A 66,295-nucleotide genomic window follows, 5' to 3' on the forward strand; every position below is an offset into this window, starting at 1 on the left:
AGCTACACCCCCCACACTCACGCAGTCACACCAGGTTTCCTTATTGCATTGACCCCAGGTTTCCCATCCCAGAGCAAGAACCTCTTGGTGAATTAACTAAATAACAAACTAACAGCTCGAGCTGGTGCCTCTGAGGAGGAACCCAGAACAAAGGAACTCCTACACTTTTATCCCCTCACCAGTCTGAGTGTGGGAAGGTCTGGGATCATCAGCTCCTGCCGTGTCTCAGTGTCCGGTCCCCTGGCTGGGCCACAGGTCCCTGGGCCCTTGTTGTGCCGAGAGTCAGCTCTTCACGGCCTCTTTGCCAGAGCTCAACCTGCAGCTCCCACTGCAGCTGCACCACAAGCTACCTCAGTGAACGTGTTCCTCAACGTCAGGTACGGAAATGTTACTGAGCTGGATGGATCACCACCACTACCTTCTGCACTCCCAGGTTCTGCCACAGATAAAATGTTTTGCTCAGAAAACCTTGATCTAAGACAACAGAAATGTATCTAGATCAAATCTGAACTGATTCCCAACACATATCCAAACTGCTTTTCTTGTACAGTTTTAAATTTTTAATCTCAAAAAGGATTAGCCTATTAGGTATTACAAGCAGAAAAAGTAGGAATTCTAGTGATAATGACTAGATACTTTTTTGTTAAATGCTTTTCTAATGGACAAAATACATTAGGACTTTTCTAAAATGATTAAATATAGTAATCAGAATATGAATTACTGAATATTAACTGAGCGTACAACATCAGTTACAGAATGAAAAAACAAGGTATTGTTACTTCTGTTACTTTGAAAAATCAGTCCCACTTTTTTTCCTCAGTTTGCCTCAGATTTCTCTTAGGGATAGTCATTCCTTAAGAAGATGCTTCACTGTGTTGGCATTAAATACCTATTCAAAAATGCACTTAACAAACTGAAACATCTGGGGCCCATAATCATCTTGGGTAAATTTTTTAGCTCCAGAGAAGTTACTGGAAACATGCCAGATGATAGACTGCATCTTGTTTATGAATTCCTCTCCCACTCTGTGCTTTCTTGACAGGTATTCAGGCAAGGAAAGACCATTAGTTCACCTAGTTTAACCTCCATTGTAATAGAAAGTTACAGCAGGATTGCAGCCTGCTCCAGCTCCCACCCCCTTCTGTAAATGCTACAATCTCATAGGTCAAAGTAGTTAAAAAATCCAACTGAACAAAGAAACAGGGAAATCAGTAGATCGTGGGAGGGTTATTATGAATGTGCATTACCTGTAAGAAATGGGCAGTTGCAGGTAAAGAACATAAAGCAGAAGGTGAGAACTGGAGTGAGTTCAAAGCAAAATAAAGTGAAAGAAACAGAAGACAGAAGGAGAGATCTTCTGGCAACAGATAAGGGGTTTCACACTTACATAGCAGTATTAATAAAATGTGTAAAAGTGCCAGATGACTCATCCCAAAACATGTGTCTGTGCAGTCAAAGCAAAACAGTTCAAACTGATCCTCAAAAAATATGAAGCATAAAGAAACACACCAAAGTGGGCTGAAATAGATGACAGATCAACAGGTGGTGCAAGCCTAAGTAGCCAAGTGAAGAGGTCAGCTTTAAGTGTTAGTCAAGACAGATGCTTGAAACTGCTGTCAGCAAGGCTCAGTCCTCGTGCACAGACTTGCAGAGAGTTCTGTGGTTCTCACTGAGGTCACAAGCACTGCAGACAGATGAAGGCAATGGCACAACAGTTCATCAGCACTGGATGTCAAATGGTCACAGAAAACGCTTCTTAGTGGGGCATGGTTTGAAAAAGACAAGCTTGGTGGAAACTGAATTTTTCACAAAACAAATCGCATAGAAATTCCTGGAGTCCATAGAAGTATTGGCCCTAAGGTTTGAGAGAGGTGGAAGCAAGCTGGAAAGCAGCAGGACGGAAGCTTCTGTCAGGACATGAGGGTCTGAGCTCTTTAGAAATAAGAGTAGCAACATTAGCTCTGGTGAACCAGAATAATCTCTTCTGGTTCAGCCTCAACTCGAATTGCTTTAAAAGTGAGTGGCAGATGTATTTTAGGCCCTGCTGTATATCTCTAGTGGTGAAATAAGAAATTATGTTGCAGTTGTTAATTCATAGACTGTTTATCAGGTGTACCCTCCAACAAAATAATTGCTTATTGATTATAACTGCAGAAAGGTTCTGCCAACCGGTCATATAGCAGATGTTATTTTTTCCCCAAGCCCCTCTCAGAGGACTGATGCTGCACATTTCACAAACCAAATCATAGTACACCAGGGTGAAGTTCACATCCATCTGATCACAGGCTTTTAGCTGTTGCAAGCCTATCATTTACCTCTAGCTTCTGAGGACTACATAGTTTTATTCTCACTCCTACACAGCAGGGTCATATCAGACAGATTTATCTCGAGCTTACAAACACACTGGGCCATCTCCTCACTTGGAAATCCATGGAAGTCCACAAATTTATTGTTAGCTGAAAGGCTGTAATTTTTTTTCTGCTGACAGCTTGCTTCCCTTCCAGTGAAACAAACAGAGCAAAGTGTTCCTCACACCCGACACACACACACAGGTGCAAAGGCATGTGTATGCATGCATTAGAACAGCATTACATGAACCCAAGGTACCAAATAATAGCCAAGGCTAACACCTAAAATTATAATCTATTTTTCTTTGTAATGGCAATACATTTGGAAAATAAAAATAGTACTTGTCTAGCAAAAAAAAGAAGTGCAAGGTCCTTCCACTGAAACCTTTTCACAATAGCCTACCTTCTGTCGACTGTTTAAGCCTTGAAAAACTTAGTTAATTTTTCAGCTTTTTTATGTGGATGGAAAAAAAATTGTTGGAGATCTATATCTCAGTACTGTTTCTTATACAGATACTGGTATTGCAGCAGTTTGTTCACACATTCAGTCAAGAAAGAAAAATAAGAGCAGACAAAAATTTTTAAAACAGAATAAGCTAAAATATAAAATTACCTGATTGATTGCAAAACAAATTCAAGTAATTAAAATAAAATGACAGGAACTGCAATTGGGAACTATGGCCCTGAAGATGTTTTACTTTCCATCAAAGACAGCCTTCTGGCTGAGACAATGGTGTCTGCATGCCAAAGCTGAGACAGTGACAGTGTGGTGCTGCTGTTGGGAAGTGCCTGCAGTGCATGGGCATTTCTTCCTCAGGTTGCTCACTCTGCTCTGTACCTCAGTAAATGTTCAGCCTGAGCAGGCCCAGAAGTGACACTAAGAGGCTGGGGTGGGAGGTGCTAGTGCAGGGGTGTCCAGGCAGCTCTGTCTACCATTCGATCTGCAGCAGTGTGGACCAGGTGAAATTGCTTCTCTGTGTCGCTGGACACACCTCGGCTGTGTAAGAGAGCAAGTCAAAGGAGAGAGGATGGGTGAGAAGCAGGAAAAAATTTCTGCCTGGAATCATGGCATATGTATTTGTGGGTTAGTCCATAGTGAGAGGGAGAGGGATAGACATCTATTTCCCTTCCCAGTGTTCTTCCTGGAGAGATGCAGTTCTGTGTGATCTGCTAAGGTTGTTTTTATAATTGCCTCAGTTAAGATGCTGCTATTCAATAGCCACCATTTCAGTTTGGCAGCTCCAATCAGTTGTTCCCTTCTGCCACCTTTCAGAAAGCCTGCACAGCTTGACTTAGCTGAAGAGGAGTGAGCAGGCAAAAATTTTCACCAGTAGGCAAACATAAGTGAGAGTTCAGGGATATAAGCATAGCCTACACACCACATCATTGCTTGTGAGTGACAGAATCAGAGAATATACTGAGTTGGAAGAGAATTCTTAGGTGAATGGCCCATACAGGGATCAAATCCACAACCTTGGAATTATTAGCAACACGCTTGACCAGCTAAATTAATCAGCCAAGCCTGACTTATCCAAAGAAGCCATTGGAATATCCTATTGGAGACAGCAGCTACCATAACAAAGTCTTGCAGGAGAGCACCTCAACTAGTAAGAGAACATGGAGGGAAGATGCCAGCTTCCACTTCATTAGTTCTTTTCCACACCAAAACCAGTGATATTTCCTAAGGTCTACATGCACAGATTTAGCACACTGATTACCTGGGGGTGGGAGGGAAGGACACACTGTGTACATCCATTACACAATGTTTCACAAATTTTCTGTTGGACATATAGAAAACTCATGTCCCTCCAAGTGAATCACATAAAAGATAATATTCACGTTGTTTGTCAAGTATGGAAATGTAAAGAAGCATAAAGCTCCTGCTAGTAATGGTCCTTTGTCATTGCTTACCAGCAAAATACGTTCAAAATAATAGTATAGAAAAAAAGGTAGTATATTTTATAAACAATAAAAATACAATTACTAACATAAGCTTTTACTACTAACTTTAGAAACCTTAAAAATCGTAGCACCTCACTGGTCCTCACACTTTAGGGAAGTTTGTCAAAATTCTTTGTATTTTGCAGAAAAAGATCAGTAATTTTTTCCAAACTCGCCTATGAATTTTAAGGGGAATTTAGAGAGGAAGCCAATATTAATAAGAGACTGTCAGTTGTTAGGAAGTGATTAGGACCCTGGTTGTCTTACAGATCCCTGTGCAGCTAGATTTATCCATTAGAGTCTGCTAAGCCACTGACTGATTAAGAAATTCCCCTTGCCAACTCTGAACAGAGGACAGATTTCACTGAAAGGTTTGTTAACTTTTGCTAGAATTTTGAGACTCTCTAGTAAACATTTTTAATGTTTCCATATTTCTTAATGTGCAGTCTGACACACTTCAAAAATACCTGGCTTTCCATAAACATGCTAATAATTCACTTTTAATAAGTTTACCACTGCCATTTAAGAAAAGAAGAAAATAGAGTTGTTAATATCCTCTAGATGTCTTGCTCTGCTCCACTGCTCATATAATGAGCATTTGGCACATGGTATCTCCCTTTCACATAAAGAGAGAGATCCTCTATCTCTCAATGTAATGTGGGTTACGAAGTAACTTGGAATGAAGGATTTCATCAACAATTAAGCTTCTTCTTTGGGTCATCAGCTGTGGTCAAAGCTTTCAAGAACAATGCAGGATTTAATGGGAGTGCTGGTAATGGCAATTTTTTTGGTTTTGCCTTTATAAACTTGTATTGTTCAAACTGCCAAATTTTCATTTATCTCCTTTTCTCTGTCTGCCTCACAACATCAGTAGGAAAACTGTTATGTTGCTGCTGGGCTTCTCTCTTTTTTCACTGGCCATCTGATGACATGCAATGCCCTTTGAAATTATTTTCTTGAAGCTCTGGGAGATCAGTGCTGAAGTGTGCCAAATACCACAACTGCCTCCCACTCCCTACAAACCAACCAAGTAGATCTCTTTGAGAAAACAATATTCCTCCTTGCTGAGAGGCAGAACGGCAGACCTTTGCTGCTTAAGGAGCTTTTGCACTCAATTCATAAAATATTTCATTGCACTGGAAAGCTAATGATCAGTCTGCCCAGACAAAAACACTGTGACACACTGGCCAATTCAGAGAAGATTAAAGAGCAGTTTTTCTTGAGATCAGCTCTCCCTCTTACAAACAGAATGGAGGGTATCTAGGAGTAAGAGTGTCTGCACTTTTAGATATTTAATTTGCATTTACATAGGAATCATTAGAGGTATAAGCTCTTAGCTATGGAGAGGCAATTTTAATCTAACATGGATTGCTTGTATCCTTATAGTCAAAAAAGTAAGCTCTGGAATCACCAGAATAAATAAAAAATTTGGAGCAAATTTAGACAGCAGCTGCAAACTGGAGTGTGTGTATGTCCTTGAGTCTGTTTTTGTAACAATGCATAGAGAAAATGAGAAAAAGGCTTAATTTTTATCTTCTTAAAAGATTGGCTGGTAATTTCCATCTTTGTAAAGTGAAACAAAAGTGAATCTCAGTGATGGCTTTTCCTTTCAGTTATCACAGCTATGCAAGGAACACGTGAGGAACAAAGAATTGAAGCCCCCATCTCTAGGTCTCTGAGAGTGTCACAATGAAGCCATGATTAAAGGATTAAAATCATACAAATGTCAAAAACTGGGCTGTAGTAGACAAAAACAGATGGGAGGCAACAAAATACAGAAAACCATTTTCCAAGAAAACTGAGACCAATTCATATTTCAGAAATGGCACCAGTTTTATTTAAACAGAGGAAGGATCTTAGTCCAAAATAATCTGAATTGATATTCAGATAGGTTATCCCATCATTCTTTCACCTGACTTTGGCTTATGCTGGTGCCCCTTCACACCATTTATAATAAGAAAAATTAAATTAATGTGCTTTGAGTTAATATAACTTTGGAATTATGTATATTCTTGTGCAATAACTGAGCTACCCTGTGTCTTGGGGTGACTTTATGATGTGTATCCCATATCGCTGCCTATGCCCAGAAATTAATTTTGTGCCTTTCTATGCCTCTAAACTGAGTCTGAGAGGGGGGAAGGAAAAACGGAGCAAAACTTTTTCAAAGCAGTTTGCAGCTTGTTCAAGGTCACACACAGATAGCAATTTTTTTCCCAGCTGCGTCAGGGGAGGGAGGAAGCACCCGGCTTGCTGCGCCCAGGACAGTTTTTCTGGCCAGTGGTTCAGCTGCTTTGTTCTCCGGAGAGAGACTGAGAGTTGAATATTCTTCTTTCTTCCCTGCAATTTTGGATTTTCTCCCTTTTCCACTGGACTGCTTCAATATCAGAGCACATCGGGAGGACTTTCCGCCAAGCACAGAGGGCCTGGCCCTGGGCCAAGCCCCAGCTCCGAGGAGACCAAAGGGAGGACTCTAACGCGTTCCCAGGTTTTTTCTCCACAGTGAGAGATTTTATTATTTAGCATTATTTTCCTTTTCCCGTGTGTTTGTTAAATAAATAGTTTTTATCTCCTTCACTTTCCTTTGAGGAAAATTTATTTTTCCCGAACCTGGTGGGGGAGGGGTGGTTGTGCCTTCTCTCAGAGAATATACTTCTAAATTTGGCCAAACCGGCACACCCTGTCTGTCAGGAAAGGCTCAGAGAGCTGCAGTTGATCAATCTGGAGAAGGCAAGGGAGGATGTGTATGAGGAGAGGATTACACATGTGTATATAAATCAGATGGAAGGAAAGAAGGCAAAGGAAGATTCTTCTCAGGGGTACCCAGTGAGAAGATAAACAGCACAAATAGAATCACAATGAATTCCACTTAAACAAAAAAAACCACTTTTGCTGTGGGGCTGGTCAAACAGTTGAGCAGGTAGCTCAGAGAGGCTCTGGAGTCTTCATTCCTGAAGATATGCAAATCCTGACTGATTATGGTCCTGGGAACCTGCTCCAAGCAACCCCGCTTTGATGGATCAGTTAGATGATCTCAGAGGTGCCAGTCACAGAAATGCTGTAGCTCTGTAAATGAGCAACCTCAGATAAAAACAGAGATCAGGAAAAAGAAACCCAAAACAAAGAAGGGAAATATATATTCTAAGATTAAATTGCATTTAACGTAAAAAATGCTAATCTAAATGTTTAGATTGCTATTCTGTCTTGTCTTACCTACACATGTGGTAGTGCTCATTGTAGGAAGAATATATGAGGTAGGGGAAATACTACTTAAAAGTGAGAAAACTAGTAGGGAAGAAGGAAACAGGAGACTTCATGTGAGCTAACTATTTAGCAAATGTGAAGCAACAGAAGCTCTCCTAAGCTCTGAACACTACTTGACACAATGCAGTGCCACAGAGCTCTGTGAACATCTGTGTCTTTCTATAAACAGTGTCTTGCCTTGGAAGGGAAATATTGCTGCTTATCTAAGGCTGTGCCATTTGAAAAGCTAATATATAGCACTGTAAAGCTAGTAGCTAATATATAGCACCGTAAAGATAATAGCAATAGTAGGTGGGTAAAAGAGATGACAGGGGATGCATTGTGGATCAATTCTGCAAGCCTGTCTGACAAATACTATGGGAATTGCATAAAGACATCAGGTGTCGAAAACAGTCCTTATGGGCATCCAAAGCCTGTAACTATTAACACAGGGAACTAGTTAGATCTTCAATTTTGTAAAAAGGTTTTGCTCTACTGATGTGAGGTAAACAGCTGGCCTGTTGAGGTCTAGGGCACCCTCTGGTCTTCATCAGCTTGCAGATCACATTGCTTGTCCCACTGTCAAACTAAGGCAACACCAAAATAATTATATAGCACCATGTCCACTGATTTCAGAAATCTAAGCACCAGGCCTGAAGAGCCATTCTCTTCCTTTCTACTGAACATTCAATTAGATGATTCAAATGTTTTTCAACCAAATACTTTAAAATTAATTTCTTTAGAAACCCATCACCCCTAAAGATGCAATGCCATTTCCTGTAGTTCATAATTTCAGAGGAACTTAGTTAGATTTAACTCACGTGAGTATTTAAATTAATAGACTTCATTCTTCACCTATTTCCTTGGATTCCTTTATCCATGAACTATGTTTTTCTCTTGCTGTTCTATGAAACTGACTGCACTATTGCTAGTGGAAATAATTTTATCTTGTGTATTAGTTTTACTAAATTGAATCTCAGTGTTTCCACTGCCCCTCATTCCTAAGCCGTTTCTCTTTGAGACAAATCATAAGGAAACCTCTTTTGGTTCAGATCCTGGCCAAGGAACCAGTGTGATGTGTCTCAGTACTCTCTGACTTTGGCTAACCATCATGGTTCAGTTCATCCTTCAGTTTCATCCTTCAATTCCACGTCACCAAAAGAGTGGGGATAATGTGTCTTTCTGCTGGCCTTGACTCTTCTCTGTGAGGAGGACAAGACCTCTGCAATAAACACTATCTCTCTTGGTACACACCACAATATGGCCTGTAAGGTCTTGAACAAAATAACTGAGAGGTCATATTGCAGCTGTTTGACTCAGTAGAGAGAGATGGCTGGTGTTTAACCAAGACAAAGACGGCCCCTGGAAACCTTTGTCCCAAGTTTTAAAGCTTACAGCAGTGCTGAACAGAGTGATCTGTACATTAACCCATGCAGGCTGAATTGGTTCAGTAAGGAGATACTTTCACAAATTTTACCCAATGATCAGCCTCTGCAAGGCTCATCCACAGCAGTGACCTCTCTGGCATGAGCAGGCATTTTAACAGTGCTGTGTGTATATAGGTTGCTTGGTCCAGTCCTTGCGTTTGCTCTTTGCTAAAACACAAAATAACAAAGGGAATTTTAAATCTTTGTTTGTGATATGATTGTTTGGCTAGAACATTTATCTCTGTGTATGTATACATGAACAATAATAATATTAATTCACTTATGTTAATTTTTTTTTAAATTGCATTGATTTAAAAAGGTAACTACATTATATGGTGTATCCAGTTCCTGTCCCTTCCTTACACAAAAAATAATTAATGATCTTTCTTCTTTAATTTTGAAAAACACTATAATTTTTGCTTGATTTGTCAATATTCTGCAATATAAACATGTACAAAAGTCTAGCATAAACAACAGCATTTTTAGTATGAAATACTGTTATTTTATCATTTCTTGTAACTTCTTCAATATTCCAAGCCCTAAAGGTAAAAGCTTTCTACCCTCACACTGCATTTCTGTCCAGCTCACACGTGTGAGACAAGTATTTCAGGAGAGGAGTCAGGTGACTCTGCACTCCAGGAATACTTCTCCAGTTATACCAGTTTCAGAATACTGGCAGGTCTTTTCTTTGTCCAGCCTGCAGAGATGGGCATTTTGAAAAACTTTTGGCCCTGTCAGAATCTAGTGATATTCTGATAATCTGTATTTTAGCCACTGAGCTGAAAATCCTGCCCACATCTTTGAAAATTCAAATTTTCAGTGAAATGCAAAGAAAGCTCTACATTTCAGGGGCTTGTGTACTAACATGGAAAACTGAGTAAGAACAAAAGGAGAGAGAGAAAGGTGCTACAACTGGCACCATAGCATGCTAGTAGAGTACCAGACAGAACAGGAAGTACAGTAGGAGAAGTACAGTAGCAAGAAAAGATACAGTCATGAGTAAGTCAAATGAAAATAACTAAATGGGAACTAATGAAATTAGCCAAAACACTAACAATGGCACAGTCAGAAGGATGGGAAATCAGAGGCCATTCACCTCCTGTGTGAAAGAAAAACGTACATGTGCAGAAAGCCAAGACAGAGAAACACAAGGGCATGGACAGGAAGTTCTCTGTGTACAGTAAGGTAAAGGATAGTCCCTCTGAAAGCATTTGACTAGAACAAGAGGTAGCTATGATTCAAGATGAAGAGGGATCAAGGCTGAACAAGGTCATAGGTCTGAATGGAAAATGGCCCACACTGCTGACAGTGATGGCTTGGGATATGAAGGTGGTTTTAGAGCAGAATGGTTTCAAAAGGGTTTGGTTTTAACAATGCCAAGTGAGTCAAAATTCACAAGGGATGGCAGTACAGTCAGTTGACACATACAGTTGGATAGATGGTGACAGAACTTTTCAAGAGCCATAGATGCATCAGTGTCTGTAAGAGGAGTGAGAACTGAAACCAAAATTACATCTCTACTCAGTGATTGTTCCAGGATGTAAAAAAAGAAGGAAAAGAAAAATGTCCAATCTCTGTGGAAAACCAGTCAGAACAGCAATACCTAATGAAAAATATACCAATGGCTGGGCATTTTCATTTCTTGGAACAGACATCAGGTTTTCTTCCTCTTATGGGGTGAATATTTGGCAGGCTGCACTATTTGAACTTGCTTAAGAGTAGTAATTATCAATTAAGTAATTTGAGTAAGGAAATGAAATATTCACATTCCTAGTTTGCTTTCAGGAAATACGTTCCTTATCAATATTTATTTCCTCAGTATTCACAACCATTTGTGGCAATTTACAGTCCCTCCTAGTAAACAAAAAATAATAGAAAATACTATTCTAACAATTTTAAACTACTGTGTAACTTACTCCCCTCTTTCAGAATACATTTGCTACACTTTAATTATACTCCTCTACTAAAATGTGTTTCAAAGTACTTCATACGAAGGCGAAACAAAACAACATCCTAAACTTGTGCCATTTATTGTGACAGTCTGACAACTTGTTGTGACAGGCATAACAGATTGGGTAGCAAAAGCTGAGCAGCAAAGGCTGGCTGACTGACTTTTGTTTCAACAGATGATACTCTTGCTTGGCTACATTTTTAAGAGTGATCAGAACTAGAAAGACCATTTTCAAAGCAATTAAAAGTTCGTTAAAGCTGTAATGTAAGCAGTGCTGCAGTCTTGGGGGAAGAGGCAAAGCCATAGCCTTATCATCCACACAAGGCCTCAGAGGAGAAATTAACTTAATTGCTTGTGTGTAGGAAATTTGGGATGTGGGTTTCTTCCTGATTCTGTACAGGTTGATTGGTAGCTTGAGTTGGGACTGGGCTGAAGATGATGCCACTGAGTCACTGTTAAAAATCAGTTTTCCAGCCTCTCCTGAAAGCAGGCTGTCAGGGCTTGGCCAAGAAATCAGATCACTGTTCTCGTTTCCTGTGCTGTGAGGTGTGGGTTTAGAGTCATAGAATCATAGAATATCCTGAGTTGGAAGGGACACACAAGGATCATCGAGTCCAACTCCTGGCCCTGCACAGGACACCCCAAGAGTCACAGCACAAGCCCTCAAGCACCGTCCAAACACTCCCAGCGGTGGCTTGGATAGGCTAGGGAAAAAAACCAGTTTTAGTTTTAGATACAAATTAGATACAAATCCATTTGGCAAAAGAAGAGGTGCTTTAGGTATCACTGCACAGCTGAAGTGATCAGACAGACACAGGCCCTGCAAAAAAATCACCATTTTGCTCAAATGTATGGAAACCCCAAACTTGGAAACTTCTTGCTAGGAAACAGAATTGCTAGCAAGAAGTTTCTGGAAACAAAATTTCCAGCCAGCCTCTGGCTGGCTCTGCTCATGACTTCAGCACCATCAAAGGCCAAGTCCACCAGACACTAGTCCATGACCATGAACACTGCAGCCAAAACTCAAAACACTTCTAAAAAGGTCCGGCAATGTGCACACCAGCACAGTCAAAAGCATATGGAGTGTATTTGAAAGACATCTACAATATCCCAGACCACCAATTTTCCAGAATTCACTAGCCACATACTTGGCTGCACAAATAATAACCAGAGACTGAAAAAAGATCAAAACTGTACTGCAGGTAAAACTCTCAGATCTGTTTTTTGTTTCCCTGAAAGAAAAGCAGCCAAACAGATTAGCAGAGTTCATAACAAAAAACAGTTATTACAAATCAAAAGTGCACAATACCTCTTAAAATACTGTTGTCCAGTAAACACCATATTTATACATTGCAACAATCATTTAATTAATAAAACCTGATGAAGATGGATCAATTAGTTATGCAGAGGCTGTACTGGAACCAGGAAACTTGAAAAGACTTAATAAAAGGAGATAGAAATAAAAGATGCATATAGATAGTCAAGCAATTATGTCTGTGTTCATCCAGCAGAAGGAAGTTTGAGGATAGAGGTGACATTTTTATCTTGTGCTGTGCAAACATCACACAAGATACTTAAAGAGAAGAAAATTACTTCCAAAAATGCTCTGAAATTCCACAATTCTAAGAAAATGGCCTTTGAAGTGTCCTATTCTAAGCATACTTAAACTTAAAATAAATACAACAGCAAGAAGTCATGAAATGCTATGAAAAGATGCAACAGAAGGATTTAGGGTTCTCTGCATGCCTTTTTGTTGTTGTTTCTGGATGCCAAAGCCAGGCAAAAGCCCGGCCCAAGGAGACAAAGAGAAAGGGAAAATAATTGTCTGACTAGTGTACTTTCCAGACTCTGTAGAGAACACCAAAAGTTGCTGAGTGCTCTTCCATAGCTGAAGACAAGTGTTGGTACATCTAACGGTGCAGAGGGTACCACCGGTTCTTATATCCAAGCCCCAGGACAACTGACAGCACCCTCAGTACTTCCACCTTTGCGGGACTCAAAGCCCCTCTTAAGTCACATCAATAGCTGTCATTAAACTCTTGAGTTTTTCTCACTAACATGACAGGCTTGCCCGGGGGGTCAGCTTGGCCCTCCTCCCCCACCTCGCCTTTCCCTCCCTACGGTTCCCTGTCCACACCTGTCCTGCCCTGCTCCGCCGCTTCCCCGAGGCAGCTCATGGCTGTGACAACCTGGTGCTCCGGTGTTTCCCTGATGGAGCAGACGCTGCCTGCACCCAGCCCGCAGCCATCGCCGCCGCCGTGCTTCCCGCATTGCCTGCAGCAGCCCAGCCCGCAGCCGTGGTTCACCGACACCCGAGACACGCTGCAGCTGCCACTCGGAAATCGCGCCCGGCCGCTCGCAAGAGCTGCACAGGTTTATCGCTGCTTGCAGCACACAGGCTCCATCTCCCGAGTTGACGCTAACCGGGTGCCCGGGGTACAGCGGTAACAATCTGTCCCTGTCTTCTGTTTCCTTCTCTGTCTCTCTTTTTCTCTCTTTGCTCTCTTTTCTATCCCCCTTTAGTAGGAGCATTTATCTTTCTTTATCAATAAAGAGTTCTCAGATAATATTGTCGCACTTGCATTTTATTTTTGTCTGACCAATCTATCAAAAAGAATCCTCCCCAACTCCCCTTTTACAGTAGGACAGGACACATGGGATAGTCTGGAATCGTTGGCTCCTGTTGTGTCTCCCTGGCTGGGCCCCAGGTCCCCAGGACCTTTGTTATGAAAGGGTCAGTGAGCCTGAGCTCTTGTCCTGAGAGCTCAACCTGCAGCTTGCACACTGTGCTACCTGCACCAAATATATTCTTCAACACTACTTCTCCACTTGCCTATATATTCACACCTGACTCAAGTGCACTCCATGCAAGACATAGGTTCTTTGAGTTTAGAAATCAAGCAGCCTGAGGACATGGGGCAAGTAGAAAGTATGCCCAGCAAGTATGCTAAAGATGGCAGGTCTCAGAACAACTGATTTGCTTTACAGAGTAGTTCTGCACGGGCACAGGCTAACCTTCATTTTCTAAACTACATTAATATTGCTGAAGGAAATATCTATGAAACTGGCACTGATAATGATAATGTCTAATTGGTGACAACAAGGCATTTTTATAAGAAACTTTCTTGGCAGCTGTGGTTACAGCACAGATAATATGCTGCATACTATTTCAACATGTCTGCTCAGTGCTGTGTAGGAGATTAAATCATTATTCACCTGTTTGGCCTGTAGGACATGGCAGGGGTATTCTGTGACAGCAATTTGGCAATCTTCATTGTGGTGCTGGCTGTTTGCTGCAGAAGGCTGTTTTCTGATTGTAAAGCAGTACTGTCTTCCACTACTGCTCTGGAGCAATCAGTAGGCCTGTGCAAAAAGACAACAACAGTGAAACTAACTTCTGGCAATTTTGGCATGTTAAAGCAAGGATTATTAATATTCCCAAGGATAATCACTCTAATCTAATTTAACCAACCAGCCCTGTAAATCTGGCATTAAATAGCAAACCTCACATAAAGCAGTAGAAAATTTGGGATGAAAATAAAATAAACTGGTATTATTTAATCATACTTTGGAATGCTGAAATTCATGCATTAATTTTAAAGTGAGCAACGGCACCTAGTGTGTAATGATGATAGTGTAACTAATCTCTCACACTCTGAAACTGAGATGCCTGCACAAAAGACTGTGCCATTAAACAACATGAGGTTCTGTTTTGGAGCTGAACTCTTTAATTCACCTTTTATTTTTCCTTTTTTTTTTTTAACCTGGAAGGGACTATTTAATCCATTTGTTTACTATGACCCACTGTATTGGATTGGCACGGCCTGGTTTTAGGCAGCAGGGGGGACACAAAGATGCCTCCTGTGAGGAAGCTGCTGGAAGCTTCCCACCATGGCTGGCAGAGCCAATGCTGATGGCTCTGAAGGTGGACATGCTGCTGGCCAAAACTGGGCCAGTGAGAGAGGTTGGTAACACCTCTGTGATTACATATCTAAGAAGAAAATCAAAGCAAAGTCACAAGATTTTGGATTCCAGCCAGAGAAGAGGAGGAGGTGAGAACACGTAAGAGAGAACAATGGCAACACCAAGGTCAGTGGAGAAGCAGGAGCAGGAGGTGCTCCAGGAGCCGGAGCCGAGGTTCCTCTGCAGGCCGTGGTGCAGCCCATGGTGAAGCCGCTGTGCCCCTGCAGCCCATGGATCCACGGGGGATGCAGAGATCCACCCGCAGCCCGTGGCGAGGTGCCCGTGCTGGAGCAGGTGGATGCCTGGAGGGGGCTGTGATCCAGCGGGAGACCCGGTGCAGAGAGAGGGCCCTGCTTCCAGGCGGGAGCAGCCTGGCCTTGGAGGGCTGCACCCCGTGGGAAGAGAGAGCCCCGGCGCTGCAGTTTGGGAGGGCTGTGGGCCCGTGGGAGGGGCTCAGGCTGCAGCAGGGGCGGTGGGGCTGCTGCTCCTGAGAGCGGACCCACGCCAGGGAAGTTCAGGAGAACTGTCTCCCGTGGGAGGGACCCACGGCCTCACAGGGGAAGACTCCTCTCCCGGAGCAGCGGAAGGGAATCTCGGTGATGGACTGACCAAGCCCCCATGTCCTGTCTCCCTGCATGTGGGAAGGAGGGAGGGGCCGAGGGGCGGAGGAAGGTGTTCTAAGGGCTTAATTTACTTCTCATTATCCTCCTCTGATTCTGTTAGTCATACATTCACTGTACAGCTTAAGTTGAACCTGTTTCACCCTTGAAGTGTTTCTCCCGGTCCTTATCTCGCTCGTGAAGCATTTGTTAATTTTCTTTCCTTTTCCCTCCTCTGCCCGGCTGTGGCAGGGAAGGGTGAGCGAGCGGCTCTCCTGGGTGCCTGGCGTTGGGCCAGCGTCAAACCATGACACCCACTTCATAGAAAAGTCGAAGAGCCTTACTGAGTTATTTCTGCATCAACTTGGCATGAAAAATGTAGATTTCCTTTCTGGTTCTTGAAAAAAATCAACAATATAAAGGGACTGATAAGATCTGTTTCTACTCATTAATGCTTCAGCCTGAAATTACAGGTTTCTTCTGTGATGATGTTCTTCTTGGTGATGTGGTTTGGAGCACAGGTGGTCCCCATGAAGAAACATCTTTTGCTACAGGTAAAGCAGTAGATGTTGCCTGTACAGGTTACCTGAACACAGCTCAAATCACTAGCTTGTGATGATCCTTTGTATTTAATCATCTGTGTGATTCCTGCAGCGTTTTCACCTGTGCCAATTGAAGCAGGAGTTCTGGAAATTACCCATCACAAAGGAACACCACCTGAGTGTGGGGAGAGATAGGATGGAATTGAGCTGCAGACGGTGGGCTGAGCCTGCAGAACGCCACGGCAGCACAGAGAAGCTGGTCTCTGCCTGACCTTGGTGGGAGGAGATGCCACACGGCAGAGCCCTGCAGAGAGGAGCCTGCCCAAAACTGACAGACACCTGAAAGGCTCATGATCACCCCCATATAAGAGCATTAAGAAAGTGTGTTACTGACATGGCAATGTGTGATAGGTTGCTTAGTGAAAAATACCATGTAAGGAAATACTGGCTCTGGAAGAAGTGTATAGAACCAGCTCGTTTCTTTGAATAAACGTCTCAGGTTCCCTGCCAGTCTTAATCCATGCCCTAGTCATCACATCACCTGAGGAAGAAGACCAAAAAAAGATGAACAGTTCAATACAAGCTACATAATGACTACATATTTTGAGATCCAGCAGGCTGCAGTCTGCTCTGTGCAGGAAAATGACAAATGAATGTTGTTTAACATTTTGCTTGAACAGTTTTTCCATTCAGAAAACTATTTGCAATACAATAATGAGAAAAGCAGAACTATGAAGCATTTTATAAGGCTGATTACCTTTCTAGGACATATAATTTGATACATGCTTTGTTTATCCAGAGTAAATTCAGTGGTTGAAAAGATTAATTGAGCCTATTTTATGCTACTTGTACATGCTCTCACAGAGGAAGTAACTTATTTTCTTTTTCTTACTGACTTTTTGCACAAGAGCCTGCAATACACCAGCAAGAGTAAAATGACTTTTCTAAATTTAGCAGTTCATAAGTCTCACAGAATACCAGTCCATCCAGTGGTTTGTTGTTATAGGTTTTTCTCCTTCTTCTATGTCTTTTTTATATATCCAAAAAAAAAAAAAAAAAATAGGTGTGCAGGAGATGCACAGTATTTGCTTTTGTTTTTCTCCTCTCCCAGGGTACAAGAGGCCTCTGTCAGCTTACTCGCACTCTGCCCCCTACTCTCTCTCCCTCTCTCCCCATAAACATATAATGCATGCAGGTGTGCATACACACACATATGCCTGTACATACATCATCCATTTTTGACTCTTCAGCTAATGGATAAGAAACTACTATGACTTCAATGCACAAAGCCCTCTGTTCTGGAGCAGCTGTGTGACCTGGTTCATGTAATTGGCTGAGGATTAAACTGTTACCACCCCAGCTACACTCACCAGGTAAATGATCTTTTAAAAAGTTATGTTCTGCATGTCTTTTCCCCTATGCACTTGATGTTCATCTCAATGCCTTGGACAGCAGCTTCTCATTTAGTTGTGATTTGTTCTGTGCATAGCATACTGGATGGATGCCTGATCTCTAAGGGCTACAGGTTTTCAAAAGATAAACAGTACTATTGCCACACACACTGGTTCACATGTTATTCATCAGGACTAAAGACTAAGATGTGCAGTTGTTCACGCCACACCTTGGGCAAAAAATTCTTCAGGACTCAGCATTCTAGAACATTCTAAGAGGCGACTTTTCCTCTACATTCCATCAGCCCTTGCTAACACAAAGATTTGCTTCAGTTAATTTAGTTCCTCTTTTGGAGACCAGTGACAATGTACCTAGATGAGCAGGTTGCCTAGCTAGGCTTGGGACATTTCCAGGTCTTCTGTCACTGCATGGCAAAGGCCATGAAACCAGTTGAACTGCAGACAGCCCCAGGCTGCTGGAAACTGACACTTGAAACTTCTTAAAACTGAGGCACCAAGCACCTGTGACACTGCTGATGATTTATCTACCAATAAAATGTTCAATAGATATGCATGACAGCAGCAGCAGCATTTTCTGCAGCCACCTTTTGGATTCTGGTCCAGTTTGGAGACAGAAACATCCTTCATCCCCATAGTTTCACTACAATGTGATGAACCTAGAAACTCTTCTGAAGCACAGCAGGTGGGTACCAAAGGAGGAGCCCCATGCAGTGCATCCTGGGTTATTACTAATTTCTGACAGGATGAACTGCAAACAAGGTCCCAGTCCTACATGAACAGGCTCTGCCTGCATGTAGAGCAAGAAAACTCTGTAGGGTTTATCTGCTCTCATGTCTCTCCTGAGATTTCAAGTGATCCTAGTGTGAGAGACCGGAGAAAACCTTTACGTGCTCAAAACAACCAAAGTGTCTGTGTGTGGCAGGGTAGCAAGACAAGCACTGCAAAAAGTGGGATGATGCACTTCTCCACATCCCACCTCCCTGGAGCCTCTAGTCCAGCTCCAGAATGGTTATCAACCACTGGCACACCGGAAGACGCACACAGAGGGGAGAGTCCCAGGAAGCCAAAGCAAATAAAAACAGTTGCACAAAGACACACCCTGTCCCCTTCTAACTTCCTCTTCTTGAAACCTGGGAAACTTAGAAGTTCAACGGGTTAGAGTTTGCTAAGTCAATGCCTCATGAAATGCTTTATTTCGATTGAATGTCTTAAAATTTGCCAGGTACCCTTATTTTCTAAAGTGTGCCTGTAAAAGTTGAGAATGTTGTGTTTCTCCCAGGTGCCTGCCTCAGAGAATAAAAAAACTTAAGCCCCTTTAAGAAACACATCAGGCGAGTCCAGGGCTTTACACCCCAGGTCTGGTAGATAAGACACCTTCTTCTCAAAAGGCACCTGGAAACCAGGCAGAATATCCGGGCAAAGTGAAACAACCCCAGATAAGGTCATGTGGGTTGCTAAATCCAACACCACTGCTGACTGAAGTCTTCTCTAAGCTTACAAAATTATGCCAGGGGAACTCTGGAAGAGGTTTGATGCATCTCATTGCCTACCCTGAGCCGATTAATGCAGCTCAGTCCTTGTCCTGGGTTTGCCTGGGATACAGTTGATTTTTTCAGAAGCAGGTACAGCACTGTGTTTCAGAATCAGTATGAGAATAATACTGATAACAACTGATGGTTTGGTTGTTGCTAAGAGTGCTTACTCTGAGTCAAGGACTGTTCAGTGGCTCATGCTCTGCCAGTAAGGAAGGGAACAAAAAAGTGGAGAGCAGCATGGCCAGGACAGGGGACCTGAACTGGTCAAAGGGATATTCCACAAAATAGACAGGTATATTATTACAGCTGGTGGTGGGGTCCATGGCTGTGACCCAGGAAGAGGTGACCAGTCCAGGGAGATGGTCCCGAAAGGAATCGCCTTCCCGAGGCCCAGTGTCTTCCTCTCAGCTGCTGGCAGAGGAGCCTTTGCAGAAGCTGTCAGCTCTTTAGTGATACCAGCTCGTGATTCCAGCTCAGCTCTGCAGGGCAGCCTCTAGGCTAAACCAGACCGGAGAGAGAGACGAGAAGGCCCGTGTGGCTGGTTCCGCACGAAGGGAGCTTTATTGTGGGTTCCCCTCCGGCGAAGGGAAGGCCAGGGACGAGTTCTCTCTGTACAGAGGCGAATTGGTCTTTTATAGGGATACAGGGGATCAGCAAGGGGACCAATGGATTACAGAGGGTCTGGGATAGACCAATGGGTTACAGAACGATCTGCATAGGGTCTCCCAAAGGATTGTGGGTCTACTTTTCCTCACCATGACTCCAAAGTCCTTTCCAGGGAGTCCTGCTGGGTGACTGCGAAATCTCTTATCTCAGCAGACATCCCTCCAGGGTAGTGGCTGGGCATATCCCACAGTATATAAACCGGGGGAGTTACCCAGAAGAGGGCCTATCTGGGTTTGGCATTGGCCAGCAGGTGGTAAGCAACCGTATTGTACATTACTTACTTTTCTTTGGTTTTCTCTCCTTTATTACTATTACTAATACTGTTACTATTATATTTTACTTTTTTTCAATTATTAACCTCTTAACCAACAAGTTTCACTTTTTCCCCCCAGTTCTCCTCCCCATCCCAGTGGGGCAGGGTGTCGTGAGTGAGCAGCTGCGTGCTAGTTAGTTGCCAGCTGGGGCTAGACCACAACACCTTCTCTTCCCCACAAGTAGAATTCTTAGTAGCAGCTGACACCAAGTCACATTGATCACTCACACTCTGCAGGTAGATGCAGCGGGAGTGATGAGCTGGTTTACACAAAGCAGGGCTGGAAAGCAACGGCTGCCTGTGGCACACTTGTTTTCCTCAGTTGCGCTCACTGTCCTAGACACCCTTCACATTTTAATGACAATTTCCTAGTAAAGCCTGTCATGAAAAACAACCAGACAATGTTTCCCACAGTGTAAATGTCTCTTTGAAGTATTGAGAATGTTTTCTGACAGCGTGCTCTTTTCCAGTGTTTGCAGCAGATTCCATGCAGCATGCAGCTCCTGAGCCCTCAAGAGCAGATTCCCAGGGGACTCCTGGGTGGTGCAATGTTTGCTCTCTCAAAATAGAGTAGCAACCCTGCAGTTATTTTTTCTCATTGCACTGATATTTTTAAGCTGAACCATTTCATGATCGCTGTGGCCAAGACCATGCCATCTCCCACCAGGCATTCTCCATTCTCAACCAGCAAGTCTAGGGCATCTTTCCTAGTTGTCTCTCTGCATACTTGTGATAAGTTCTCTCCCACAAACTTTAGGAATTTTTCAAATCTGCTCACCACAGCAGGATGGCATTTCCAGCTGATCTCTAGGAAGTTGAAATCTGCCATAAGGACAAAGGTTGCTGATCCAGAGATTTTTTGTAATTGCCTGTCAAATTAACTTCTCACCACTGGCATCCTGGCTGGGCAACTGATAGAAGAAACCCACCACATCTGGTTTGTTTTCCATCTCTTCATCCTCACCCAGAGGTTCCCAATCACATCATTGCCAACTGTAAGGGCTGTACCATCAAACCCCTCCCTTCTATTTAGTGCGACACCTCCACCTTGCCCTTCCCTCTCCTCAATAGCCTGTACCCTCCAACCCAGGACTTCGGGCATAGGACAAGTCCCACTAATGCCAAGGATACCCCAGCTCTGGGAATAGACATGGGCTTCCAGTCAAAGGCACTTGCATCGGCAATCCCTGAGCCATCTGCCGGGGACGCTCCAGTCCCCAAGCCCCTGCCCATCCCAAGGAGAATTTGAAGAGGCCACTGGGACTATACAGAACAAAGGGAGCTCACACATTCATTCCTAGGAGATGCCAGAGAGCTCTTAGCAGCCAATAGCCAGAATGGACCATGGCAACACCACCACTATGGTTCACATCATGTGGCCCCTGGGCCTGCCAGTGCCCTGGCTCCTTCAGACGTTTGTGCTCTCTGAAACCTTCTAAATCCAAGGTAGGGACCGACCTGACCCCTGCAGCCCGGAGATGCTCTCAGGAGCAAGGGTGGAGGTGACTGACTGTCATTGCCCCTGACTCTCTGTCAGGGTCAACCAACCCATGTTGACTAGTTGGGCAGGAGCAGCCCTTCTCCACAGCCTGGTCACTGCCAGGTGATGAAGACCACGGTGAGACAAGCTGCCCTCTTCTGCCCTTGGACGACCACAGTGGAGCACAGACCCACCTGCAGCCCATAGAAAAGCCCCACTTTGGAGAAGGTAGAGATGCCCTGATGGAAGCTACAGCCCATGGAGATCTCACACAGGAGCAGGCTCCTGTCAGGAGCTGCAGCCTGTGCTTAGGAGCAGGCACAGGAGCTGGTTTTCTGGCAGCTGGAGCAATCTGTTCCAGAAGTACTGCACACCTGCAGAAACGGCCCATGTTGGAGCAGAGGAACAGTGTAAGGAGTAAGAAGCAGCAAGATTGAATGTTATGGACTGACTGCAATATACCCAATTCCCCATCCTTCTGCACAGCTGGGGAGGAGGAGGTAGAAGAGCCTGTACTAAGAGTGAAATTGAGACGAGAGGGGAAATTGCTTTTAGTTTTGTGTTTGTTTCTTATCCCCCTACTCAATTTTTCATTGGCAATAGAAAGCATTAATTGCCCCAACCCTATCCAGCTAATGAGAGTACTCTCCCTTGTCCTTATCTCAACCCAGCTTTCCCATCTTACTTTCTCCCTCATCCTGTGGAGAAAGGAAAGTAACAGAGCAGCTTGGTGAGTATCTGGCAGGCAATCAGCCAAGGTCAAACCCATCAAACTCATGAAGGTAATGCCGAAGAGAAGAGAAGGCTCCTGATTCAACCCTCAGAGCTACTGCTGTGCACACAGAGAAGGGCCAAACCTGGAAAACAAAACCCTGCCCTGTGCCTTGCACATACCTGCAGCAAGACATCCAGGATGTGCTGAGCTGGGTGAATGCTGGCTATTGCAAGGAGGTCAGGAGGAAGTGTTTTACTGCCAAGGCTGTAGATGAAGACAGATGTCTTCAAGTATGCAGCCACAGGGTATAAAGAAAATACTCCTTGCTCTCTTTGAAGCTGTAAGAACACAAGGCAGAATGCACAGGCTCCAAAAAGGGAAATAAAAATAAGAAATCTGAAAAAAAAATGTTTCCCAAGGGAATACTCCAATGTTAGAAGGGGTAGGACAGAGGGGCCACCCAGCTTTTGGGAAAACTCAAAACTGAACAAATCCCACGCAACCAAAGTTCCTGCTTTCACTAAAGGCTTTTACCAGATGAACTCCAGACTCCAACTTGGAGTACTCCTGACTGCACAAATATCCATGGACTGGATAGGTAAGACACCCAAAACCAAAAGAAAAAACTCCACTTGCAAAACATACAATACCTATGTAAATATATTTAAACAAACAACAACAAAAAATCTTATTGCTTTATTCAGATTCCAACATAGCTTAGCTTAAAATTACTGAAAGTCCTTTGAGAATCTCTGTAGAAATCACTGACTACTGTTCAGCAGAGATCAGCTTAAACCAAAGAGATTGAAATGATGCTGGAATTCAAACTGAGTAATTTTTTATGAACTAAACAACTTTTCTCTTGTCTAAGAAGAGCAATCCCCATAAACTGCATTTCTAGACTTTTGTTTTGGGCTTCATTTCTGTTTGGTTTACACAAAACTTTGAAATACTCTGTGGATGGCTTTATGAAATTAAAACTTCCAAACAGTCTTCTAACAAACTTCTAGAATTACATACTAGCAATATCCTATCTTCTTTGACTTAAAAGTGCATACACATTCAAAAGTTTTATACATTTCCTAGACAACTTTTTAACAGACAGAAATCCTATCAGATGTTTTAGCTCTTGAGGGGAAAAAAAACAGTTAAATTCACAATCTTAACAAGTGTTCCATGGAAAGCCTACTACATTTTTTCTTCTGGGAAATCAAACCACGAGGATCTGTTGACAAGTCTCTTTGGCAGTCTTAGTATCAATGGCTCTCTTTCTGGACACTCTACTAAGGAAGTCCTGGGGGAAGGCAGTTGACTGGAAGGCGCTGCTGGTGCTTCCTGAACATAACTGGTTACAGCTTCTGTGTGAGAGGTGTTACTGCTGGTATTCGCTGTGGTAACACTCTGATCAGCTGCTATTTCTTGAAGTTTGACATCAGCATTTCTAAAGTCACCATCTGAGTTTTCCCTTGTGGCAGGGATACCATACTTTTTGTCTACCCCAGTTTCCTCACATCCCATCCTCCTCAGAAAAGAAGATGGAGACTCATTTTCCCTCTCATTTATCTGAGTTGTGCTTGTCCATGTAATACTGCTGTCCCATTCAGCATTTTCTGGCTCCTTGCTACTATCACTATCAATCGTAATCACCACCGGAGAAGACTGTACTGAGTTACTCATGTAATGTTTCCGGTGTTTCTTCTTATGCTTCTTCTTTTTCTTTTTAAGATGCTTTGTTGTGTCTGTTGCTTTTCCTTCGAAGACAATCTCCACACTTGGACTCCTCATTTTCTTCTTCCTTTTCTTACGCTTTGTCTCGCTGCTTGCTCGATTGTCTGACAGGCTATCTTCATTTTTGCAGCAGTCACCAAATTTTGAGGAAGTTTTCTTGGAGTCATTTTCTCTTTCTAGATTTGTGCTCTCCATGAATGCATTCTCCAGGTGGCGAGTTTTGTACTTCCTTTTTCCACCAGGCTTTTCACTTTTCATTCTGTCAGTTCCTCCAGAAGGAGTCCTTGATCTGTTGCTTGACCGACTCCTTGATCTGCATCTTTCATAGCAATAATAGTGTCTTTCATGGAGTCCCCTCTGGCTATGCAGATCTGTCCTCTCAATAAATGATCGTATCCTGTACTCTGGACTAGTAGATTGCCTTGAGTAAAGAGTGTTAGACCGGGTCCTCCTTCTGCTGGAGGATTCATAGCTGTCTCCAAACACCTTTCGACTACAGAAAGCAGAACCCCACTGGTGTCTACTTTGATAAGTGTCTCTTACGTAATAGCGATCACTGTCTCTACTTCTTGATCTCCTTTTACTGTGGCCTTTGCTACGTGATCGTGATCTGCTCACTTCTCTGGATGGAGTGCTCTCGCCACTTAGAGAGCCCCTCTGGCTTTTCAGAGAGGCTCTGGTGTCATGAGCCCTGGACCTTCTGCTGCTTCTTTTGCTCCTATGTTTGCTACTGTCTCTGCTTCTCGATCGTCTCCTTTTAAGTTGGCTTTTGCTACGGTGCTCCCTTCTAGACCGATGGCCATGACTGCCTCGACTCTCCCGTGAACAGGACTGTGGGCTTCTAGACTTTCCTTTTTTACTCACTCTGTGATTCCAAGGGGAGCATACTGTGTCACTCCCTGGAGAGGGGCTCCAACTCAAGTCCTGTGGATGCAGATCCTTTCTTTTACATTTGTTCTTCTCACCCTCTTTTGATTCCATCTTCTCAACTGCAGGAGATAAACAGCTTCTACAGCTTCCTACATCCTCCCTATATGTTGGGGAATGTGGCGAGAAGCTCCTGCTTGGTTCACTGTCACTCCAGCTGTGACACTGGACTGGTCGCTGTTTCTTCACATCTTCCCTTTTCTCTTCCCTGATGGACTCCTCAGAGTCAGAGGACAGCTCAACCACTTCTGGTGTCCTCTCAGCTAACGGCTTAACATACCCAACAATGACACAATTGTCTGAGGAAGAGCCACTGTCATTTGAGTCAACAGTAGCCTGTAACTCAGTCTGCAGTTTGGTGCTTCGACTCCCTGTAGCAGAGTCCTCATCAGAACTTTCTGATGACTCCAGAGGAGAAGCTATGGTTGCACGAACCTCTTCTGAAATGGAATAGGAAGGGCCTGGAGTTTCATCATCCCAGGGGGCCTGGCCAAGACCAGGTACAGACAAACTATTATCTGGCCCTTGTGAGTATGCCACATCTGGAGATATTGTAATAATTGATGAGTCTGAGTGGCTTCCTTCCTCATATGATGGTGCAGGACAGTCATAATTGGCATGTTGATCATATGCTTCTAAGTTAAAAGGACAACGAGCAAAACTGATGAATTCATGCAGGAAGTGTTCTGTCCGATTCAGCAAAAATGGCTTTAAATCATCAGCAAAGGCCTGACTTTCCAGATCGTATCTAGTTACATTACTCATGACAATGTGCTGTACAATATTGATCAAAGATCCATGGGCACCAAACAGGACTGTAAGTTCTCGCTTCAACCAAGGAACCAAGCGGTGAAGGCAAGCAGGGTTGCGGCGGAAGAACTCTGCCGAAATGTCTCGGTATCGGCCACCATCCTGAATGCTGCGGATGCGCACACCAGTGCGGTACAGAGCCCTGCGGAAGTTGATCATGTCCTCCTCCTGAATCTGCCTCAGAGATCTGCCCTCTGCGCTAGCCTTTCTCCTTGAGGCCAGCCTCCTGATCATCTGCTGAATCTCTCTGTGCCTGTGTCGCGCTGGTTCACTTGACAAGCCTTCAAACAACATCCCATTATCTGGAGGGGACAGCATCCTTCGGGAAGGGGAACTGCGCGTGCGGCGTTCCCTTGTTAAGGTAGTACGGTAACGAAATCTCCGGCCATCAGGGCTGGCAAAAGAGCTGGTTTCTAAGGGGCTGAGTATGTACTCCTTAAAGTCATCTTCCGCACGAATTGTATGGAAAATGGAAAAAAAGGGTTGCTTGCAGAGGGGGCATTCTGCTTTGTTTTTTGACCATTCTTGGACACAGTGGAAGCAGAACCTATGCAAGCAGCGATCTAGATATGCGACATTGTCAAATCTATCCAGGCAGATGGGGCATTTGGAGTCGGGAGATGCATCTGTTGGCAGCTTACTGGTGCTGGCTTTTGGTGAAAAATTGCTGTCTTCTGCAAACTCCTTATCTGAAGTCATGTTCTAGAAGACAGAGACAAAAGATGATTACTATCACAGAGAGGCAAAAATCCTACAGTCTAGATGCAGAAACCTGTAACAATTGCTTTTAAGGTTGCAAAACCCAGCAGAGGCTCTGAGAGAATGCTGAACAAAGAGGCAGCATGACCAAGCTACTTTGTTTGGCTTCTCCTCACAGTGAGATCTAGCTCTTCAGTGCTTCAAGTTTTACACAGCGCTCGAGTCATGCTAGCATAGATGAAGGTAACAGGCAGGCCTGTCTTCTGCCCCACTCTTAAATAACTCCTTTGATGCAGTCAGTACGTTTATGACTTACATGGTATCCTCCAAAATATAGCTTAAAAAATCTAGCATTTATGCATAAAAAGTATGAGAACAGTTAGTTCTGTCCTTTAAGACAAACCAGCCAAAAATAATTGCACTCGGACTATATTATCACCTTCCAAGTTCTGCTGGACCTGTTCTATTCCTGCACACTCTGCCCCTCTTTGCTGGGCATTCATGCTGGACCACACACAGCTGGTTGGATTAGACAATCTCCAGGGATGTGTTCCTGCCAAAAATAAGTATTAAGACTGAAGCAGAAACAACCAGATGTCACTCCCACACCCATCCTCAAGTACGCACTGCCTTTTATCTAGTCAGGTTGATGTGCTGGTTTTGCCTGACATAACAAATTTTCTTCACAGTGACGAGTCTGGGGCTGAGTTTTGAATGTGTGTTGAACACAGGGTTGATAATACAGAGATGTTTTTGTTATTGCTGAGCAGGGCTTACCCACAGCCAAGGCCTTTTCCGCTGTCTGTACTCCCACGCTGGTAAGTTGGGAGGTGGGAAGGAGACACAGCTGGGACAGATAACCCAAAGTGACCAAAGGGATATTCCAGACCATATGACATCATGCTCAGTATATACAACAGGGGCAAGAAGGAGGGGAGGTGGGACATTTGGAGTGAGGATGTTTGTCTGCCCAAATCACTGTCACACATGATAGGGTTCTGCTCTCCTGGAGATGGCTGAACACCTGCCTGCCCATCAGAAGCAGTGATGAATTCCTTGTTTTGCTTTGCTTGCAGGCGTGGCTTTAGGTGTCCCTATTTAACTGTCTTTATCTCAACCGATGAGTTTTTCAGCTTTTACTCTTTCGTTTTTCTCCCTGATCTCACTGGTCAGGGAGTGTGCGAGTGGCTGCCTGACAATTGGAAGCTGGCTGGGATGAAATCACGACAGATGTCAAACACGGTCAACAAAAAAAATCCATCTATTTAAAAATTATTTTAGGTTTTGGCGTTACTCTAAGGCACTACAATTATGCAGAAGTAAGTTACCACGCTATTTCAAAAGCCATTAGCCCATGTTTTGCAGCCGGCCTGGCAGCAGGCCTTCCCCGCCGGCAGCAGGGATGGGGCAGCACCAGCGCTCGGGTGCCAGGGGCGCAGCCCGGGCTCACAGAACTGCCCACGCACCCGCGGGGGCTGAGCGGGCCCCGGCCCCGCGCCACCGCTCCGCCCCCTGCGGCGCCGCCCGCGCCCGCTCCCGCCGCGCGCCACCTGCCCCCCTCGCCTCGGGAGCCGCCAGCCAGCGCCCCGGAGGGGACCGGCACCCCGGAAAGGACGGGCGCCCCGGAGGGGACCGGCGCCCCGCCCGCCCCCAGGCCCGCACTCACCGCTGCCGGGCCCTCGCTTCCCATGCGGGCCAGGGACGCGGCCGCCTTCAGCCTGTGGCGCGTCCGGCAGCGCCCGGCGCCGGGAGGCTCCCGCCGCTCCTCTCCGGGCGGACGGCGGCAGCGGGCGCCTTCCGCCAGGCGCCGGGACGGGTCCGCCATCGGCAGCGGCGTTGCCACGGGAACGGCTCCCCGCGGGCGCGGAGCTCAGCCGGGCCCTACCGGCAGCGTGGCGCCGCCGACATCGTCACATCCGCGTCCCGCGCAGTGACGCCATGCCGGGGGGCGGAGGCCGGGGAGGGGCCGGGGCCTGGATGGCGCTCTTGGCGCCGGGCCTGCAGCTGATTCTGCCGCCTGGTGCGTGCCCGCGGGGCGGGCGGCGGAGCGGCGAGCGTGGCGTTACTTCCCCGGGACCGCAGAGCGTCTCGGGGGCGGCGGCAGCCCCCGGAGAATAAAAGCGAGGGGAGTCGCGGCGGGTGCCGCTGTCAGCGCGGAACGCGCTTTGTTCCGCAGGTGGTGGCTGCCGTGGTGGTGCGTACCTGGGGCTTCGTTCTCTAGGGGCGCGGGTGGCCGCCCGGCGACGCTGGAGAACCGCTTCCTGACCCAGGGGTTGCACTAGGCAATGGCAGAGCCTACCGGGGACACCACCGGGATCTTGGCATCGTCTCCGAGGCTGCAGAGGAATCCATCGAAGGCTGGAAAAGCCGTGTGGTTGGTTGGGTAAATAAAACATAAATAGCACGTAGGAAAGAAGAGATAGATAAAGCATAAACCGTTATTGGGAGAGAGAAAAATACCTCTTCTTACTGATTTTTACTAGCACATACCTGCGAGAGACACAGGTGTGCAAAGGACACAGCAGGTTGCCATAGGTGGGGCACAGCCTGCCACGGTACCGGTATGTATTACTACCAGAACTCGTGTAAAACACGAGCACAGCCAGCCCTGTCCCTTTTCTTACCCACAGTCACGATGGACTAAAGTTTGCAAAAGCACATGTGAATTCACTGATCCCCAGAATACCAACACAGCCCTTCTGTTCCTGTGATAACCCTGCCCCATATCCTTAGTTATTTTACTTATTCCCACGCACCAGCTGGTCCTGTTTCCTGCTCAAGAGCAAAGGCGTGCACTGGCGCTTCCCAACAGGCGCTCCACTTCTGTAGAATTCCCCAGGTAGCAGCATGGGCCTGTCCATGCCCTGCCTGGACCCAGGGCCTGCTTCTCACCGGGTAGCCCACCTTGAAGTTCGCTCAGGAGTTACATCCCTGCCTCCAGTACTTTTCCCTGGTGTTCAGGGCAGATGCAACCTCTCTTGTGTCCACAGCAGGCAGCACCAGGCATGTGGGCTGTGACCTGCAATCCTGCTTTGTGTGTGGGTGCCAAGACTCACTCATTTCACTCCCCAGTAGGTGCGCCTGGAACACACGTACCCATTCTGCCCCAGTGGCTGGAGCTGAGACCCTTGCTGTTACCTGCACCCTTTGCTGGCATCAGGACCCTTACCCACTCCCATTGCTGCCATGGGAAGGATTTGTATCCCTGATAGTTGTACTTTGTCAACCTCCTAAATGCTGTGTGCATGTGTCAGCTCTTAGGCAGGGTGGGACCCTCTTGGATAGTTCATCTCTGGGTCATGGAAATATAAAAGGCATTCCAGGATTTTCACAGGGGTTTATAATTTCTGAACTGAAAACAAACAATTCTGGAAATAAAATGGATGTGTTTTGAGGTGCTGGTTTTCTACACAGCTGTGAAGAGCAGAACTCATGGCTCCTTTCCCACTGCCCACGCAGATTGGCAGCACCTCATCCCACAGACCTCTTGAAGCTGGGGAACAACCTTTGCTTAGGGAGCCTCGCCCTCCTTCCTCTGCCATCAGGTCCTCTGGGGTCCCTTGGTCAGCAGCAGGAATTTTCCCTGGCAGCAGCTTTGTGGGAGTAAGAGTGTGGAGAGGTCTCATGTCATCCTGAGCAGCAGCCACAGCACTGGCAGTGCCCATGCTGCTGACAGTGGGATCTGCAGCCCCTGACCACTGACAACCCCCAGCCCTCTTTCTGGTATGCCCTGGCACCATGGACAATGCCCCCTCAGGCACAGCAGCAACAGCTCCCTGGGAAAGGAGGTCAGTGGGAGGTTCAGACTGTTCAATTCCTGAGTATGTTTAGCTTCTCCTATCTTAGCGGCATCACCCTGCAAATACATGAAAATTGTCATAGACCCATAGCAGTGCTCCTGCAAAGGTTTCTGTGCTGACAGGATCTCTGCCTCTTCACTGACTTTCTCTGAGCCAAAGCTGACTGGCTGGATCGTTCTTCACCATCCACACCATAAGAGCTCAGCTTCAGTTCGCTCTTGTCCTCACTGTGGTGTTGAAGCCTTCTCCAGCTTGCAGTTATCCACTCCCTTCCCTGGCTAGCTGGGAATCTCCAGCAGCATGACACCAAGAGCAGGAGTTAGTCTCTGAGCACCAGCCTGCCCCAGGCTGGGTCCTCTTTAGTGTTCATCTTCTCGACCATTGTTTCAGGTTCCGCCACTGGCATGCACCTGGGGCTGCATGTGGGCAGGTATCTGTCAGTTCAGGGTTTTGGCCTGCTCTGCTGCAAACCTTCCAAGTGTTGCTTTGCAGCCAGCTCCACGGAAATCTCTCTTTTTTGGCTTTGTTCCTTCAGGGCAGCGAGTGTTTGTGATCACATAGAGATAGATGCTTTTCTTCCGAGCTGCCACGAGATGGCAAAATACTCCCCGGCATCCTCTCCAAGCTGGCTTGCCCGCACGGCAGGCTGGAGTCGTGCGGGACTGCGGGAAGCAGCAGCAGCAACAGCAGCTGAATTTCTCTCCCTCCATCTTAGCTGCTGCTCCGTGTGCGTGCTCGGGAATGCTTCTGCAACAATCTCCGGACGATGGAGACCTGTCCGTTTTCTCTTGTCCCTGAAGTCCAAGGCAGAGACTGTGACTGCTCACAGGAGAGATTAAGCACTCGATAATGTCCCTGCTGATGACAAGGACTTTGCACAGTGACAGCAAGAAGGCAGGGAAACTTCCTCTTTTTATGACACAGCCTTAGCTAACTGAGAAACCTGTGTGGTGTTTCTGCATATATTAAAAGAACTGAGAGCCTCAAGAGCTTTTTCTTCTCTACCCTGTCTTGACTATTCTGTGTCCTCTCTCCTGTGCTGCTGTCACAGCTCAATGCTAGAGTAAATGTCAAGGGTCCTAGAAACATCTTCAGCTCCACATACTGATGCTGACTTCAAGTCATGTCAAGATGATGGCAGAAGCAAGAAGCCACTTTTACCTCCCCTGTAACATAGAAGTGGGATTAAAGGCCCCACAGAGATTTAGAAAATACCTCCTTCTAGTCTAAAGGGAAGGTGCTGGGTTTGGCTGGGGTAGAGCAAATTTTCTTCACACTATGGGGCTGTGATTTGAATTTGTGCTGAAAACAGTGTTGATAATGTAGGGAAATTTTTTTCTGCTGAACCAAGGCCTTTGCTGCTCCTCACCCACGCCATCAGTGAGGATGCTGAGGGTGTATGAGGAATTGTGAGGGGACACAGTAGGGACAGCTAACCCCAAATGACCCAAGGGATATCCCATACCATAAAGTGCCATGCTTAGCATATAAATCTGTAGGAAGAGGAAGGACGAGCAGGAAGTTCAGATTCATGGCATTTGTCTTCCCAAGTCATCCTTAAATGTGATGGGGCCCCACTCTCCTGGAGATGGGTGAACACCTGCCTGCCTATGAGAAGCAATGAATTAATTCCTTGTTCTTCTTTGCTTGTGTATGTGACTTTTACTTTCCCTATTAAACTGTCTTTATCTCGACCCATTAATTTGTTCACTTTCACTCTTCCAATCTCTTCCCCATCCCACCATGCGGGAGTGAGTGAGTAGTTACAGGGTGCTTGGTTGCTGGCTGGGGTTAAACCACAACAGTCCTTCTTTGGACCCAATGTGGGGCTCAATAAAACCAGATTATGACAGTCTAGATTGGAATGTACTAGATGAAATTGTCAGTTGTTATGGCTGTTTAATTATTAATAAGCAGGCTCCAGTACTCACTTGCCTGACCATGTATTATAATCCAATGCTTGCTGGTAGCTGTTTGCTGTAGTGCTATGCTTATCACCTAACACTACTGTGCCTGGGAACGTTTTGATAACAGCCACGATGCGCCTGGGCTGGCAGGTGGCCAGGGCATTGCTGCTGTCTGCTGCTGTGCTGGACAGGCTGGAATTCCAGTACGAACTTGAGCCGAAGGGACTGTGATCTGTGGATGAGGTGCACAGTGGGTGATGGTTCCATAGTCCAGGGGAAGAGTGCGAGGAGTCCTTCCCCTGAAGAAGAAGGAGGGGCAGGAGGTGGTCCAGGTACCAAAGCAGAGATTCCCCCCCTGCAGCCCACGGTGGAGCCACAGTCAGGCAGGCTGTCCCTCTGCATCCCGTGGAGGTCCGTGGTGGACACTGTAATTGCTATAGCAGGAACCACTTGTTTCTAGCCAGCCTAGAAGCAAGGGGAGGAGTTCATTACACTATTAAACCCTTCAATCTGGCACAAAATGCCCAGAGGTCAAGATTGTAATGGATGTGCCTTTAAATTGTTTGTAACCCATTATTTGAGTTTCGCTTACAAGAATTACTGTAATAGGAACCATATGAACCAATGGAAGACGTCTTATAGTAAGCAATGCAAATGCAGCAGTGACTTGACCTGAGCTGGCTCTAGGCCATAGTACCACACCACACCACCCCTCCTGTCCTGAGTGACCAGCAGAACAGATAAAGCACCAGCTCATGGGCCCTGAAATTAATTCAGTTGACATTCTATGGAGATACGTTGACATTTGATGGGCTTTTGCAGGGGGTGTCCGTAGACTAAGGGAATGATATCTGTGTGTTATATCAAAGGATGGAGAGGGGATGGGGGGTGTCAATGAGATTCTATTAAATCATGTAGGACTACAGCATGGCATAAATTGTATGAAGTAAGGAGTAGAGAATGTACTGAGTTTGGTTGGGGTAACTTTCTTCACAGTGGCTAGTATGAGGTCATGTTTTGGATTTGCATTGAAAGCAGTGATGATAAGCACTTTCTGTTGCTGCAGAGCAGGGCTTCCACAGAGCCAATGCCTTTGTTGCTCCTCACCCACACTAGCAGGGAGGAGGCTGGGGGTACACAAGGAGTTGGGAGAAGATGAGACACTGTCAGGACAGCTGGCCTCAGTGGATTCAAGGGCTTTCCCCACCTTGTGGCATCATACTCAATATTTAAAGCTGGGTGAAGAAGAAGGAAGCAAGGGGGATGGTATTTATCTTTGAAGTCAGTGTTATGCATGATGGAACTCTGCTTTCTTGGAGATGGCTGAACACCTGCCTGCCCATGGGAAGTGGTGAAGGAATTCTTTGTTTTGTTTTGCTTGTGTATATGTCTTTTGCTTTACCTATTAAGCTGTTATTATATCAGCCCATAAGGTTTTTCACTTCTACTCTTCTGATTTTCTCCCTGATTCTGCTGGAGGGGGGAGTGAGCAAGCAGCTGCATAGTACTTAGTTGCCTGCTAGGCTTAAACCACACCTATGAAGTTTTAAAGCCAGTTGTCTCATTTTTTAATACACTTATCCACCCCTCTCTGAAGAAGCTGTCTATGAAGCTGCTCATTGACAGTGTTATATATTCCACTTCCCCTTCTTTTTCAAACTCTATGTTCAGCTTCTGCTCATGTACTTGCTCATAGAAGTCAAGAAGCACATAGAAACCCCCTCAACCTGCTTTTGGGATTTAATGAGAAGGGCTTTGACTCAGTGTTCAGCATCCACTGTGCTCTCCTCACGCATGAAGATGCAGTTCAGAGCAGAAAGCCTGTGTTTCCTGTCGCATTCAAAGTGATACAGCATATAACTGTTTAGGCAGCATTAACCATTCAGATGATATCACCAGAGATGGCAAAAGGAATATATGCATAATGCTGATGAAATCTCCCTCAGATCTTTTTTATTTCTTTTTAATCCTTTTTAATAAAGCATAGCTTATATATCAGAGCAAGACTGGTTTATTAGTCTTGAAGTGGTTTGTTTGTTTAGGTTTCAGGGGGTTTGTTTGGAAAAACTGTGATCAGCATGCTTTTGATTAGCATAGCTAAGAGGATTTTTGTTTAATGAAATGATTAGTTGATTCACGCAGGTATGCAGCCCCACTAACAGCTGCTTCAATGGAGACAAAAGACTGTCCTTCAAATACAACCTTGTCTCATTAACATGAAGCAGTACCCATGGATACATTTTAATTACAAGGTTGATAAGAATATGTAAGGTAGCTAGCCCTGGTGCCAGTGAAAGTTATGGAACAGATTATCTTGAGTGTGCTCCCATGGCATGTACAGGACAAGCAGGGGATCAGGCCCAGCCAGCATGGGTTTAGGAAAGGTAGGTCTTCCTTGATCAGCCTAATCTCCTTCTATGACAAGGTGAACCACCTGGAGGATGAGGGAAAGGCTGTGAATGTTGTCTGTCTGGACTTCAGCAGAGCCTTTGACACTGTCTCCCATAGCATCCTCCTGGAAAAGCTGGCAGCCCACAGCTTGGACAGGGGCATCTTTGCTGGAACTGGCTGGACTGCCAGGCCCAGAGAGTGGAGGTGATGGTGCTGCACCCAGGTGGTGGCTGCTCACCAGCGGTGTTCCCCAGGGATCAGTGCTGGGCCCAGCCCTGTTTAACATCTTTATCCATGATCTGGATGAGGGGATCAAATGCATTCTCAGTCAGTTTGCAAATGACACCAAGTTGATCTGCTGGAGGGCAGGAAGGCTCTGCAGAGGGATCTGGACAGCCTGGATCCGTGGGGCAAGACCACTTGTGTGAGGTTAAACACGGCCAAGTGCCAGGTCCTGCACTTGGGTCACAACAACACCGTGCAGAGCTGCAGACTGGGGAAGGAGTGGCTGGAAATCAGCCCAGAGTTAATGGGGAGTGCTAGGTGTGCTGGTCGATAGTGCCTGAACGTGAGCCAGCCATGTGTCCAAGGTGGCCAAGAAGGCCAATGGCATCCTGGCCTGTACCAGCAATAGTGTGGCCAGCAGGACCAGGGCAGTGACCATCCCCCTGTACTTGGTGAGTCCACACCTCAAGTCCTGTGTCCAGTTCTGGGCCCCTCACTACAAGAAATATACCAAGGTGCTGGAGTGTGTCCAGAGAAGGGCAAGAGAGCTGGTGGAGGGTGTATAGAGTAAGTTCTATAGGACAGGCTGAGGGAGCTGGGATTTTTAGTCTGGAGAAAAGGAGGCTCGGGGTGACCTTATTACTCTTTACAACTACCTGAAAGTGGGGGTCAGCCTGTTTTCCTAGGCATCTACTGACAGGAGGAAAGGACATAACCTCAAGTTGTGCCACGGGAGGTCCATGCTGGACATCAGGGTGGATTTCTTCACTGGAAGGATGGTCAGGCAAGATGGTCAGGCATTGGAACAGGCAGCCCAGGGAAGTGGTGGAGTCACCACCCCTGGAAGTGTTCAAGAAATTACTGGATGTGGCAATTACAGTAATGGTCTAAATGCCAGGGTGGTGATTGACCAAAGATTGTGCTTGATGATCTTGAAGGTCTTTTCCAACCTTAATGATTCTATGATTAACATCATAGCTGAATTACTTAATGAAGGCTATTGAAAACAAGCAAAAACAAGAAACAAATCATTAGTCAGGCCACTCTGGGCTAAATACAGCTTTAAATCACTTTAATATATGATGATAATCAATTTCTCAAAAGTTACACCACCAAGAAAGCTCGAACATAATTGCTTCATTCATGCATTAAATTCTGTTTGAAAATGGAGGAATCGTACAATTTCAAAGTAGAGCCCTAACAGAGACTTCTGTCTCCTTAAAAATAATTATATGTTTTCATTATCCTTTCTATTATTTATGCAATACCACCTGTAACCTAAAGGCTGTATAAATAGAGATTTTGGTAAACAAATGCAAGTTCATAGTAAATGGAAACCATACAATCTTTTAAAATCCCAAGATGACCAGACATAAAATGCATATAAAACCTAAACACAGTACTTCAGACTAGAAGAAGCTCCCAGGTCACCACAGACCAAGAAGCAAAAGCTACAACTTCTGTGGTGAAAGACTAAAAAAGATGTATTCATGGTACGAGACAGAGAAGGATAAGGGAGAGAGACAGGAAAGCAGGATTCAACACTGAGCCCAAAGCACATATCAGGGGGTGATATGTCAGGAGGCCCTGTTCAATGACATTGCAAATGCTTTGTCATTAGAAACACTGAACAGACCTGGAATTGGTTCTTCTGCCTTGCTGTGCTGCCAGATATCTTTTAAGAGTTTGGACAGATGGGTTTCATTTCCCTACCTGCAAACACAGACAGCGAGTTTTCTTGATGCGTTGCCATTTCAGATCTCCCCTACTGTTTGCTGCTGCCGTCTTCAATCCCTCGTCTAGTGCTGTGACCACTTCAAACGATTCTGTGTTCCCAAACATAAGTCAATACTACAGGACTTTGACTTGCCGATAGAGACTTGACAAAGCTGTGTTAACACATGAACGCAAGCAACCAAGAAGCAAAAGTGCACAAAGCCTTTGCAGAAGCTAGACGGCAGTGTTGGTACATGGTCTAAGGCACAGGCAAGCTGCTGCTCAGGTTTTGCACAGTGGGCTCGAACTGTGGAAACTCCGTTTACAGGAAGCAGGTTTCCACCTCCCTTTTTTGTCATCTGAAGAAAAAATGGTTTAGCATCTCTGAAACTTCCACCTCAAAAACAACAACCACAAAAGGGGCGCTCAGGGCATAGGTCAAAGCAACAGCCAAAAAAACTCAAGTGAAGTTCCCAAAGCAGAAAGAACGCACCATTTTCCTTAATAGTAAAAGGTTCTTTTTCTCTTTAATTCAAATTTCTGCATGTGAGTAGATGGTCCAGTGACACACCACTAAATGAGCTTGTCACTAAGAGGAAGTTACAGTTTTTGAAATGGCTCTTTACATTCAAATGAAAGAGAGGTGGAGGGTTCTGCCACAGACACTGGAAGAGACAAATGGTTAAAAAGATAGAGACCTTCAAAGACCGTATGTTGCCCCAAGCAGCCGTTAATCAATTTTACTGTGGTTCAGTGAGTTTTAATGGTTCATTTGGCAAGTTGTTGCTGCAGCAATTTCTAATAATAATAATGTCATCATAATCTTTTAACTGGGTACAGCTGTGTGGCTATTCAGGATTGCTCTAAAAGTGATTTCTGGACTTGGTGAGATGGAAAAACAGAGCCAGTTAGTTCCCTTAGTTCCTTCCTCTGTGGCACACATCACACTTAAGAACAGAAGGACAACAGTCACTCTAAGGCAAAAGAGAAGGCATTTTCTTCCACGCATTTTGAAATAATTGCAGCAGCTAAGAACACAACATGGCCAACAAATAAAGACAGCATTTACTTCATTCATATTTTGTGTGGTACTGATTATAGTCAATAAGACAATGTATTTTTACTCAACAAACCATTTTTTGGTAGAGTTGTTTTCATAGTCTTCCACTGCAAATGATATAAATGATTTTGTGATTCTATCCTTGTGCTGATTCAAGTAGCAAAGTAATCAAAATTACTAAAATTATGAACTGTAATTAATTGCTTTTAATTGTGAACCAAAAGCTCAGTGCCAGCATAAGAGCACAAAAGAAAAAAAAATTTAAACCCTAACAAGTTAAATAATTTGCTGGTTATGCAGCTTGATAATCATATATTGTCTTTTTTCATCAGCTGCAGTCATCCTGCTGTCACTCCACATAGCTACAAAGGCTCTCAAACACAGGAAAACATACTCTGTGTTCTCTGTTGTCATTTTTCAGATGTAACTGTGGGTGGACAATACATTTTGCAGCAGGTAGAAGTGCCTATTGCAAGAAGGAGAAATTCATAGCACAGACTCCTTTTCAATTCCTTCCCCTTTTCCTTTCTTTAGAAGATTAAATCCCAAATCCATACAAATTACTCGCCTGACTTGGGGCAAGTAATCCTATCAATGTAAATAAAAACATGCAATTTTAAAAATCATGCTCTGTGTAAACACCTGCGGTAGGCTTCAGATCCGTGGCAGACATGAAGCTTTCTATAACTGAGATAGTTGTTCCCAGTGATTTCAAGATGACTATTCACATACAAATGCATGTGCTGAACTTCCATGTTCAGGATGTAAAGCAAATTAATTCAGTTTGAGCTACAAACAAGCACCAAACTAAAATCCTTTCAGCGTTGCTATTCATTCATCAGTATTTATGTACCACTATGTGGTACCTTTTAAATCATAAATTCACGTACCTGAGAGGGACCAATCTAATTTTTTACTTATGCCTCAACATATGTTACATATGAGGTGAAGGCTTCCTATAGGGGCTGTACAGGTGATGAATGGGAAGCCCTATCCCTGGGGAGGCTTCACCTGACAGCCGATCAGGGCAGAGAAAGCTTCCACAATCGGGCTGCAAGCGACTGCCCACTTGCTGGTGGGGCAGATGGCCGGATGCCCAGGAGAAAATGCCCGGGAAATCGGGCTGTGAGAGGAGCCTTAACACAGAGAAGCAGTTAGCTGCGACACAACCAGTGCCATTTTGCTTTGAGTTCCTTGGAGGGATCAGGGGCTTATGTGGAGGGTCAGCTTGGCTCTCCTCTCCCCCTCGCCTTTCCTTCCTTGTAGTCCTGCTTCCCTGTCTGCGCCTGTCCTGCCGCGCTCTGCCGCTTCCCCGAGGCAGCTCGTCACCGCGACAACCTGGTGCTCCGCTCTTTTCCTGGCGGAGCAGACATTGCTTGCACTCAGCGTGTAGCAGCCGCCGTGTTTCCCGCATTGCCCGCAGCAGCCCCAGCCCGCAGCCGTCGTTCGTCGTCGCCGCAGACACGCTGCCGCTCGGAAATCGCGCCCGGCCGCTCGCAAGCGCCGCGCAGGTTCCCCGCAGCTCGCAGCTGCCGAGCTCTCTCTGCCGAGTTGACGCTAACCGGGCGCCCGGGGCACAGCGGTAACAATCTTATCCCCGTCTTCTTTTTCTTTCTCCGTCTCTCTTTCTCCCTCTCTGTTCCCTTTTCCATCCCACGTCTGTAGGAACACTTACCCTTCTTTATCAATAAACAGTTCTCAGATAGAGCATTGCTGTGTTTGTGCTTTATTTTCGTCTGAGAAATCTATCAAAAAGAATCCTCCCCGACTCTCCCTTTTACAGCAGGACGGGACATCACCATACTCTCTTTGCAGGATCAGACTACAGGGATGATATTTACCCAAGTACTGTAACTCTCCAAGAAGAACTTACATTCTAATGTACAATATGGCACACAAAAGTGGATGCCAAACTCTTGACAGCATGCAGGGTTCAGCTGATCTCTCTGTGGAGCTAACCTGCTTCCAACTGAATTTTTATACTACTTTCATTCCAAAGGCTTGTGGACTACATTTTGTGTGAATTTTGCAGCTGAATGTATTTGCTTATTTACCAGCTCATCACCTATTACAAGAAGAAAGTCCATGACTTCAACAACCCCTGCCTTTGTAAAGCTGGGCTCTCTTCTCCACAAAGAGGAGTTGTCCAGGTATTTCACCTCAAGAGAACTAAACAAAGCAATGTTAACATTTCAGTCCTTGTTTCCATTCCTGGGCTGATACATGGCACCTAATACACCAATTCAAAAGGTAGCCAATTAAGCTAATATGCCTTGCTTAAGGCAATGCAACATCGGGCCACAGCCTACAGATCTTATTTCCTGCAACCAGAAGGGTTTTGCCTCAGAAAAAATGGAGACATTTAGCCTAGTGCCAAAGGTGTTAGCAATAAACCCCTCCTCAAATAATTGCAGTTCATTAGGCTTGATCTCAAGCTTCAAGAAGGTCTGTCAGAACTGTTGTTAGAGCCGTGTGTAAATGTAACACTGAGATTGCCAAATTTTTGTGAGGGTGCTAAAGAGAGCATACACCCCATGGAGTTTTCAGTCTTATGTAGAACTGCTGCAAAAAGAACAAGTGAAGGGAAATACAGTCGTGCCTGTTTCCCTGAGCAGAAGCTGAGGAGATGAGCTAGTAAGAAAGTTGTCTGTGCTCACAGGCAAGGTGAGCGCCAGTGATTGACCACAGTCCTCCTGTGATGACACAGCATCTCCCAAGCCAGACAAGGTTTTAAAGAGCCTTTGAAAACACAGCTAACATATAATTTTTATTAAAGACTTTTGAAACTGTACTGAAACATAGCCACTGCTGTGATGGGAAGTGTGGGCTACAAATGGATGACAGTGAAAGACTGTAGAGATTAACAGAAAATAAAACCTGTGGTGTTACAGTGCACTGTCCCAGATTGAAAGACAATGAGTCTGATATTTAAAAATCTGAGCAAGATGGACAGTGGACAACCATGGTCTGAGGGGTAGGATAGGAAGGGAAATAGCTCCACTGGGCAGGCAATGGCAAACTACCCTCCTCAAGATGAAGCAAGTCAGCAGAGGGGGGTATTTTTCCATCCCCCTTAGCCTATCCAGTACAAGTGACTACATGGGAACATCAGCCACTCATAGATGATTGACTTGTATTTTTCCTGACAGATTGTTTCTTTCTGAATGGTCCATTAATTTTGATTTCCAGCAAAAAAAATCCAGTGCCAAACCAAACAACAACAAACCAAACTTGCATAGGGAATTTTGATTTTGGGTAAAAAGAAATGTTTTACAGTAAGTAGTAGGACAGACCCACAAATTCAGAAACAACTTTTATTACTATTCCAGATATAATGAGATATATTAATATGTATTAGGAAAAAGTACAAATATGTAATTTAATATGCTCTATAAAGTGGTTGTATCTCAAATCACTAACTTTATATTTGAATGGATAATAAAGATAATTTGCAATTTCTTGAAATAGTAAAAGCTTAGAAAAACACAGTTTCTTACAACAAATCTTGATAGACTAGAATAAACTGTCTGTGTTTTCTGTGCAAGATTCACCCACAGATAGTCTATGAGTAAGTAAATACCACTGTCAATTTTTCTTAATTAGGAGGCTTTTACTCATGAGGAAGAAAGAAGCATAACTACATCTCAAAACTACTTCGCTCATGCTTCAGCCTGTTGTTGGCCAATTTATCTTTTTCAGCCACAGTTCCAAACAGCTTCTGGGAAAAGAGCTCATTTGAAGAGTACATACTTCTAGTTTTGAAAGCAGTTGTAAAAATAGCTCAGTAGGATTCTTATTAATAAGCATATGTTCTTTTATTGCTTCCTTAGGGTCAAGCATAACTCACCTTTGTTTTTTGCTATTTAAGTCAGGTAATGAAACTGTAAGTGATGCTTTAGAAACCTGTATAAAACTTCTGTGCTGAATTAAATGGGCAATGTCATTTGCTATATAGAACTGAGTTACTATTAGTCTTAGAAGACAGCAAGCTGTGCCTGCAGCCCACTGATAATTTACGTTTTCACAGTCATATTTTTCACTAAAATAAATGTTTCTTTCCCTGCTATGTTCTGTGAAAAATCCAAATGAAAAAAAAAAAAAAATGATTGATGGTATGCATGTGAATGTAGAAAACTGTCAAATTAAATCAGGCACACACCCCCATCCCTCCCAGGGGACAAAATGCGAAACAGAGACTTCTGAAACCACTTGCCCTTTAGAAAATGAGGCCATATCCACCAAACTAAAGTTTGACTCGCTTTCCTGACACAATCAGCTCAGCAGACACAAAGTCATGCCTTTGAAAAAAAAGTAGAAAAAAGCCTGTGTCTTCCTTTGCTACATTTATAATAAGTTTAAGCACAACTTGCCACAAGTTTAAAATTAAAAACTGAAATTGAAGTCAGGTTTTTGCTAAGTTCACACAATTTCCTTTGAAAATAGTAAAGTAAAAGTCTTGAAATGCAAGTAAGAAAAACAGAGGCAACAGACTCTTATTCTACGGTGTAAAAATTGTACTTTAATGCTATTAAAAGCCTTGAATGAGGCTTGCAAGCAGCATAAAGAACTAACACACAATTAAAAGCCAGGAGATAACGCCTATTTCATATTCCATATTTACAAATCTGTAATTAAGGACTTCATTGTCCTCTCATGTCTGCATGGATAAGTTGAATTACTCTAGTATGAAACTGATTAGGCCAACATATGAGAACCTAGACAGACATTGTGTCTTAACAGCCATCCAAGAACTAGAGATCTAGCTTAAACTGGCCAACAAAGTTTTCTAGGCCATCTAGTTTTTGCTGAAAGATCGGTGACTTGGTTTTCATCCATGGGCCAGCTGAGTCTGGCCCAATGAATTATTACTCAATGTTTTGTTCTCAAATTTCTTTTGAGTGCCTTAAAAATGTGAATCAGGCATAAGTCACCAGTGCACTTATTGCCTGCATGAGAGTACAAACATCTAAGGGTAAGAGCTGTAAGGGGTTTTGCTACACCAGAGCACCACTAACTCCAAAATACATCAGTGACTTCAGCTTAACCAGTTTAAGGTGGGAAAATGCATGTACCACCGCCTGAATTTGCGACATTATCTGTACTTTTTCTCCCTGAAAGTGCCCAGCCTTGCACATACAAAAGTTGTTTGTGACAGACAAAGATCACAGACTTCTCCTTGCATAGACTCAGTGTGGATGTTTTGTCTTCTGAAGCAAAAGCTTTAACAAAAAAGTTACCTGAGTTAATGGATTTTTCATAAGGGACATATGGCAGAGAGATGCCACAGGGATGATGCATCCTCAAAGCCAGTGAGGTTCTCCTGAGCACCTCATCCATTTGCTGCTCTTCATCTTTCCACGGCTTCCAAAATGTGCAAAACTAACCTAATTAACCTTAAACCATGGCTTTTGTTGAACAGAATGAAGAGGAAGGGAACAATATGGAATTAACCTGGGCATGGAGTGAGAGTAGAGACATTTTTCCGTTCATGTATAATGCCTTTTGATTTACAGAAAACCATGGGGCATATGAGGTATAACCAGGATGTTATCTCTACAGCTGGCATTCTTGACTTGTTCCTGGTGCCTCACCCTAAGAATTATGCATCAGTCACATACTTTATGGTGTCCTACTGACCTTGAAAGTAGCAAATTGCAGCAAAGCTGTCTAAATGCTTCAAAAATATCAGGTGAGCTTCAGTGAAAAATTTCCCAATTACTTACAGTGAGAACAAGGTAACAAAGAATCAAGAAGGTACTTTTTACCACTAACAAAGCCCAACATAATCCAACACACTTCAACTACCTACACAGGTACATACTATAAAATATGTTCCATTTCCTAGACAGAGTCTCAACTGACAGTGCAAAAATCAACACCCTTACTTTTTTTCCCCCTTTCATCAGGGTCTGCTAATGCTACAGTAGGACTGTAAGCTGAACAGAAAAGCATATTGTTAGCTTTTAAGTTTCATCTCTCTTTCCCAACACTGACTCTGGATCCCTCTGCTCCTAAATCCTCCAGTGCACACAGGAGCTGCCATGTTGGCTTTTCCTGTGTCAGAACAAAGCTAGCATAAGAAGGAAATGTCAGGAATGCTTATCTGGGGGTGAACTGCATCTGTCACTAACCAGTTCATAAGGAAAGCTGGCATGTGAATTATGTATCTAAATAAAATGTATGAGGACACAGGAGTGAGGAAATGGACAAACTTTGTGTGAGGTAGGGTTTTCTGCTCTGTTTTTTCACCCAGAGAAGATCAATAACTGTAACAAAGTTTGATTTTGTTTGTCCTGAATACTAGGCAGCATCCTCTAACATCTTCATGAACTAAAGAATTAGTAAAATAATATTTCATTTAGCAAGCAGCACGTAGAACCACACCTCTGCCCTTAGAAAAGATGCTTTACAGTGGCTTAGCCTTGCTTGCTGAGCTGATGTTCCAGGCTGCACTGTCTGCCAGACTAGGCAATTTGATTTCAAACAATGAGGTCCAGTCACGAAGTGAGAAGATTAACTCACATCCGTTATAACACCTTTTGAGGCAACTCATTAAATCAGTCTGGCTGTGAAGTCCAGCACACCTGATGGCATTAATCTAATGTCTCATCCTGGTCCTGAGGTTATCAGTGGACAGCTGTAATTACAATTGATTGAAAAGACATTTTCACAGAGGAGTTTCTGTTTCCTGGAATTCAGGCATTTCTGAATATTTTTCCCGTGCTGCCCAGTCCAGTCATTTCAATCTTATTATCTCCTAGCAGGTATATGCACCTTTTTAGTAGCTTGAAATCAAGGCATGAAATTGGCAATATTCTGATGTCAGGCAAGCTCTAAAGTTAAGCTTTAAAGACAAGCTCATATGGTCTTTTAATGGCACTGTATCTATCTTCTACAACCTCCTACATCCTCCCTATATGTTGGGGAATGTGGCGAGAAGCTCCTGCTTGGTTCACTGTCACTCCAGCTGTGACACTGGACTGGTCGCTGTTTCTTCACATCTTCCCTTTTCCCTGATGGACTCCTCAGAGTCAGAGGACAGCTCAACCACTTCTGGTGTCCTCTCAGCTAACGGCTTAACATACCCAACAATGACACAATTGTCTGAGGAAGAGCCACTGTCATTTGAGTCAACAGTAGCCTGTAACTCAGTCTGCAGTTTGGTGCTTCGACTCCCTGTAGCAGAGTCCTCATCAGAACTTTCTGATGACTCCAGAGGAGAAGCTATGGTTGCACGAACCTCCTCTGAAATGGAATAGGAAGGGCCTGGAGTTTCATCATCCCAGGGGGCCTGGCCAAGACCAGGTACAGACAAACTATTATCTGGCCCTTGTGAGTATGCCACATCTGGAGATATTGTAATAATTGATGAGTCTGAGTGGCTTCCTTCCTCATATGATGGTGCAGGACAGTCATAACTGGCATGTTGGTCATATGCTTCTAAGTCAAAACGACAACAAGGGTTGCGGCGGAAGAACTCTGCCGAAATGTCTCGGTATCGGCCACCATCCTGAATGCTGCGGATGCGCACACCAGTGCGGTACAGAGCCCTGCGGAAGTTGATCATGTCCTCCTCCTGAATCTGCCTCAGAGATCTGCCCTCTGCGCTAGCCTTTCTCCTTGAGGCCAGCCTCCTGATCATCTGCTGAATCTCTCTGTGCCTGTGTCGCGCTGGTTCAGTTGACAAGCCCTCAAACAACATCCCATTATCTGGAGGGGACAGCATCCTTTGGGAAGGGGAACTGCACGTGTGTGGAGGCCGGTGGGCCTATGGACAAAAGAACAAAGGGAGTCCATTGGTGGAACCGTCTCCCTAAGTCCAGAGATCATCCCCAGGTCAGGGTGACCAAAGAGGCTTCCCCCAGGATGCTTTGTTCTATTATGTTGATGTACCCCAGTTCTGCTCCCCTGGTTGGCCCTCTGTCCTCCCTGCCCCTTTCTACCTTATATGCCCCTAATCTAGAAAGTTCTCCCTTCCCCGCTCTCCCATTGGCCCTTGTCCCTTTGCCACTCCCCCAGACTTTCCCCATTGGTTCCCGTGCCCTAGCCCCACCTTTGTACTGCCCCTGCACCCTCAGATCATTGGTCCCTGATGCTCTCCCCACCCCGTATATAAACCTGGACTCTCCATTATTCTTGGTCTTCATCCCTGGACCCCTTTGTGTGGCTGGAATAAACTTCCCCTGTGGAACCCCATACGGAGACCCTTCCTGCTTCTTACATCGTTGGTATGTTTGGAGCTATCCAGTGTGATGTGTGCGCATGTGGTGGCCTTGCCAAGTGGCTTCCCCTGGAGATGCTTTCAGAATGTTGCAGCACTTCCATCAGCACCCTGCTGCAACACACGTGCAGCGTTCCCTTGTTAAGGTAGTACGGTAACGAAATCTCCGGCCATCAGGGCTGGCAAAAGAGCTGGTTTCTAAGGGGCTGAGTATGTACTCCTTAAAGTCATCTTCCGCACGAATTGTATGGAAAATGGAAAAAAAGGGTTGCTTGCAGAGGGGGCATTCTGCTTTGTTTTTTGACCATTCTTGGACGCAGCGGAAGCAGAACCTATGCAAGCAGCGATCTAGATATGCGACATTGTCAAATCTATCCAGGCAGATGGGGCATTTGGAGTCGGGAGATGCATCTGTTGGCAGCTTACTGGTGCTGGCTTTTGGTGAAAAATTGCTGTCTTCTGCAAACTCTCAGCTAACAGAAAGCACCAAGTATCTCCTACATTTTAAGATTACCATTTGGCTAGTCAGGTCATCCCTGCTGCAGAGCACCTTGGAGCATGAGTCACATCCTGACTTGTGAAGGACAGGCTGAGTTTACTCACTGAGATAGGGAGTTTTTCCAAGCAGATGCTGTGCGTGCATCTCCCATCTCTGTTCTTGGCTCTTAGCCAAAGAGTGCCCACAGGGTCCCAACTTGCAGTAGATTAAAGGCTCTTTTTTTTCTTTCCTTTAGTTCCTTGTCAGTCTCAAGGACTGGTCCTAAGTAACTATCTCATCTTGATGTGAGCTGCAGGCAGCTGTTGGATGGCAGCATTGCTCACTAATATGTGTAAGGGAATTGAGTCAGCAACTTGGAAAACAAAGGTTTAGCTTCCACAAATACACCCAGTTGTGAGCTATTTTACTTTTTAAAATAATCATGTTCCAAGGGGGAAAAAAATAAAATTTGTTTCAAAAGAAAATTAATTATTATTGTTTAAGCAAAAACACAGATTCAGTCTTGCGGACATGAAAGGACATACACAATCTAAACCAGCATCATAATCAAAAAGACAAAGTATGTACACCATGCAGTCACTTACCAAAGGGACTGAATATTTGCAAAATTGCATGCTGCTCTTGAGGAGTTCTCTGAGTAACAATTCCAAGGGAAGGTACAAAGAATTTAAGCATGCTCTGCAGACTTTTATTCCTGGACATGGAACAGTATTTAATATTCCCTGGCACAGGCTCTCCTATGCAAAGCCTTCAAGCTCTGAAATGCACTGTCTTCTACCAGCAAGCTGTACATCCTCCTGTCATTCCTCACACTCCTGCAGGCATGCACATCCACTGGCCAAACAGTGCCCACACTAGCAACCTGACGCCTTAAACATATTCAGCGCCTGCCCTTTCGTTGGCTGATGGCAAAGAAGCAAGTTAAACTGGAAAGGTCAAGTGGAAATCACTGAACAGAGTGAGCCATATTGCAGACATCAAGTAAAGCAGGCAATGAGTTCTCAAGCTATGTGAAAACTGGGTCAAAAGGGCCTGAAACAGAAGCTGTTTAGCAAAGTAAGAAACCAAGGTTTTATTTCAGCAATGGTCCATGCAGCAGTATTGCTCTGTGGCCAGGATGTGCTTTGCTTTTGGCTCTGCTCAAGACCAAAGGCAGTTTTGAGCTGTAAGACAGCAGAGGTTGTACAAAGCAGATGCAAGCTGCATTGGGAGCAGCAGCCATGTACAAAAGCAGGAAGGTGAGCAGGAAAAAGCAAAAACAGCAATCCTGAAAAAGGGAAGAAATTATGTCACATGCTTTCACAGATAGCCAAGACAGCATTGAAAATCTTCCATACTCACTAATAGGTAAAACCACACATACAGAACTTTTAACCTTCCAAGGATTTCATGCATACTGTCCTCTTAGGTCACAACATCTTAGCTTCCAGCCTGTTCACACAAAGACTAAACCTAATGCCTCAAAAGAAGAGCAGTAAAACCAGCAGTGACTCCATCCTCCTCAGAGAAGGATGCTAGCAGGACGGTACTTACAAGGATCCCTCTAATACCCTTTGGTAGGCATTTCAGAACTTAAAAAGGTGTTGCTTTGTGATCCTGGGCAGCTGGTCCTTCATTGCAATGCATTCAGAGCACACAGCACTGAGTGTAGAAACAGGGAACCTTGGAAAAAGAGATGCATGGCAGGTGTGAACACTACTAAGACATCCCATACTTTTCGTGGTGGGATGAAGTCAGAAAAAGCATTCCAACCCAAGACTACAGGAATTGGAGTAAGACAATACCAGAATCCTGCACTGAAAAATTTACCTGGACATTTGTACAGAAATACAAAGGGCACAGTGGTTTTACTAGAAGCCTTATCCAGTTACCCCAAAATTATCTGTCCTTATGTCTTGGGAAAAACCAACCAACACTTGTGAACAGGGACTGAAGTGACATCCTACTGCAATAGCAGCTTCTTAAAAAGAGGATAAGCCAGGTCAAGCAGAGACCGTAAGGGAGAGGATAACAGAGGTAATTCACATCCTGTCTTGCTTCCATGACAGCTGAGCCCTACACAGAGAAAGGCTTCTGGGGTTTCCTCCTCTGCTCCTTGTATGCAGTAGAAATGCTTCTTTTGTTGTATGCCACATCATTATGTTGCAGCTGGAGAAAGAAAAAACCAATAAGCCCTTTTTGTACTTGCCTATAAATGGTCAGGTCATGAAAGAAATGAATTGCAATAAATTGTGAGGTCCCACTCAAACTGCAGCTCTCAGTAAGAACAGAGTATTCCCAGGTAAGCAGCCACTTGCCCATTTAATTAATTTCAGGGTTTTTTTGACTAGATATACTTTGGACATCTAAACAACCAATATGGAACAGCCTGGTTTTGGGAGCCAGCATGTTCTGTAACCGTGGCAAGTTCTCAGAGTCAGGCTGATGCTGCAAGGCATGAACTGCACGTTTAAGTTATATAAGCAACTTTCACTGGAGAATATATAAAATGTCCAGATCTGGTACTATGCCTTATGTTCCTCTGCTTCAGTGTTTGAAAGTTAAAAACTGCTGCAAAAGCCCCAGAGGTTTTCAGTCACAAAGGTACAATCTACATGCTTTGAGCTTTGGATATTTGAGAAACCTTTTAAGATGAAACTTGGTGATTTGAGAAGGTTAAAAGATTTGATTTTTTATTTAATTTATTTGATTTTAGCATTCCTGGAGTTTCAAAAGTTAGGTGTCCAGCTGGATTCCACAGTTTTAAGACTTTTTTTTTTTTAATTCTGAGGTAAAATAACTTATCTTGACATTCACAAAAAGGCAGTTTACAAATACAATCACATGTGCTTTCCTTTACCATGGACATGTGATTAAACTGGCTGCCAGCAAAACAGCTGCTAAATGCTGAGAAGGTTTGCAATCAGCCTGCAGTGTAAAAATCTACACCCCCTCCATCCAAATTTACATGGCATAGTACTACATAAAGAGATAACATAATCATTGAGCAGAAGGCAACCACATGAAATAAATGCAGCAAAGATTTGCTTATCCAGCCACTAAATAAGGAAAATACAACGTAGATTGAGCGAGACAAAAATGGAGAGTCCTTATTTTTCATATGATACAACTATTATCATACTCATGCTAAAAGAGTATGTTTAATGTTCACATGATAATGTGAACAAGTTGAAGTGACAGTGTGGTGGAAGGAGAGCACAAGAACACTCGTGCTGTGCCACATCATAGTCATTGTGTTGTAAAGGCAAGTTAGCTCATTTCTTGCAGCACTTGTGAAAGCAGGAGAAAAAATAGATGAGGGTGGGGCAAGAAGGGAATTTCAAATATAGAAACAGAGCAAAACCCCTTTCTCTTCTTCAAGTTTCAAAGGCATCCTCATTTGCATGAAAATGCAAGTGTACTTCTACCCTTTTAGATGTGATATTGTACAAATTCATAATGGGCCCACGGTCTGAAGAGACACAACCTGGAGTCCAAACCATGTCTGAAGCACCAGCAGAATAAAACTTGTGCAGGGATATGGAAGCCAAGATCAGTACACAGCAGCAGGTCAGCCCCTCAGCTTGGTCTGAGGTGCCTGTACTTCAGAGACTGTAAAAATAGAAAGTGGTTTTAAGAAAGCACTAGTATTCTGTAGTGCTGCAGGTTAATGATCTTCTGTTAAAGCCATATGGATCAGTGTCATGCATACACTAAGGAGGAAGAAGAGGACAGGGTGATGAAGAAAACAGAGACAAGAGAGTGGGAAAGCTGAGGAAGAGAAGGAGGGTAGCTGCATCTCTACTGGTCTCTGTGACTACCTCTTAGTGGCAGGAGGTCACCCTGAAAATGGCAGTTTAATATGCCTACACCCTAGGCCCAGGTGCAAACACTGGTTGTAGTGTCTGTTCCCCACAGGAATTCCCTGTCTGGCACAAGGTAAAGAGCAAATTAAGCTCTGGCTGGGCAGCCCATAATCCAAAACTAATCCCTCAGGTATTCCTCTGGGCACCAGCCACCTTTTGTGCCTGATGCCAGACCCTGGGTAATGCAGCATCAGCTCCTTATGGCCCTTCTCCTTGGCAGAGAAAGGTCCCAGCTGCTGCCTGTGGGGTGGGTGCTGTGCGGGGAGGAGGCTGGCAGGCATAGCTTTGCAGCCCACCTCGAACCAGAGGCATATCCACACAAAGGCACCAGAGCGGGACAGCACTTCAGACCAGGTGAGGCCCCCCTCTAAAAAGGTTTCAGGTATGTGCAAAACTTTGTCATCCTTTATGCAGGCATCTAAGAATGAGGAGAAGAGGATGGTCTGCATGTCTTTTGTCTGGCGAAGAGTTCACTTTCTTCACAGTGCCGTGCTTAGCATGTCAATCTAGGGGAAGAAGAAGGAAGGGGAAGAAGTTCAAAGTCATGCCATTTGTCTTCCCAAGTCATCCTTACTCATGATGAGGCCCTGCTCTCCTGGAGATTAGTGAACACCTCCCTGCCTATGGGAAGCAATGAGTTAATTCCTTGTTTTGCTTCTTGGACAAAAATAAAGTGCAAACACAGCAATATTCTATCTGAGAACTGTTTATTGATAAAGAAAGGTAAGTGTTCCTACCAACGGGGGATAGAAAAGAGAGCAGAGAGAGAAAAAGAGAGATGGAGAAAGAAACAGAAGACAGGGACAGATCGTTACCGCTATGCCCCGCTGTGTCGCAGCTAACTGCTTCTCTGTGTTAAGCCTCCTCCCACAGCCCAGTTTCCCAGGCATTTTCTCCTGGGCATCTGGCCATCTGCCCCACCAGCAAGTGGGGGTCATTCACAGCCCGATTGTGGAAGCTTTCTCTGCCCTGATTGGCTGTCAGGCAAAGCCTCCCTGGGGAAAGGGCTCCCTATTCATCACGTGTGCAGCCCCTGGACTAATTTTTCACCTCATGTATAACATATTTATGAGGCATAAATAAAAATCAAATTGGTCCCTCTCACCATGGGTTTTCTCACTCTTATCCTCTCAATTCTCTTCCCCATCCCATTCTGGAGAATGTCAATTTGCCCAATTACATATGTGAAATGAAACCTGTTTTCCTAATGCTTTAACTTGCTTTCTACACTCCATGCCACGTCTTGGAAGCCAATGGGCTTGGAGGAAGAAATATTTCAGGGATGGCAGCCTTTCCCCAGGAAGGACGTGTACTGAATGTGTCCACCTCCTGACTGAGCTCACATGAAATGTGAGTTGGCTGACTCTGGCAGCGCATGCAGGAAAGGCAGGCACATGCCACCTCCCTGTTGCAGCCTTTACCCACTGCTTCATGTCATGGTCAGAGGATGCCAATGTCACAATTGGAAGAGGGGTCTGGTACGATGACAGCTACCCCTGACAGCCATGCAGGAAGGAAGCTGTAAATTGGCACTGAGTGAAACCTTGATGGACATCAGAGACAGACTGATGTAGGACAGCCGTCACTGAACAACCTCCTTCCCAGAGCTACTCCACCTGCCAACGCCAGCTGGACCCAGAAGCTGCCAGCTGAAATTCTATCCCTCAAGCATTGCAAGCTGAACTGAGCCCCCTGTGGGATGAAGGGCAAATGCATCCACAGGTGCAGATAAGACAGAAGCGAGGATTATCCCGTCTCACAGCAGCACCACAAAAAATTTGTCCCCATTTTATCTTGCAGACCTGGATGCAGATGCTGGGAGTTAACACAACTGGAAATCCTACAGCATGTCCAAAAGGATCCCTGGAGGTCAAACAGCAAAGCACATGGTAGAGAAACTGTCCCCTTCTGATCCTTGTCATATTCAGCTTTCTTTTTGTGAGACCCTCTCTCATTGTAGCTCTGCTACTGTTAGCTGCTGCTCCAGCAGTGCAGAGGTCCCTCCAAGAAGATGGTGTAGCCAGGGGTTACCTTTGGGCCTCACACTGATTTTGAGCTGAACGACAGAAGCAAGAGGCCATTGCTTTCAACCCTGGTGTTGAAACATCCTCACTACCACAATGATTATGACAGGGGCAAGATTTCTGAAGCTGGACGACGTCTGGAAAACCCTCTATTCAGAAGCTCTGATTCTCTGATGTGACAGCTGGCTCCTGTCTGACAACAAAGGTCAGACATGAGCACTGCAGCTGATTTTACAAACCACAGGAGTCACACTAGATCATTAGAGTGAACAATACTAGGAAGTAGTGGGCATCAAAGCAACATGCTCTTGATGCAATGATTGGACTGAGACCTAGTCAAAAAACCAGATGTAAAAACACGTTCAAAAGAAAAAGCAGAAGAGGCACCACTGCAGCTATGGACTTTCCATCTCCATTCGCTCACTGAGATTTTAAACTTTACTTTCTCTACAGACAGACATCAGGCAGCACAGGTGTCACAGGCCTGTTAAGCAATCGGGAAGTAACTAATTACCTCAGTGGGGGTGCCCTCTCAGGTATTCAAAACAACATGTGCCATGTGAGTACAGCCTGCCAGTGCACCTGGCACATCCCCTGCTCTGAGACCCTACCCACCTCTGGTAGTTCAAGATCCAGGAGTGAATTTAACCAGCAGGACAAAGAAGGATGATCAAGATTAGCAGGTCTAAGAAGACCATGATAAAAGTATCTGTAACCAGTGCGCTTTTTCCTGGAGGACTGTGAGCACTGGAATCGTTCAGGCACACCACATCAGAGTGGTGTGAGGGAATCAGCTCACACACCACTGAGATGTATTTGTCATTGGGGGGAAGTACAACAGCTGTTTAGCCATGTACAGTAGCAGTGTGTAACAGTTTTATGCTAAGAATGCCTGAATTAATTGGACCTTTAGGGGAATTGAGGAAGGCAAAGTGTAATTACTTGAGCTGGAATTTATCCAACCTGAAAAAAACCCCAGGTTATTCCTGGAAAAAATTACTCTGTGAACTTCCATAGCAAAATCCATTGTTCCAAAGGACCCAGAATGCTGGGTTGATATGTCCTATTAAAAGCTATCCAGTGCCGTAAACACACTTTTCAAATAGAAGATAATTGCAAGGAGTTAATCTCATGCAGGCAGGTCTGATCAGTGAAAAATGCAAATCATTGTATACCAATTGACTTTATCAGAGCAACAGAGCTCTTTACACTGATTTATAAATGCTGCATGCCTGGCTAAGGTGTGCTTATTAGCTTGTTTACAACATGAGACAGTTACTTAAAATAAAATAAAAAAGAATTAATTTTTTTCATTCCTCTGGCCACCCTCAAGGCAGCTGTCAGGTTGTGGATGCTCAGAAGCCTATTGAGAAGTGACTTCAAGTTAATGTCAGACTGTGAGCTACTAAGCAGCCACAATTCTCTATCATTCAGCAAATTTTGCACCAGATGTGATTGCTTTCTTATTTAAACTGAGTTAGTTAAAGAAATATTAAGGTAATGGATGAAGTTAACCTACTATTAGGCTTGTGAGTAATTTAACTAATACAAACCGGGCAAGTGAAGCAAGCTGGCCTGATCATGCTTTTGTGTTTAGACAAAGAGAAATATGTCCAAACTCAGTCCTGAGACTTATTTTTCAGTAGCAGGGCCTCTGCAGACAACTTACCTGGAGCACATGGTACTTCAGTTATGCAGCTGTCTATGCAAACCTGTGTAAACTACGAGCTGTCTGAGCTCCATTCATTGTTTGAGAGTCCATCAGCCACCTGGCATGTGCCGATAGGACAGGCTGGTGCTGAACCTCCTGCCAGAAGCCACTTGGGATCTGATGCAGCTTGGGTGCTGCTGACCTACCAGCCCTGGGGTCTTGTCCTGTTCAGAAATGAATGCAAGGGCAGAGAGCACGTTAGAGCATGCTCTCACTGGAGGAGGCTCTGCTGTTAGGTAGCAAGAGGACATCTTCCAGGACATGGTGTCCCACATCTAAGGCGAGTGGGACATTTTTATTACTAGAAAGCTATGATATCTATTTGTCAGCTTTCACTGGGTCTTTTTTACACTTGCTTTGTGGAACTAACACTCCGATACTACTCATAGTGGCTTTCTTGTTGCATACTTTTGACAAACACGAACATGACAATTAAAATCTTTACTTAACAACAAAAAAAAAAAGCAAAATTTGAAAAAAGAGTACTAAAATTTTTCTTGCTCATTCCCACATATTCACATACAGACTCGGGTGAGCACACAGGACAATCTTTTATATATCATGTGCCTATGGATAGCTGGAATTCATGGAATTCTTATATCAATGAATTACAATTTTGTTTGTTTAGTGAAAGTTGGGTGTCCCATTTGACACTTCATGTCTTGGATGTACATTTAAGAATTTGATCCGGTTAATACACACTTAAGCTTTTCTCCAGTAAAAATCTGCCTGGGACGTGTGGATTGACAGAGCTGATGACACTGTCCCAAAATTGGCTCTGAAGTGACAGTGGGCAGCTGTTACACAACTCAATGCTGAAAGCTGATCTGGTTTCATCTGCAGGCAGCCATGGAATTGCCTGCTCTTCAAACATTTCAGCAGAAAGAAAGAGGGATCCTAGCCAAAGGAAATGAGAAAGTGATAGGCATAAAAAGTAGAATCAGCTCAAATGCCACAGAAGGTGATGGAATAAGGCTAAACACAGGCACAGCTTTGCTCTCATAAGAGGCTTAGCGCTGTCTTCCCAGGGCTAGCTTTCACACAAGGGACCATTTTGGCTCACTCTAAAGAAGAAATGAAGTGTTTAAAGACATTTCAGGAATACCAAAACAAATTCAGTGCTAACATGACAGGGGAAATAGCTACCACCAGCAAAACATTTGCTCTGCTAGCACAGTTATACTGCTGAATTTCATTCCTTTTCTCTAAGTACATTTGAGACACACTCCAGAAATAAAAATTTCAGGGGAAGACAGAGAAATTATCTCAACACCCCTCCAAGAAGTCTCCTAGGAAAGAATAAAAAGTAGTGGAAGTTAAATGCTGGGTTCTGCAGCACCAATGGTAACAGGCACTAGAAATGCAGCTGCAACCATGGAGGTAAACTTAGCTCAGCTCCATCTAGCAGTAGCCATTTTCCAAACTCAGAGCTAAATATATGATGATGAGAGAAATTGCTACAGCACACTCCTCTGACAGGACACCAGCTCCTGTCTCAGGTGATTACCAGTTGTGAGAATAGGCATCATCCAAAGAGGGAGCATAATACATGCCTTTTTCCCCTCACCCAAAGAGTAGGGGAAGGGATATAATTTCTGCTGAAGTTATAATGTTATAATGGTTTTGTCCACTAATCAAGGAGAGTAATATCCTGGTCTTCTGAGGTTATTAGTAAAATTTCCATTAAATTTAACAGGATAAGGACAGAGCCTTTGATCACAGGGGATGAATCTGTCGAATAAATGTTGCTGAGGAATTTTTTATCCAGTCTTTGTCCCCCTGACTGATTATATGTTTTGCAGGTAACACCTCAATAGGAAATGTGGAAAAGATCCTGACGGATCTTTTCTGTCAGGGTTGAAGATGCAGAGCCTCCATGAATGCTAAAACACCACTAGAAGCTTTATTTGCTGAAAACAGCAACCTTGCAAAAAGCCATGGGATAACATGGCAGCTGGTGGTTCCCTTTGGCAGATTAGGGTGGGATTTAGGGCAGGAATTCACAATAGGAAAACCAATGCCCTTACTAGAGGGAGAGGATCATTCTCTGTAGTTTAAGCCCAAGGACTCCATGCCTCTTGGGCTGTTCCCAGTGTGCTTAACAGGAGACTGCATTATCCCTGAGGACAGCCTTGCCTCTGAAGGGAGCTAGAAGTATAGAAGAAACCAATTGTAACACCCAGGGCTAGAGAGTACCTAGGAATCAATGACACATGCCTGGTGAGAAAATCAAAACTGCACAGTCAGGTACAACATGCTGTTTGTTCCTGCTGGGTCTGAGCAAGCTTCTGCTGGGAAATATGTAGGATGGTGGGTTCTGGTCATTTGGTGCTGAGATGTAGCTCATCCACAAGACCTTGCCTCAGCCTCATGATCCCATAAAGAATTTCTGCTTTGGAAAATCATCAGCAGATACCAGGTCAGCTTCAGAAGCCAGATAGACTTCCAGGTACTGCCACATGCCCAAGTACCCCATCTGTTAATACACCAAAGCACAAAGGACACATGAATTTACACCCTGGGGGCTCTTACACACAGTATCCTTAGAAACCACACAATATTCTTGGAAACAGGTATTTAACAGTGAATAAAAGAGTACCAAAAAATTCACCACCTGATAGTTTCAAAAGGAATGACAACTGCAGCTCATCCAGTTGCATCCAGCAGTTGACGTGAGCATCCTGGTAGACAAAATTATTTTCCTGGCAGGCTGAGCTCTGCCAAGGGAGCAGCATGCCAGGTAGGAGTCAGCAGAGCAGTGCCAGTGACCTCAGGAAGCCACCATGAAATGCTCAGAAGACCAGCCAGAAAAGGACAGCAGTACAAATTTCATCGATGTGACACAGGCTACTCCTCAGAAAAAAAGCTCTGGAAGCCCCCTGCTTAATAGGGTCCTTGGAGGCTTTTGGCAGTAATAAATACAAGCGGATAGCTCTGAGCCAGTATTCACCTTTGAGGAGTCCGGCCCTGTGAGTAAAGAGCACGTTCTGTCACACAGCTATGGCAGAAGCATCTGCTGGGGGAAGTGCACAGTGTGCATTTCAGAGGCAATTGCATTCAGTCCTTGCTGCCTTCTGGCTGTCAGCACTCAGCTTCAACAGAGCTGCTGGGCACTGTAGCTATGCTATGTTCCATGGTGCCTTCACTCTCAGGAAGTGGGTCACCAGCATCCCAGCATTCAGCCATGGGGGAAATCATCAACAGCCTGAAGGATTAGGAGGCAGAGGGCAGATAGCTACAGCAAATGAAGTCAGACTTGATATTCAGTGTAGCTGCTTGCATCCAAAAAGGGTCAGACAGGACTGGGAAGAGAGTGTTTACACACCGCCAGCCTGCAACAAGGGATAAAAATCATAATGTGTGTAGCCTCTACAGCATAGCTCTGTTGCCAAGAAACAGGGGAAATATTCCAAATTCTGGTCACATACAATTTCTGGGAGTGGGGAAGAGTGAAGCAAGAATTACAAACAATTAGGTGCTGAGAAATGCAAAGTGATAATCCCAGTAATGTTTTTAGTTTTCACTTCCTATATGTTAGCCTAGACAAGAATCTAGGGATTTTACTTTGGGACAGCATTTTAGAAAGAAAAGTGTGGAAACACTCCTCTTCATCAACAATGATATCTGTGGGCCTCTGAGCAGGTGGCTCTGAGCAGATGACTTGTAGGGAGGCATTCCCAGTTTAAGCAATTTCTCCAATGAAATTATATATCCAAATCCAAAAGCCAATTGTAACCAAACTCGGAAGCAAATTAATCCCCGAGGCTTAAAACCTAAGTTTCTGATGTTGTTTGAAAACAGGGAACTGATTAGTATCCCACTAGGGAAAAAGAAAGTGTATTAGATTTCAAATATTCATTTCAAAGAGAGCTTCCCAGTTAAGTGAAGTGATAACAAAAAACCTGATCTCAATCATGTGGAGAACTGTACCCTGCTGAAAATTACGCAGACTATTTAATTGCTGCTGTGGCACCACCCTATTCCCCTGGCAAGGCCTTTCAGCTCATGTTCTTTGCTCTCCTTCCCTGTCCAGAGCCCCAGTCTTCTTTCCAAGCTGTGCAATCATATGCCATGTAAGGTCCAACTTGCCATCTTTGCTGCCATCCACTCACTCTTAATTTGGAGTCAAATATTCACCCTCACAACTGTAATTTTTAAAGATGAGACACTGCAGAGACAGTAAGGGAAGGTAAAGTCCTCCTGCACATTTTCCCATTAGGACAGACTGTGTGGAGAAAACCAAATTGCTTCTGGGTTCATTTTCAGGCCATGTCTCTGCTTTGGTCCAGACTACATCTGGCACTCCTGCATGTTCCTAAAGACAAACCATGTTTGTGCAGTTGTTAGGTAGGGTCAAGCTTAACGTCTGAAAGTTAAGGCAGAAAGGAAAGACACTCCTTCCTGCCATTTGAGGGATGTAGGGCCCTTTTCTGATTCTCTTGGGCTTTGTGGGAGATCCTGTGAAAGCCTTGGAGTTGCACATGTATCAATGTTTTTCACAGTCATAGATGCAGGGATCCTTGGGCTAGCAGGAAGTTTGGTTCCTCAGTCTTCACTGAGATACTGAAACAGACAACACTGATAATGGGGTGCACTTAGCACTCTTGGTGCTCAGTGTGCAAGCAGCTCAAATGATTCTGATGAGAAAATCACATACAGGGGCATTAATCAATCAGCTCCTAAGAACCAGCACTTACAAGGTCACCTTCAGTTTTCAAAACTTTTGGACTTAGGCTAAGGTAACATCTGAAAACAAATAACATGACACAAAATATCAGAAGGAAACATATGTTTTGCACTGATAAAATTAGTGCACTCTTTGGCAAAATTGTCCTGACTTTTGGTGGCTGGGTGTAGGGTATGCCCAGCCACTGCCCTGGAGGGACATCTGCTGAGATAAGGAGATTGCTCGATCTCCCAGCAGAGCTCCCTGGAAAGGCAACCACTTTGAAGTTACGGCGAGAAGAAGACAAACCCAGAATCTTCTGGGAGACCCTATGCAGATCCTTTGTAACCCATTGGCCTTTACCCTCTGACACCCACCCCTGTGTCCCTATAAAGAAGCCCCCTGACCCTGCGAGGGCAGAGAGGTGCTCGTCCCTGGCCTCCCTTCGCCGGGTACAGACCAATAAAGCTCCCTTCGTGTGGAACACCTACACGAGCCTCTCGTCTCCCTGCCTGGTCTGGCCTGGAGGCTGCCCTGCAGAGCTGAGCTGGAATCACGAGCTGACAATCACTAAAGAGCTGACAGCTTCTGCACAGGCCCTCCTAGCCAGCAGCTGAGGGAAGACACCGGACCCCGGGAAGACGATCTCTTTTGGGACCATCTCCCCGGACTGGTCACAGCTTCCTCGGTCAGAGCTACTGACCCCACACCAGCTGCCATAGCTGGGAACTCAAAATGTCTATTCAAGTTTCTGCTGTTTGCCACACAAATTAATCTAACGAGTTGCCTGTGAAATAAACCATTAGAAAAGCCCTTGTTAAATTGTATCAAAGTAAATGGTTATCTAAAATAGATGCCACAGGGAGGTTCTTAATTAGTCTGTTGTCAGCTGGGACTGGAAATGCTTGTGGCAGCATGAGGCTAATTAATTACTCATCCTGCCACATTGCAGCTTCCTGTCAAAGCACAAGGTACAATTCAAAACACACCAATGGCTGGTTGCTCCTTTTCAGAGACCATGACAGCAGCAGAGGAGGATTCCGGGTTGGCCTGTGCTCACTTTCCATAGGGAGGTGGCTTGAGGGGGTGTCCAAGCTAGGTGACTGTGTCTGGGATAAGCTGTCTGTCTAGAGGAGGAGTCTCTGATGCCCATATTCTATTGCTTGAGCTGAACATTGCTTCCTGGATGGAAAATGAAAATGAGTCTTAGGAGGAGGGCATTTGGAATCAACTGGAAGCCCCAAGGATGTGCACCCAAAGGTCTTTATCCTGTGTCAGGGTGACACTGCACAGGTTGTGCCCATCTGCTTGTGGTGCAGCAGTCAGGGAAGCAGGAAGCACGCTGGCTTCTCCTTTAGCAGTGTCTTCACCTGCAGGTCTTGGGGCTAGACCTCTGACAGCTGTCCTGCTGTAACAGGGCTTCCAGGAGTAGGCCAGCTAAAGAGACAGTGCCCACACACCACGGTGACCCAAAATGCTGTCAGAGTCTGAGGAATGACTTGCATTTTGCAGGAAGGAGCAAAAAGCAAAAAGTTGCAAAATTTCTACTACCATGTCTTCCCTACCACAATACCAGTGGAAAATGTGTTCTTTGGTGGAGGTGATTTAAACTGTTCTGCACATGCTTTGGACAGTATTTCACAGCAACCTGCAGAGCAATAAAGGAACCTGCCACATGGCCTTCTTTGTAGGCTGGAGATCCCTTGACAGAGGACACAGGGCACCTGATGCCTGATGCTGGATGTAGAGATGGAGCCTCAACCAGGGAATGATGGCCTGTGAAGGGCCAGCAATAGTAAACACATTGGGTAAGTATTCGCTGGGATCCTCTAAACCCAGTATCTCTGGGATGTGGAAAGGAACATCCCTGCTCAAATGAAGCTGCCCCAAGTGGCCTGCGCTGTCTCTGCTCCAGGTACAGTGCAGGGGAAATGAGGGTGGTAGAGGAACAGGTCTGAGCCTGTGCTCAAAGCTTGGTTTGCACCAACCCCTCATTCCTGTGGGATGGCTGGAGACCTTCACGTGCTCTGCTCCTCCTCTGCAACATATGTAGCTATTTTTACAGCATCTTTCCCCGTTTCTTTAGAGAGACAGGTCTGTTCTACAGAAAGGGAGTGAAAGGCAGTATTTACACCCACGCTTGCAATCAGAAGCCATTTGATATCCCCTGATATCAGCATGCAAGTTTTTTACCAACTCTAAGCATTGCAAGCACTCCAAGCGTACAGCAATAAAAACTTTATTACACCTCTGCATCAAATGCCTTTGAAACACAAGAACACCTTACTGCACTGAAAGGTGTGTAATGCTGGCAAAGTCCTCCCCCATCACATCCTTTGCCCTTTGGGGTTACACACTTCCTCATGTAGGAAACACCAGGATCTGGTCTATACCTAACGCATTCACAGAGCTGAGATCCTGGCACAGTGAACTCACAACCCTTCCTTTAAGTACTGCTCCCTGACACAGTACAGTACCATGACTGACTCATGGTTGTTGTCATCTCACCATCTGCGATGGCTTAGTTAGATAATGGATACTTATGGGTGCCGCCTATGGGAAAAGGGAACAAGTCCATAGAAAGGAAATATTACCATCTGTGAAGCCATCCCCATAAGCTGCCCAATTAGTTGGCAGGGCACTAAGGTTAATCAAGTACACATTTAGCCACTCCTATGAGTGATGTCTGTACAAATCAGTTCTTAATTTTTAGACAGTGGTGGCATGCAAGGACCATGGTGGTGTACATGAATTTTTCTTTGGACAACAGAACATCTGATTTTTCCCCACTCCATCACAGAGGCCTTACCGCTACTACCGCTTCCTACCCATTCATTTCACCATCCATGGAGGAAAAGAGCAAGATCTTCCTAACAACCATGTCTGCATATTCTTCCCCACAACCCCTCATGGAGGGTACCTGTGGGTACAAACTCAAACAGTGTTTCCTCTGAACGCAGTCTTCAGCAGCATTTTCAGTGTTAGAAGGAAGCCTGGACAGGCTTCCATCACTCCGTGACCTCAGTCTCTGGTGCACCCAAAAGCCAAATAAAAAAAAGGAAATTTCAGTGTGTACATGCTTTGGTCTGATCCCCAGCTGCTCTTATTGCTAGGTATCGATCACTGGGACAGCAAAGCTGACAAATACCTATCTCATAGCTCACCACTCTCCCCTGGATCTTTAGAGAGGCCCTGAAGATCTTCACAGCGGCCACCAGCAGCAACTAGGTGGGCTGAGGTGAGCTGTCCCCTGAGGAGTGTCTGTGGCCCCACAGCTGCTGGAGGGCAGTGGTTGAGAAACCTGCTCTCAGATACTCGGCTTGTGAGGTGTCAGAGGGTGAAGTAGCAGGTATTTCCCACAGGCAGCAAGAAGGGGGGCTGCCGAGGAAATGTCTGAGAGTGAGGAGCTACCATGGGACTGCAGCAAGCCACTCCTGGTGCCTCCAGCCATGTGATGGCTGATGATCTGCTGGAGCAGATGGTGGAGGGAAGCCATCACCACTTGACAGGTATTGGACAGGCTGCTTCCCGAAAAAAAGCAGATTTCATGTTATTCAAAAACACAGATGCCCTGTGACTTGTGTGCACACCTTGTGCCCCATTGCACACTTTCCCCCAGAGAATTCCTGGTGTACCATGCAGATTTCACCCCCTTCAAAGACAGTTGCTTGCATCCCCATCTCCAGTAAAAAATGCTTTGCCTACCTCTCTCCAGTGCCCTGCACACAGTGATGAGAGACTTCTCAGCCTGTGCATGCACACATGTTCACATTCATCCATCATTTTATCTGCCATAAAAGAATCACAGAATGGTGCATGTTGGAACAAACCTCTAATCAAGCAGGGTCATCTACAGCAGGTTGCCCAGGACCGTGTCCAGATGACTTTTGAGTATTTCCAAGGATGGAGACTGCACTACCTCTCTGGGCAATCTGCCCTAATGTTTGGTCATCCTCACAATGAAAAAGTGTATCCTGAACTTCAGAGGGAACCTCCCATGTTTCAGTTTGTGCCCACTGCCTCTGGTCCTGTCACTGGGCACCACTGGAAGGAGCTCTGCTCTGTCCTCTTTGTGACCTGCCTGCACACACTCACAGACTTTGATGAGATCCCTCTGAGCCTTCTCCTCGTCAGGCTGAACAGGTCCAGCTCCCTCAGCCTTTCCTCATAGCAGAGGTGCTCCAGTCCCTGAGATGTCTTAATGACCCTTCCCTTGAAGGGTCCATTGAAGAATGGATTCTCTGCAATATGTTCATGGCTCTACTGTAACGAGGAGCACAGAACTGGACAAAGTACTCTAGGGATATCCTCACAAGCTCTGAGTAAAGGAGCAGGATCACCTCCCAGCTGGCAGGCAATACTCCTCCTAATGCAGCCCAGGACATCATTCACCTTCTTTGCTGCACAGGCCCACTGCTGGCTTATGTTCAACTTGGTGCCCACCAAGTCCCTGGGTCCTATTCTATCAAGCTGCTTTCCAGGTGGGCAGTACCTAGCATATATATTTTTTTTCCCTCTGCATGTGCAGTATTTGGCATTTCCCCTTGCTGAATTTCATTAGGTTCCTGTCAGCCCATGTCTCAAGGCTGTTGACGTCCCTGTGGATGGCAACATGACCCTCTGATATCAGCTGCTCCTCCTAGTTTTATGTTCTCTGAAAATTCCTGATTGTGCACTGCCTCATCATCCAGATCACTAATGAAGATTGTTGAAGGACACAGTATTGACCCCTGGGGTACACTGCTAGTCACTGGCATCCAAGTAGATGTTGTGCCACTAATCATCAGCTTTCGGATCTGCCAATTTGAACAGTTTTCAGTCAAGCTCACTATCTGCTCACCCAAGCCATACAACTGCCTGTCTAGGAGGATCTTACAGGAGACAGAGTCAAAGGCCTTACTGAAGTCCAAGTAGACAGTACTAACTCTCCCCTCATCTACCAGGCCAGCCGTTTCACTGTAGGCTATCAGGCTGATCAAGCACGACTTCCTCCTTTGTGAATCCATGCTGCCTGCTCCTGATTATCTTCTTGTCATTCATATGCCTGGAAATGTTTCCCAGGATTAGCTGCTACATCTTCAAAAAGGTGCAGATGTGGCCTAATCACTGGGCCAGGAAATCAGGACTGTTATGACAAAGATTTCTTTGCTTCTTTGCATAGGATGATTTTTTTTTTAAAGACATATTTGCATTGTTTTAATGAGCTATAGACTTTGATCATATCCATTCCCATTTAAATTTGATTCAAGTTTAATTGGCTTGGGAAGTTCCAGTCTTCCAGAGCCTGCAAGGAACATGCATAGCCTTTTGATCAGTTCCCTTGGTTTTGTACTAAATTTTCCTAAACAGACAGGAAGGATGCCAGCAAGCTTCACAGAAAGAATTAGTCACTGCAAGTACGCTAATACATGGTCATTTCTACATGATTATGCTTGAAACTGCTTTAAAAGTGTTTCAGCATATCAAAAATTATTAGCTTCTTCTGCAGAGGTAGGTCAAGATGACCTATTTTCCCTTCCTCTTTCTCCACAGACAAGCAACTCAATTAGAGACCCCCTTTAAGAAATGTTTTCTATGTTCTCTGGGACAAAGCAAGCCACCCATTATTCACCACTGTGCATAACACACAGTACTTGTGGGTGACTCCCCTGAGTTTATTGCATCTTTTGTGAGCAATTTTCGATAGAAGAAATAAAGTATATTTAATCAGAAGTTTCCCAAAGGGAAAGAGCACATCAGGCAGAGCGATGCAGATAGACAAAGTTCCCAGTGAATTATATCGGCTAATTTATTGCCTGATGCCATGACTCATACAGCAGCCTGTACCTCTTCCACAGCAATCCTGCTAAGTCCCCGAGGTCACCTCAAGACGGATGCATGACTCACTACCAGGGTTTCTGAATCCCACTCCTGGTGTGATGGCTCAGTGACAAAACACAAGCCCTTCAGGCATCTATTATTTCCCTTTTGCCCCTTGTTTATTGATCAGATGCTCTCATCAGCAGAGTCCTTCCACATCTGGCCAATTGGCCAGCAAGCAGCAGTGAAGCACAAATGGTTGTCTACAAAGAGCGAGACCCAGGGGCTTGAGTGAACAGAGTACAAAAATCCTCCTTCAGGTGAACTTCTTGTGCTTGAGGACATGAAGACACAGAGAAATGCCTGGGGCTTTGAGAGCAGTCCAGAGGCATGGAAGAGGCATCAGAAGTGGCTACACAAAACCGCTAAGAAATATAAATAAGATAATTATGGTATGTGAAGCTGGGTAAACAATAAGCATTTTCAAATAAAAAAAAAAAAATCTCTTAACTGAGGTATATGAGGTATATGAGGATCACAGCACATAGTTGCACATTACAAAGAAATTGTCAAGTATTTCCTTTTGTATGTGTTGCCAAGAAAACACAATATACAAAAAGGCCTGGAGATGGATGTTGCGCATTCAGCATCCACTTTCAGTAAGGACTACTTGCTGCAGACAGGAAGGACTTTTGTGAAGCAGCTCTTGAGCAGGTTTGAAGTGCCTGCCAGTGACCACAGCAGAATGACTGACTGTGTCCTCAAGCTAATGGGGTGGCTCAAATATGTGCACAAGTGCATTAGTGTAAAAGCTTGAAACTTGAGTATCCCAATCCACACAGAACTTGCTAGCAAAACAAGTCCCATGTTCCATATCCAAATTATACATAGGACTTACATGATCCCATACACAGAAACACTATCAAGTTTTAGCATTGCCACAGAGCTTGGAAGGTGAAAATTAGTCTAATTTTACCTGTGATGTTATTAAGGGCTTGTGGAGTCCTTGCATGCTATGGCTGAGATCCTATAGGTAAGCCAGATGTCCATTGTAATGTATTAATTCAAAACTCCTTCTGCCTGATCTTTCAACTTTAAGATACTAAAAGATATGGCATACACACTTTTCCATGGATTTTGCAGCACTGCCTGCTCAGAGTAAGGCTTTGCTCTTGCAAAAAGCCATTGAAGCAGACAATCACATCTATAAAACAGCAGATGTGTTTAAGAAAGGGTTTAAGAAAGAAGTACCAGGAAAAATTACCTGTCATCCAAGTGGTACTCTTTTCACCACATCCAGCTCGGTCCATCTTTTTCTGATCTCTGTCCTCAAACCTACATAAGAAAACCAAAAAGAATGTAGTACATCTAAAGCTGCTTATCCAAATAGCTGTTTTGGTTGCTCCATGGTAATTAAGAAAGGTCAAAGAAAACATACTCCTCTGATGACACGACTAGAAAATGGGTAACAACGGATGAGAGAAGGCTGATATACTCAGCAACTTTTTTCATTGTCAGTCTCTCCTCCCACACCTCTTGAGTGGATGGACAGCAAGGTGGGGGCTGGGTGAGAAAAGTGCTTCCTTCCTTAAGAGATCATGTTCATGATCACCTGAGGATATATGTCTATGGGATCCATTGAGATGCATCCCAGAAAGTCCTGAGAGAACTGGCTGATATAGTTGCCAAATCACGCTCCACCATATTTGCAAAGCCATGGCAGTCAGGAGAAATCCCCAGTGACTGGAAATAGAGAGTGAATAGAGTGACTACATCAGTGGACAAGGGAAGGGCTGTGAATGTCATTTATCTTCTGCAAAGCCTTTGACATGGTTCCTCACAGCATCCTGCTCTTTAAATTGGAGAGAGATGGATTTGATGAGCGGACTGTTAGATGGATAAGGAGTTGGTTGGACTGTTGCATCCAGAGGGTAGTGGTCAACAGCTCAGAGTCCCAATGGACATCAGTATCCCGGATATCCCAGATATCCCGGATATCCCGTAGGGGTCCGTATTGGCTCCAGCATTGTTTACTATCTCATTAATGACACAGATGAAGGGATCACGTGCACCCTCTGCAGATTTGCAGATGACACCAAGGTGAGTGGTGTGGTTGACACTCCTGAAGGACAGGA

General features: G+C 44.8%; 1 protein-coding gene across 2 annotated transcripts; it reads right to left on the reverse strand.

The window, feature by feature from the left end:
• Positions 1-22,774: 22,774 nt before the first annotated feature.
• Positions 22,775-46,506, reverse strand: TOPORS (TOP1 binding arginine/serine rich protein). Of its 2 annotated transcripts, none has more exons than XM_032096060.1 (2): positions 45,779-46,506; positions 22,775-25,974 (listed from the first exon to the last, which is right to left on the reverse strand). In XM_032096060.1, exon 2 carries the CDS (start codon positions 25,913-25,915, stop codon positions 23,321-23,323), a length of 2,595 nt encoding a protein of 864 aa, XP_031951951.1. In that variant the 5' UTR covers positions 25,916-25,974; positions 45,779-46,506; the 3' UTR covers positions 22,775-23,320. The 2 variants fall into 2 exon arrangements, with proteins under 2 accessions (XP_031951951.1, XP_031951950.1); XM_032096059.1 differs by lacking the exon at positions 45,779-46,506 and adding an exon at positions 27,963-28,189 and having other exon boundaries at positions 22,775-26,299.
• Positions 46,507-66,295: the final 19,789 nt, after the last annotated feature.

This window comes from Corvus moneduloides, chromosome Z (genome assembly GCF_009650955.1).
Source record: "Corvus moneduloides isolate bCorMon1 chromosome Z, bCorMon1.pri, whole genome shotgun sequence".
Taxonomy (NCBI): Eukaryota; Metazoa; Chordata; class Aves; order Passeriformes; family Corvidae; genus Corvus; species Corvus moneduloides.

What these genes read in the sequence shown, in the direction of transcription:
- TOPORS (XM_032096059.1), bottom strand. Translation starts at nt 28,121, where the DNA reads ATGGCGGACCCGTCCCGGCGCCTGGCGGAAGGCGCCCGCTGCCGCCGT. An exon ending in GAAGCGAGGGCCCGGCAGCG is followed by an intron (nt 26,300 to 27,962) that starts GTGAGTGCGGGC and finishes TCTGTCTTCTAG; the next exon opens with AACATGACTTCAGATAAGGA.